The sequence below is a fragment of the Rhea pennata genome, chromosome 2 (genome assembly GCF_028389875.1).
Source record: "Rhea pennata isolate bPtePen1 chromosome 2, bPtePen1.pri, whole genome shotgun sequence".
Lineage (NCBI taxonomy): Eukaryota > Metazoa > Chordata > Aves > Rheiformes > Rheidae > Rhea > Rhea pennata.
In genome coordinates, this window is record NC_084664.1 from 141587317 (window position 1) to 141652396 (window position 65080).

Below are 65080 nucleotides of genomic sequence, written 5' to 3' on the forward strand. Positions count from 1 at the left end.
CAACCTCAAATCTAGAGTATATATCCTTTCTCTGATACCATTTAGTTACAATTCTTTTGGGGGTATCTGCAGCAATAGGATCAAAAAAAATCAGAGTACAGTGGCTTACCAAAAATATATCTCCACACTATTACATGTGAATAAAACTTACATTTTTCTATACTATTTATGGGCACATTTGTTTGTAAACCTATTTAAAACGTTCTTTTAAACTTTCTGAGGTTTACTCGCACCCTTTCATAGTTCTGCTGTAGAAGCAAGCTGACATCTCCAGATGGCAAACACAAACATCAAAAGATGAACTGTCGCTCAAAGACACGTGGGAAACATTTGCGAAAGCTGCGTACGGAGCGTTAGCAGAATTTCTGTAGTAGAGTAAAAGTTCTTCTGAATATGCCATTAACACTGGCGCAATAGATCCAACTGACACGCTGGAGGTGGCGAGCTGCACTCAAATGCTTTGCTACCCACCAAATGGCACTTATTTCTAGAGAGCTGTATACTCACGAAATTACTCAGTAAATCAAAGCTACAAATTTCACAGAGCATGCTATAAATCGTAGCATGTCTTAAGTGACATACAAGACATACAAGAACCATGCGCGCGTGCATGGCTAGGAAAGCATGCATGGGTCTCAGCCACTCTGCCAACTCAGTATTTGAGAGTGTTACATTTTCAGGATCTCCTTTTATATAATCAGATAACTGCAACTACAAATTTTACTTGAGGACTGACAGTTTTACATTACAATAGCTTCTTTGTTGCTCCGAGCAGCAATATATATACACAAATCAGTTCAGAAAGAAAATGCTTTCCATCATACCTATGTTCGCCTTATTATTAGAATGAGAGACTACGTGCATGAAATTCTTCATAATTTTTTATCAGCACGATTAGTCTCTTCTAGATATTGGCAAGGGTGGGAGGGGATCTGCCAAAACACATTACACATTTTGTCTCAGCTGTAGTGACAGAAGGCATTCAGTGCAAGCTGTGCAATTCAGAGCATCCTTGGGTGGGAGAAAGAGTTCATTCAAAATAGTGAATAGTTAGTTTGAACTTTGCCACATCCCCCAGACAGAAATGATTTTATGAATAAAATATTTGATGAAGTTTCTGCAGCAGGAAAAGCTTAAAAAACTCGCTCTTCCCTTACACCAGCCTCCACAGATAGCTGTAGGTGGTGCCTGGCTCACGCCTCAGACACCAGTTCTGCAAGTCACGGTTGCACCAGGATCCTGTCTTTTATGGACTTGTCCGAGTACAAACTCCCAGTAAAATAGTGAGCCTGCCTGTCGAGACCACACTTCCCAGCACTTTGGCCCGAGTATGCATACAGGTATTTTTGTGGGATTTTTTCCCACAACATAGCTATACCATGGTTTACTGTCAGCACTGGAGTTTTTGTTTATTCCTGAATTGTGACTAAAGCCCTGGTTTCTGCAGGGCTGTAACATGAGCTAATGAGTCGCTGTCGAGCAGACCCGCACAGTTCCACTCTGCACGGGAGATCTGCGGTGATAGAGAGCCCTAATAACTGTACTGCAATTGTAGCAGGGTTGATTCTGCAATGTCTGTCTATACTGCAAGACTGAATGATGTACAACTGTGGTGTCAGGTACAAGCCTGAAATAGCTATAATGCTGCTAGCAATTAGCCATGCCATGATAGCTATGTGCTAATTTGTTCCCCTAGCAGAATATTTTCTATGGTGAAAACTGAATCTACTACCGTAGCTGCCACACAGTACATTTTTGATGTTAATAAGCATGGAGGAATTGCAGGCATGGGCGAGCTCAGGATGTGACCCATGGAGGTCCCTCCAGCCGTGGCTTCACGAGAGGCTGGCTCCACAGCTGCGCTGGTGCAGAAGGTCTTGCCCTCTGCTTCCACGCTGCTCTTACACCTCAGCTCAGCACCTTGCTGCCATGCCAGGAGATCCCTACATTGGGCCATGGCCCAGTGCTAGGCTAGACTAGGCTAGACTGCCCGGGAACAGTGGAGGAGGCTGTGAACTTTGGCTGGAGGCCAGGAGCCATCAGCTGGGGGTGGAAGGGTGCAGGGATAATCCAATGTGGAGAGCTAAACCTGTATGAAACTCGTTGCTTTTCTGCAGGTTTGCTTCACCACTGATTTGGCCCTCTGTGGCGCTGGTGAGCACCAGCGCCAGCACGAGGCACGGGTTAGAGACAGGCACCAGTGGGAAGGGCTCACCGTGGGGTGGCCTTGGCTGTGTTATCAAACAGCGTCTCCATTAATGAGGTGCTGGCTGGGCTACTCACAGTTACACCAGCCGCCTTTCAGCACTGGATGTGGGGCTACCTCAGCAGAGAAAATGCTCACGTGGTCACTCAGTCCCGCTGGTTACTGTCAAAGGGTTCCTTATAGAGCAAAACAACCTTCTTCCTCTTTGATGTCTTCGAGGAGCTTCTCTTTGGGGCTTTGGGGATTGTATGGTTCTTTTACACCAGAATGATTTTATGGAGGAAGAACAATTTAGATTTACATGCACTTCAAGAAAAACCATCTTCAGTTTAATATTCTGCCCACTTGAGTTGCAGAGGCATCAATGAGCACAGCATGGAGAGTTCAGCAGCTGACTGATGCTAGCAGTGATAATAAGAGTGCATATGGGAATCCTGGGAAAACCTTAATCATCATCATTAACATTTTATTTTCTGTAGTGCAATTCCTGCTCCTGTGTACCATGGCTCACTGTACCAGACCGTGCTACACCCAACCCTGGTAAGTGTCTGCAAGAATGTGAAGAAAGGCAAATGCTGCAAGGCAGAAATTAATCACAAAACTGGAATTGCCATAGGAGTTCTTCCTTTTGATATTTTGAAGGTGTTTTGTGTGTGCATTCAGGTTAGTATGTTTTTGAGGTAAAAGGAAGGTAGATCAAGCATATAGACAGATTATGTCCAGTTGTCTTTGTTTCTAGCTCTGATGCTTATTTATAAGTTTGCCTCTTCACAAACCACATTTCAGCTTCTACCTCTGCTTTGCCCACCTTGCTATCTTATTCAGCTGAATGTTAAATGAAAGTAGTGAAACCCACCAAGGTGAAACAACAATGAATTTTGGCAGAATCAGTGGAGAGCTTTCCTCTTGAAGCCTGACATTCAAGAAGAAACACAAACTTCAAGTAGGGACCATTTTAAAATGGATTGTATGGGTGCATTTGTGAAAAGAGAAAAGGAGAAAACATCTGAAATATATGAACTCATAATACTGATGATACATAACTGGAACGATGACTTTCTAGCTGAAGGTAGTGATCTAATGTGTATTTTATAGGAAGATTAGAATGAAAGTTAATAATATTAAGTGCTTTGTAAAATGGTTCATTAACTGAAAAAAGGTGTTTCTTTCCTGGACAAATTGCCTTAGAAATGTTAGCCTTCAGGGTCCTGTCTTCATTGTTAAAATAGAATTGTGTCAGCGGCTCTACTTTATATAAAGTTTTAAATCAATTTTGCAATCAGGGCTTTTGTTTATAAGCTCCTTGGGCTTCATTTCACTGCAAAGTTAACCCGAGCTATAACTTATTCCAGTTCTAATTGGAATCCTTTCTACGCAAAAACATATTAAGCCCAGATCTGTGGGTGCTTTCGATTTGAGGCAGCGAGGCTAATGGGAAGATATAGGCCAATATTAAAGTGAGTCTATCCTGTCAGCTGCTCTGTACTCTGAGCACAGTGTTGTACCATTTGAATGCGGCTGGGCTTCCAATGCCTTCCCATTAGTCCTTTCTTATTCCCGGGAGGGATCCTACTAATGCCTGGGACAGAATTAATGGCACAGTCAGCTCACAGGGCTGCTAAGAACCATTAAGGTTCTCGGAAATCTCAGACCGTGGTTTCACAGTATAAAGTTTTTATGGGTAAAACTGACTTTAATCTTTCCTGTCCCATCATCCTTCCTTAGCTGTGCCCTCCCCCAGCATTGCTCATTTCTGCTGATCCGACGTTTTAAAAAAGCCCTGAGAAAGACATGCTTTTGAAGGGCAGCTCCCCGGCTCGCAGCGCGGCTTGCTGAACTGTCACGCTGGTACACCACAGGGGCTCCAGTACAGGTGCAGAAGGCAGCAGGAGGGGTCAGAAACCTTAAACCAGTGCTGCTGCTAAACAGTTTGTATTCCAAAGATGTGCCTACTGCACCAGACAAAAGTGAAGGTGTAAAGAAAGTCTGGGGCCAGAAACTGCCAATGTCCCCTTATATACTAGTAAGGGTCTTGAGGGAGCTACCACAAGAGCAAGCGGATCACTTCTGAATTCATTGCTCAGCGAGGAAGCGAGAGAAGCTTGAGGAGAACTGGTTGTAATTTTCCTAACGAAATCCCCATGACTTACACCTCTGAAATACAGTCACATTTTCTAGCAAAAAGGACATAATGAAGAAATCAGAACGAGCAGTAGCCATTATTACGGTGTTATATCAGTCGCTGATGGGAAGAGGAAACACAGGGTGAGGCAAAAAAGCAGCTCTTGTTTGGATTTAAAGTACTGAAAAAGTTTCTTCATAGATGCGAGGAAATTTGCTGCTCTTAGCCTGAATGGTGCTCACAAGGCAAGAAGAGGGGGTCAATTATTCCACAGTGATGAACGTCTTCCACGAGGGGAGAGCACATTTACTGATGGCTATGCTGAGGGTCCAACACGAACAATTCATAGCATGTCAAAAGTGGTGGCTCCCACGGCGCTTCACCTGTAGAGCTTCCCCCTCCAGGTCTCCATCCTACCATGGCACAGGGCTCCGATTCCCAGGTGGAAAAGCTCCCCGTCGGCCAGCTGCAGTGCTTCCCCCCACTCACTTTCCCTCTGTCTGCTCTTCGCACTCCAGGGACAACTCAACCTGCTCTGTTGCAGCTACTGAATGGCTACAAATCAAAGCCTGGCTATTAAGGAAAATCAAAATCACAGCCAGTTTGCTGCCCTTGGCTGTGAACTGTGGCAGTTCAACAGGACCCTGAAGAGAGGAAAATTGAACAGCTGGAGACAGGAACTTCTGTATGCATCCTACTGTAAGCCAGAGCTTTTTTTTAATCCAAGTGTCTTGAGAGTCCTATATTAGGAGGTACGTGACATGACCTTTGATACTTCCTCTAAATTAGGCGTGTATAATAGCACCCAAGGATCTCATGAAATCTATTACATTGGGTATTGTACAAACACAGCAAAAAAGTGTTCCTTCACTGAAGGCTTTGCAACCTAAAGGGCTGTTGTTTTTCATTACCCACCGAGGGTGAGTTTAGCTCTACACAAAATATACAGGAAAACACAGTTGCTAATGTGATGGAAATTATTACTGTGCAATAATTTATGGATCCTGTTTGTTGACTTTGCTATTGGGAAATTCACTGTCTAAATACATTGGCTTGATTTAATAAGGGAAAAGCAGGCTGAACTAATAGGTGGCTATAAGAAAAAATAAGCAGACAGTGTAAAGGAGAGCTTGAAATAAGCCACTACTTCAGTAAATGCTTGTGGATTTTTAAAAGTAATGGGAAAACAAAACAGAAAAGAGGAACATGAGTAGATCAAAAAGACTGTATTAGCAGACAAAGGAGTGGTTTAGTGGAATCAGGCTGTCACAAGCATAATTTTTTAGAGGGAGGAAGGGAAGGTCTTTAAAGGAGCTACACCTACATGTCCTGTTCTTAGGGGCTAAGAAGACTTTAGACAAATGAAGTTTGCTGCTTTTAAAATCTTTTGCTAATTACAGACCCCTGGGAGGAAAATGGCACGGATCAGACTTCTGGGAAGGTACCACAAATGGACACCATGGTGCAGTCCAGGACTAGAATAAGAACAGGGAAACTGAGGCACGTGGGAGGTGTTCATACCAACGCAAAGGTTCACATCTGACGAGTTGTAGTAAGAGAGCAGAAGGCAAGAAATGTCACCACTATCTGTAATGGTAGCAGCTTCCCCAAGATGTTTCTAGTTCAAGGGTTGATCATGCTTCCATCAGGAGCACATTCAGATCCTAAACAACGCAGTTCAGATGCAAAACACATGAAGTGGTAATCTGGTCTCTGGTGGTGCCATGTTTTTCTTTATTAATGTTCATCTCTTTCTGTCAATGTCTAATGTCAAAAGCAAGCTGGAAGGAGGGATTTCATTGAAGGAAGCTGGGAGTCATGATGAGGTTGCCTTCATGCCATGGAACTGGCTCTGGTCCTTGTGAGACAAGTGCTCCCTTAATTTCAGTGAAGTCTACTTCAAACACAATTAGACGAGAAGCTTTCTTCTGGCCTACGTATGGAGTGAGACACATTACTAGTAATCATTATATACTAGGTTATTGATTGTGGCTCTTCTGTATTCACTGCAGATAGCCTCGTTTTAACAGAACTGTCAAGAGACATGTCCGGTTAACAAACAATTACTGATTCAAAGTATAACCAATAAGCAGGGGCATTTTGTCAGGAAGTATAGAGGTGAGCAGGGAATTTTAACAAAATATGAATAGGACTTTCTTTTGAATGTGAGATATTTTTCAAGAGACAGGTTAAAAGTCTTCTTTTCATAGAATTTCAAAGGTGGTTTAATATTTAGTTGTCACCTCTGCTTCATATATTACAGTATTTGAAATGAGCAGACAAATCGAAATTATTCACAGGCCTTATATATATGGAAAATCTACCAGATCCCATACGACTGATTATGTCAGGCTTTTGCTTTATATATAATGTTGCCATTAAAACGTATTCTTGTTATTAGGAAAGCTGGAAGTGAGTCAATTATTTGAATAAACAAACGAAGACCTGGTTGCCCTGTAGCTTGGTGCATCGCTAAGCTGTCTGAAGGCTCCTTTCCCACGCCTGCTGCCGCACTCCTAGCAGAGGCTGTTGTGCAAGGCGAGCTGACAGCTCCTAACAAACAGGTAGCTCAGCACGTTGTTGTGAAGCAACTCCTGCAAACCGGGCACAGCTGCGCACTTGGGGCACAGGGAACCCACAGCATCTTTGCCTTATTAGAGCATGAAGAAGAGGTTTTGCAGCTTAGGGAAAGCGGAGGATCAAGTCAGCAGGCTGAACGAAGCTTCCTGTGGTCCCTCCAAAGGGGGCAAAAAATACCTGTCCTGAGGGCATGGAAGAACTGGGATGCAGCAGCTTGATGTGCCAGACACTAGAAGAATGTGTGGTGCTAAAGACTGCTTTTGTGCCTGGAAAGTGTAAGGAACAGTAATAACTTCAGCAAAAAGAAGGTTATATCATTATAGGGTATATATATCACAACTGATGATATAACACCTATCCTGCCAGCAAGCAGTATTCCTATATTAAAATTCATAGGTAATTAAGCAAATATAAACAAAAACAATGCATAAAAGAAATCCCATAGGTTTGATCTGAGGTTCTTGTGTTGTGACAAAATAAGCTTATTTAAATTTCTTAAGAATGGCAGGCTACATTTTCAAACGCAACTAGTATTTTCCATTTCCACTGAGGTCTTAAATTGAGCATCCCAAACCATGTAAAACTGTTGGCCAACATATTTATATTTGCTCTGGGAGCTAGCATAAGACTGAAGACAGTTCTGCTGATAAACTCTGCTTTAATGTGTTTGGATTTTTCAAGTTATGACATAGTAAATACATTTGGGTCACTTAGCAACCCTAGCTGTTTCCCAAGGAATGTCTTTTGTTCTTGGAAATCCAAAATGATTATTGGAGAATCTAAACTCATCCTATTTGGATGATGTTCTGGCCTCTCCCCATTCTGCATTGCAAAGTGTGTGAGCAGGAAATTAATTTACTTTGCACTAGCATCGTTCACTGACGCTATTATTATGAAGAGAAGCTCTGTATATTTAATAGATATGGCAGAAGTTTCTATTGAAAATGAAAGACATGAGAAATGGCTACAGAAACAAAGGACTTGAGAGGACCTCTTGGCCCTGGGTTCACAGAGTTCAAAGCCCTCTTACTGTTTTATAAACAACACTATAAATACTTTACTGTTATGATGCAACACTACTTAGCCTCTTTCCTGAACTTATCAATTTGATTTATTTTAATACACCATGCTGGAGTCTGAGATCATACATCACACGGTTTCAGCATAAGGTTTTGAAAATGTAAACACCTGCGCAATTCATAAGCCTTATGCCCCATTTCCCTGCGACTGGGTTATTGTTTCTGCACGCAGGTTAGAACAGCCGCATGATCCTGGGTATATACATGCAAAGGAAGTACTTCTGCTTCTGCACCTGAGATTACACTTGATTGCAGAATTCAAAGCTTTAAAGCTGAGAAGTCACATATGCTTGTTTACCTTGTCAGGATCAATACGAAAGATAAGATACATAAATTGACCTTTATATTTTGAAATCAACTGTAACCTTACGAAACCTTATACAAATACATGAAAATTCTATAGATGGCCACATAATTAATACAATTAGTATTTGTTTATGAAACGTTCACATTATACCCTCAGGTAGAGGGTATCTGAAAGTTAAGTCAAATAACAAACTATAAAAATATAAGATCTGTTTTCTAAAAATGTGAGTAGGTAAGTATAAAGTGAGAATGCAAATTAGGAATAATAATATACAGAAAGGAAGCAACTATTTCTTGCAGCTGTAACCTCCTGCTAATAGAACAGATAATGCTTTACAATGGCAATTTGGCAATCCTAGAACAGACACAGACAATACAGAGAAATTTATCAATCTCAGGCAAAAAAAAAAGTTCATTGTCGGACTATCTGGCAGGAAAACGTTGTCAACACTTTTGCAATACGTCTCCTCCTTACCTTTATTTTTAGAAGACCCTGACCCTACCTCCGTATGTTTGAGAGATGAGGGGGTTTGCTTAAAATGCTTGTGGTAAGCTGCTAAAGTAAAAGCCATGCTCCAGAATCCATCACCAGCAGCAGAAGACAATGTATGATAATTAACCCCTGATTATTCTAAGTGAAATGAATGGACCGTTTTCCAGATACACTCTCAAATCTTGCCATGGTAAACACGGGACAAAGCCAGATGACTTCTTGGCTACAGCTTAGGAAGTCACAGCCTCTACCCAGCAGTTAACCCTTGCTTGTAGTTAAAAAAATCCACACTATGGCTCACACATGTGCAACAGTGCAACATTGCAAAATCCACTGTTCCAGTTTCCACTAGCTGACAGGCACTAGCAACAGCTAATAGCTAATAAACCACTGTAGTCATTTCTGCCGGGAAGATCTGACGGCTGCAGGCAGTTTAGGCTGACTCCCTGAACCGGTTTGAGGCCGACTCCAGAAAGGAGCTCGGGTGCTGTGATGCTGAGATCCACTCCGCAGAAGGGAGCGCAAGGTAACCTCACATGGAGCCCACTGCGAAGCCGTTTTCTCCTGTAGGCAAATCTTTCAAGGGGAACTTCAGGTCTGACGTGGGATATACCGCCTTCTCAAGCATTTAAGCTTCATCTTTTCTTTCACTATTATTGTGAAGAGAGCAGTTAGATACCAAAAGAATGGCTGAGATTCATGAATTTCACTAAGGGAACATAAACTGACGTGCCCTTCTTTGAATAGCTCCTAACAATACTCAAATTTACCACATTCATCTTGTTGAGGTGGTAAAACTATTAATCCTGATTAGCAGCATTTACTGTTAAGTATTTTCAGTGGATTTAGTCTTGAAATCCTCAGCAGATACTTAGTCACTTGTCAATCAGCTGGCACTGACATTTTGCATTAGAAAATATCTAAGGACATTGGGAGTGTGTTAATGATTGCACTTGCATCTCCCTATCCATGGCAATGGTCTGTCTTACACTGCAAACTGTTCCCAGTCCTGCTGTTGGCTAGGGATGCAATGAAGTGCAATTTGTGGTTATCACTGCTGGACTCATGAAAGCCCCGAACATAGACGCAATCACCAGCAACACTGAGCTTTTGCTGGTATAGCTTATTTTGCTTTGTGAGAGAAGGAAGGGCTGGAATAAGCTGTACTGGCTTATTGCAGTTTTACTGGTATAGAATACCAGATTATCTGTTCAAAAGTGCTCTGAATGTAGATCTGACTTGGAACTGAAGTAGATCCACCCACTGCATGCCTGTAGGCCTTTCATTATTTCACTTGAAAAGATACTGCATTGGCTAGTGAATAACAGTAGAAGAGTTTTTTTGAAAGTATTTTTGACATGAGGAAACAAGATCACATCCTTCCATTGTCTGTAGAACAGGGAGATCCAAGTCTTGATTGCCTGTTACCAACAAAGTAGTGCATTAAAATATATGAATAAATAATACACAATCAGGTAGTACATTTTGTGCCAAGATCACATAAATGCTGCCCGTAGCAATGGCGTTGCACGTCCGGGTTGGAGAGGCCAGTAAAATCGCACATGACAAGCATCACACACAAACACGTGCACAGACAGGAGTCTCTTTCAGTTTGTAAAGCAAGTGAAAGTAGCTCAGAAAAACGTTGACAAACAGATCAAAGGACATTCCTTCCCTTTGCCAAATGTTTACTTCCTAAGCAGGACATGGTGCTGATAACAGCTGTGTGTGTGAGCAACTGTCACCGCACAAGAGACCCCCCGACCCCACGGCGATGACCAGCACGCAAAGTCCTGGCAGCGAGCGGGACTGCAGCCCTCTCCACACGCTGAAATCCAGGAAACGCCATCGACGGCCCATCCCAGGAACTCCAGCATTTGTTTAGAAGACACGGTGACAGATTTAAGGTAAGAAAAGGGACCACAACAGGGAGAAGGCGACGTAAGACAGAGCCAGCCCCGGGCTGGTTTATTCAGCAGACTGCAGAGAGAAAACCTGCGACGACCGCGTAGGCTCGTTTCACTCCTGCTAATCCTAATAACGGAAAATAAGATCCCGAAGGCTTTTCTGTGCCGTGGAATCAGAAGTATTTATCTACCTACGTCTCTCACCACACACCGGCGCAAGGCCCTCGCGCGGAGCGGGCGGGGCGCGGAGGCCCGCGCGAGCGTCACGCCTGGTGCCGGCCACGACAAAGGCACCCGCGCGACGACGCTCTGCTCCTGAAGGCTGGCGCGTCCCCTCCCAGCCCTGCAGCAAAACGCGAGCAGCCCCGGCGCGGCGCGGGGCCGGGGCGGCCTCGGGGCCGCGGGGCGCCGGGCGCGGCCCGCAGCCGCCGCCGCCCCGCGCCGGGGCCGCCCTGGCCTCGCGCGCCCCCCGCGGCCCCGCCCACTCGCCCTCCTCCTGCCAATCAGCGCGGCCCCGCCTCCGAGACCCGAGGTGCGGGGTTTGAAAGCGGGCGGGACCACTCGGCGCGCGGGCGTGGGGGGGGTCCAGGAGGGGAGGGAGCGGCGGCGGTGGGGATGCGCGGCGGCGGCACCGTCCCGCGCCGGTGGTCTCCGGCCGCGGCAGCGGCTCGCGAGCGCGGCAGCCGGACGCCGCGCGGGGCGGGCGCGGCGGGCGCGGCGGCGGGGCGGCGCGGCGCGGCGGGCTCCCCCCCCGCGCGGCGCAGTGGGAGGCGCCGGGCGGCGCGCGTCACCCATTGTTTACAAACCAACCCCAGCGGGCCGAGCTCCAGCCTCAACCGCAGCCGCCGGGGCCGCGTGTGCTGGCGTGCGCGCGCGGCGGCCCCGGCCCCGGCCCCGGCCCCGGCGCCCCCGGGCCCCCCCGCGGCGTGTGCGGCACGGCGGCGCCGGCCGAGATGCCGTGCCGGCCGGGCGAGCGCTTCCTGCTGCTGGAGCGCTCGGTGGCCGTGGGGCCGGCCGGCTCCAAGGAGGTGGACGCGCTCGTGGCCAAGCTGGGCGAGGTGCTGCAGCTCAGCGCCCAGCGGGCGCCGCCGCCCCGCGCCCCGAAGCACCTGGGCCCCGGCAGCGCCCGCGACCGCGCCGCCCCCTACTCGCCGCGCTGCAGCGGCGGCGGCCTCCTGGCGCCGCGGGGGCCGGCGCCGCTGCCCGCCCACCACCTGCACCAGCCCCGCGCCGAGTCCCCGCGCCCGGAGCGCGGCAGCCACCAGCGGGTCACCAAGCAGCTGTGCGGCCGCGGCTGGCTGCGGAGCGCCGCCCGCCGGAGGAAGCAGCCGCCGCCGGGGCCCGGCGAGGGGCCGGAGGAGGAGGAGGAGGACCCGCACCGGCTCCTGCAGCAGCTCATCCTCTCCGGGAACCTCATCAAAGAAGCCGTGCGGCGGCTCCAGCTGGCGGCCGCCGCCGCGGCCTCCACGGCGTGCAGCGGCGGCGCCTCGGCGGGGAGCGGCGGCGCGGACGGCGAGGCGGCGGCTCGGCTGCCCCTGCAGTAGCGGCGGCGCGGCGCCGGGCCGGGGGGCTCGCGGAGCGCGGCGCGGCGGTGCGCGGCCGCGGTGCTGGTGCGGGCGCTCTGAGTCTCCGCTCAGCGACCGCCGGGCCGGGCCTGGGGGGGGGGGGGGGGGGGGTGAGGCGGTGTCCGCGCCCCCTGCGGCCGGGGTCCCGTCCCGGGTGTCCCCCCGCGCCCCAAGGTCACCCGCCGCGGCCGGGCCGCCGCCCCCCTCCCGCCCCGCCGCTGCCCCCCGCCCCCGCGGGGCCGCCGGGGGTCGCGGCGCCCCCGGCCCGGCCCGGCCCGGCCTCGCGGGAGCCATTTGCAATAATCCTGAGTGACCCCCCCCCCGCCGGGTGCGCTTCTTTTCTATTTTTATTATTATTTTAACGGGTTTTTTTTTTCCGTTGTTGTTCCCCGTCGTGACTGTATGAAGCAGTTTAAAAAAAAATGTGAATCTCGAAAGCTGGAAGGCAGCTGGACTTACAATTGTGAAGCCTGAGGAGTGAATGGAGTCTGAGGTGCATTGCCCACACAAGGTAGCCGAAGCAAGTTTGGTTCTTTTTTTTTTTTTTTTTTTTTTTTTAAAAAAAAAAAAAAAGGAAGAAAAGGCCACCCTCCCTCCCCCAAACAAACTCAATGGCTCAACTACAAGATGCAGCTGTTGATTAAATATATGTACTTCGTACCGGAGTGTTTGAAACGTGTTCCTGATTTGCAGGATTTACTGTCTTAATTAACCTATCTGTACTGAATAAACGTGGTCTTGTTTTTATTTTTGGGTCTGCGTCTCATTGTTCAGGGGAAGTGAATTTCGGTTCGCGTGAATGCAACTGCGCGGCTGATGCTCCGACAGGAACATTACCCCGTGATCTCGTTTCGGTTGTGAGATCTCCATTTTGCAGACCAAAGCGGGGGGGGATAAAAAAAAGCCCCACACCAATCCGCAGAGTGTGATGCAGTGGGACACCGGTTATCAACGCACTGAGATGCAACCGAGCCCCTTTGTTTGCCAGCAGCGGTTGCTCGTAAGCCACGAGTCGCCCCTCTTAGCCCCTACAACGTGGCTATTGAAATTCGTAAGTCTAATCCTACTGACACCAAAATTGTGCCTTGTTTTGGGGAAGGAACGGAGCTTTGTGTTGGTTATTTGTGTTGTCTTCCCTTAGGGAGGGTAAGGAAAGAAGTCTAGGCAGTCATGCACTAATAAGAACAAACTTAAAAAAAAATCTATAAAGCACAGAATTTGATGCTGATGTTGATTAAGTTTTAATACCTGTTCTGAATAGCTTCCTTAGGTAAATCCTACATTTGATTTCTCAAAGAATGAGCTTCAAGATTTGAACATATCAGACAGGCTGGAGCAAAACAATCTCCCAACCCCCACTCAATTTGAGGTAAAAGCTTCTCCTTTGAAGAAGGTAGCAATTCCACATGAAAGAAAATGGAAGATGTTTGCCTTTGTCCAAGAAAGCAATCTGAGCAGCTAGGTTTACTCATGCGATTAGTTTTTTTCAAGAATAAATTAAATCTACAAGATACATTTATCTTAGATTTCTTTCTCTGCTACCAATTATTGATTAAAAGCTGATGCTGAAGGTTGTTTTTATAGTGTTTCACGGAAATCTTCATGCAGCAGAAACCGTATGTGTTTACTATTAGCTTTATCTTGATTAATTCTGTAGATGGCAGTTTTTTTTTCCATATCAAAGCACGTAAAATGCAAAGGAACAAGTTCAGCGCATTTTTGAAAACTTGTATTGTAACCTCCTTAATTGCTAACATCTGAAGTCCTCCTTTTTCTCATAACTTATGCTGCTTTCGTGGCGTTTTGCACAACTTGGAAGATCTAGATTTATCGTTAGTTCTTATCCTCTAACACAATGACACAATGTGTGGGATGTCCTTACTTCAAAGGAATTTTTATTTGAAATTGTTGTTGCTTTTTTTTCCCCCCTTCATCCAGAAAAAAAGTTCAATAGAATGGTAAGAACAAATCTTAGCTTCAAATAAAACCACTAGCCAACTAAAAAACTGCTCTTGTATCTGCCCAGGCATCTGAAGGACAAATATGTATCCACAGTGCCAGTGGTGAGCTGGAACTCGAGGATGAGTAGTTTAATTATCTTTACCAAAAGACCTGAAAGAAATGACCTAAACCCTAACATAGCTAATGCAGCCTGCCTTGTTATACAACTGTGGCTGAATGTCTGTGTATGTCAACTGAAATTATGAATTATGGCATGCCTGACTTGAGTTCTTACCACTAAGAATTATGCATCCATCCTACATTCCCCTTCCCCCCCTCCCCTTCCTCCATCCTCCCTCAGCAAATCCAAGGCTCTGTATACTAATGAGAACAGCTAACTTTACAAGTGTCCTTTGTAGTCGTTGAAAGCCTTGAGACATTCCTTTTAAGGATTTTACTAGAATAACACTTTTCAATAAACTGGCAGTTGAAGTGAAGCTTAGAAAAGATGCTAATAAATTTCACAGTGACTGGCTGTTTTTAAGCTTCCTAAATTACTTCTAAAATAGCTTTTACTTTCTCCTTTGTGAGATGCTGGGAGATCTATATATGAAAAGGGTTATAGTGAGCTAAGTGTTATGTAGAGTGTGTGATGATTTGGTAAAAGGATTTTTGGCACTTGTTTCGGATAACTTGCATAACTCACTGATGCGTCTTCATTGCTTGTAATGTGAACATCCTAAACGCATGCCAGTAACCTTTAATATAACATCATATCTTCCTTATAAGTCTTTAAAACTATCTTATTCAAAATAGAGCACATGTAACTTCTTCTTAAGGAAACAGGCTAACTGTGGCTTATTTTGGTTTTGGAAGCCAAGTTTTACAAGATGTTGGACCAATTGAAATATTGCCATAAGTTTTCCATTGATTCATTGCAAACTGTTTTTCAAACATTGTCATGCAGCCTTGTGCTACAGTATGTGAGCATAGAAACAAAAAATGTACTTCGATATAAAGGTCATTGTCTGCTTTGTTTCCTACACAGAATAAAAAATGTTGAACAGTGAAGTAAACAGTTTTGTAAGCTTTAAATAGATAACTGTGTTTTAAGGGTAGGATTTCTTTGATACGCTTAACCAGTTTTGGTCCCGCCCAAAACAATTAGCTGGTTTCTAGAGGAGCAAAAGGTAAATTTGAGTACATGCTGCATTTAGCCTTCATGGTTATACTTGGATTGTCTTCATTAGTAAGTGAAAATAGAGTTTACTTCAGTTTTAAATTGTGAGTATTTTGAAATTAGTGTTGCATTAGACAAATCCAGCAAAGTGTATAGGATGAAATTTTCATAACAGGTATTCAGTTAGGGTTTTCGACTGTACTTTTTATTTTCCATCTTATCTGGAAAAAATGTTCAGAATTTTACTGTGAACTGCATATGAGCTGTAAACTCAAAAATAAAGCATATAGGTACCTGTAACAAGTATTATTGCAATATACTTGGGAAGAATTTTCTTCCCTTTATGGGAAGAAACTTGATTTTAAATTTTCTTGTAACAAAATACACGAAAGACTCAAAAATCATATCTCAGTGCACCTCTCTGTGATGTTACATTGCTTTTTCATTAGCAATCTATGTTACAGCTTAATTTCTCCTGAATTTTCTGTGTGTGACAGAACAAGTGCTTTCTTGACTCCTTTCCTAAAACTCCTTCTCACCGCTGTTGTATCTTGCTTGTTCTACTGACACGTATCTTTAGCTCAAGTGAAAATAATTTAGTTTAGCCAGAGGTCCGGCAGATAGAATGATTTTTGTCTGCTGTTCTGGCCTTGTGTCTCCTGTCTACCCATTGGCTTACTAGTGTGTATTGCAACTGCACTTAGCTGCTCCTGTAAAAATTATGTTGCTATTGTACTAGGCATAATAAACGTGATAGGAAAGCAGGGACTCAGGCCTGAGTCCTTAAAATCTAATTTTAAAGAAGATTCTTAGCATCTCAGAAAGCATAAGGGAGCAGAAGGTTGTAGGCTGGTTAGTGCACAACTTGCAAACTGTCTGACCAGACCAAGCCCTAGGTTTGGCGTCCTCCGTTTCCACCTAAAGAGCATTTCTCCTTCCTTCCTTCCTATTCCCCGGCTCCCCGGATCTCCTCTCCTCCCCCTGTATTCTCCCCTTACCTGGGCTATTATTTTCAGCTTGTGGCTGTAATCTTTCACCTTCACATGCCCCTTTTTGCATGGTTTTCCATGGTATTACTCTTCCTAAATTCCAAGTAGCATTGTTCTCAGTTGCTTTTTAGTAGCTACCTTTTAGCCTGCTTTGTCCCTTGATTTCACATGTTACCAAATGTTATTGTAGCTCAGTCATGTTTTGGTAATGGAGATCTGGTTTGCTTCATAACTTTGCATGGTGTTAGCAGGAGGACTAGTTACAAATGTCTTTCATGTTATTCCAGTTTGTACAAGGTAGGGCAGAAATCAGAGATGAAATACAAGCTGCAGCAAAATCAACAGATGAAGTGAACAGAAAAACTCCTCTAGACTTCAGTGGGAATTTCCTCCTGTATTTTCTAGAAGCAGCTGGAAATCACCACCTGAAGTGCTTTGATAACTACATAAACACCTTTGCAGCAACACAAAAGTGACATTTGCAATCTTTTCTTTCCTGAGAAGTTGAGGTTTGTTCACTTTGTCTCTTTCCATGCCATAAAAATGATGTTTTAACTATGTGACTAAATTCAAACAAATCTGTCAAAGGCATAGGAAACTCGTTCTGCAAATTGTATGACAAAAGATGTCCCATTAGAGAAAAGGAATTAGTGCCCCTATCAAGAGCAAGGTTGCAGAGTGCTCAAAGCCGTATTATCGTACACTGTAGAATCCACGACCGAGCGAGCTACAGGAAATCAGGCTTCATAAATTCAGAGGCATACAGAATTAGCTGTTCCTTATGCAATATCCTGTACCTAAATTGTATTATTTTTGCTTCCCATGATCTAATCTGGTGATGTCTGGTAGAGTAATACAGTTAGCTAAGGGTAGTCTTCATTGCCGTAAGCACTAGGACATGAGTGATCAAAAGAAATTGTAAAAAACACCTCATCTCTGTGCACACCTGGTAATCGCTGACTTGGCAGGACTTTCCCGAAAAGGTGTTAAAGAAAGGCTGTAGCTCCTGAGCTGCATGAAGAAGTTTAACAACATGTTCTGTTGCCACCCAAAGTAGAGGTTTTACAGTGGCAACTGTTCTAATACCAGGAAAAAAAAAAAAAAAAAAAAAAAAAAAAAAAAGAAAGAAAGAAAGAAAGAAAGAAAGAAAGAAAGAAAGAAAGAAAGAAAGAAAGAAAGAAAGAAAGAAAGAAAGAAAGAAAGAAAGAAAGACACTACTGAAGCTTTTACAGTTGGAAGCAAAGTGGTAAATTAGATGATAAATAGACCTGCTTTCATTTTCTTCATGTACAGGCACTGTCTGTCCTCCTCTGCGTTGCCTTCCGAGAAACTTTGTCGCTCCCCTGAGCATTATGAGGCTTGTTGCATCGGCTGCCAGTCAGAAATGGTCTCTGATTGATTTTACAGTCCAGAGAGGCTTTCGTTTTACAGCTCGATGTGATCAGTTTTAGGAATGGTACTGAATTAACTATATTTTTCAATGTACATTTGGTGTCGCTTGATGAACCAGCAACAGGATGAAAATGTTTTAATTATAGGAAATGGATCCTGGCGGGCTTAATGCAGGGTATTTGCTGCTCTAAGCATTTTGCCACAAGAGGTCGATGCTTATTCTATCTGTATCGCAGCAATTGTCCTAGTTTAAAGGCTTAAATCTTGCAGAAGCAAGGGCTCTAAGTTAAGGTGACATTTTGGGATATTAGTGTACTTAACTGCACACTGCAATGCCTTTTCATTTTTATAAGACTAAGAGCGTCCCACAGCAAACCGAACAGAACAAGAGAAAATGACTACGTGTGGCCACACGTCCTGGACTCTCTGGAAGGATGAAAATCGACAGACATCATAGTTAATCCTCTCCTGTTGTTGGAGCAGCGCTAGCAAGTGATGTTTTGGCAATACCTAGCTCTCAGTTTGTGCGCAGATATGTCCTCCCAATGCAATATTTCTTCTATATGTCATTTTTGAAAGGTAAAAAAGCAGAGATTTGCATTTTTCATCTTGCTGCTGTAGCTCTTCTCTTCTGCTGGCTTCCACCAAGCTACCCCCCTGCGGCCTGCAATGCAGACTTCCCCTGCCAGCGGCAGCTCCGACCTGAGCAGTGGCTGGCTCCTTTCTGTGGGGTCATGGGACAAGAAAATCTTACCCCCGTAGAAAGGGAAGGTGTCAGCTTGGAGCCTCCCGGGTGGGGAGCAGAATAGAATTAAGAGACTGAAATTTCACCCCTGCATTTGTATAGATCCTGTATTTTTCCCCCTTTTTTCCTTTTAATAGGAGCTGTGGATGTCAAGTACCTCTGAAAGTCGCTTACCTCAGTAGGGATTTGGAGGCGAGCCAGAGTCCCATTTTTTGCCTTTCCTATTATTTTGCTGGAGACTCTTTCCTCTAAGGTTGTTAATCTGTTTTGTGACAATTCTGTTCTTCAGGCTGTGGTAACACAGAGATGCTCTGGGGCTGAAGAGTAAACATACCTGGCTTTGTTTCACCCACTTGTTCCTACACAAAGCAAAAATCTTCATCATAAGCAATGTGTATATCCATGCTGAATGACTCTTTCAAGTATACTGCATTCATGCAGGAATGACTTGAAATTTGCAGCTAGCATAATATAGATCTGACATGATCATAATGATTTTAATACATCTGTTATTAAAAGCCTCAACTCTTTTAGCTTCAGTATTTTTAAACGTTATTGCAATTTTTTTCATTTATATACAAGAGAGTAGAGATTTTTCTCATATTTTCCAGAGTCAGAAAAGTTTTCCTTTAGGGTAAGGAAAAAGAAAAGAGAAGGAAATTCGTCCCGAAAGCAAACTGTGAAAAATACGTAATGGTTTTAGATTGTATCTGTTTGGGGAAATTGTATTACAAACTGGTCTTCGCTTTTAAATTTGGCAAGCACAGCCACCTACAAAACTAAACTGTATTATGCAGAAAGCACTACTTTTAAGTTTCTAATTTTTAGAAAGCTGTAAATTGGAGGGAAGGGGTTAATTTGAATTTAAAATTGAATAGAAAGAGTAGAGCTTTTCAGTGAGTAATTTCAACTTTACAAGTAGTCCACTCCAGTTTATTTGAACTTGAAAAGTTCAATCTGAAAAATGATCGTTCATTAGGGACAGTTCCACATAATTCAGTCTTTAAAACCCTAGGAATCGTCATACTGGCTAAGACCTGAGTTCTGGGTAGTTGGAGATAAGGTCTCTGATGCTGGTCAGCTGCTTCAGGCAACTGCTGCTGAGTCTGGGGTAGAACATGCCTATTAGTCCTCAAACTCACGTCAAGCTGTTTGACTTCCTCTTGGAATATGCCTTTCATATTGTTGGGTTTTGAATCTTTAGTCATGGTTACAGGTGATTTTCTTGACAGCTGTGCGTGACTGTTCAGGTGGTCCAGTGCTTTTGGCTCGAGGAGACCTGACCCGCTGCGGTCAGTAAGCCCGACCTGCTCTGCTTGTACACAAAGCTGGCTCCTGCGAAGGGCAGCCGGAGGGTGGTCGGGCTGGGCAGAGGGACAAGGCTGCCCTTGTAAGGAGCAGAAAGCCTGGCCAGCTGGGAACTGCCTGCTGGCTGCGGCTGTTAGACGCCCCGATAGCTGCGTCAGCTTCTAGGTGCTACTGCCGAACGCTGACAGTGAAAGAGCAAGGACGACCGTTTCCCACGGAAGCTGCCTCCGGAGAGGCGCGTGGGGCTCGAGAGACTCTGTGAGACTCTTCAGGAAATATTGGAAGTGAACAGAAAGAGAAGCAGAAGATGAGCAAGAGAAAACCATTCCCAAAGCCAAGAGATTTAAAAGCAGCAAAAGGACATGAAAGACTCTAGGAAAAAGAATGATTTCAGACAATCCAGACTAAAGTACCCAAAGTACCGGAGGTGTAGTTAAGCCTCAGTTCCCCATACTAACTCCTGGAGAGGACAATTATTAAAACTTTGAGAAGAGTTTCCGGAGCCCCATAGTGAGAGGGATGAGACTATCAGAGGCCCATCTGGAGGCACAAACAAGCTTCCTGATGAGGAAAAACAGCAGCATGGCAAGGAGAGGAAGGCAGGCTCACTGCGGCTTCCCTCAGCTTGCTGCAAGAGTGCTGGCATGTGGACACTGCCTATCGGCAGCGTTTTCCCAGCTCTTTTTTCTGTGTTGAGGTGTTCCTGGCTTTGGCACCTGCCTGGGGCACTTTGGAGCTTTTCCCCGTTTTCTTTCATTGATCATCTTCTGGACTGTGGGTTTGCATGGGCAGAACAGGGGTGATGATTTGCGTGTTCAACTGTATTTACTTATTTACTTCTGCCTTGGTACTCCCTGATATACCAGCACTTGAGATCTGAATCTTCTGTATAACACCGCAAGTAAGTAGAGGCTTCAGCTTCCTCCATCTACCCCAGACAAAAGTGGAAATATAGCATTTCCCAGTTCTTATTTCCATAGCCGTGGCTATAAAACAGAACTGGGAGATGTGTCCTGCTTCTCTCCCCGGTTATTGCAATGCTAGTAATTTTGAAAGTAGTGAAGTTAAGCAGTTAGGTCTTCCTCTTCAAGTTTTTTCTTTTCTTTATTAATTGCTGCTGGGCTCCAACCCATATGACAGTGAACAAAATTAAATATAAAAGGTATCTGTTATTGTCTTGCTGTTCTGGCTGTACCTTCAGCGGTGCTGACAAAGCTTTCGTTGGTACCAAAGACCTCGGTGCTTACACTGTCGGCACAGCCCTCCATTGCGGTCCTGCCCGTGACGGTCCTAGCGCTGAGATTCATGGCACTGGCAGAGCTTGGGATCAACTGTTTTCCTTCATCATTGGGGTGGGTCGGTGGTTAACATTCATACTGTGTACAGCTGTGTTTCTGAGGTACTGACAGTCTGATTAAAGAGTTTGCTACATCCTTGAGTTTCCAGCTGGTTATAAGGGGAAACCTTGCCCATGAGGACAGTGTTGCATTGGAAGAGGTTGCCCAGAGAGTTTCCATCCTCGGCAGTTCTTTAGAGCAGGCTGTGTAAAGCCCTGAGCAACCTAGTCTGACCTCAGCGCTGACCATGCTGTGAGAAGAAGGTTGGTCCGGAGACCTCCTGAGGTTTTTCCAACCTGAATTACTGTATGACCCTATGATCCTGCAAAGTGAGACATTCACTGAAAGCAAAATACTCCATTCAGATGCAGTGCATGAGACTTGCCTAGTATTTCCCTAAATCCTCAGCTAGTAATAAGGAATCTAGGCTACATGAATTCCCTTAGCAAGTATGTCAAGTTGGAGGCTTTTTTCCTGCTTCATTCACCCCACTTTATCTTGAGTACTATTCCCAGTTATAGTCTTGTTACTCGCAATGGTTTTCTGTGGCTTCTCGACCTAGACACAGGCCTTCCTCACTGAGATCTCTGAGGGCTCAAAAGCAGTAACAGCCTTTCCCCGATACCATTTGTTGATCTGTAACAGTGACAAAATCCACTGATCAGCTGATATTGCTCAGGTGGACGACTGCTCTTCCCTGCCAGCGCTGGGGAAGGCAGAAGGAAAGGACCAGATGTCGTCTTCACGATCCAGGTATTCTTACACCCCCTCCGCTGCCAGGGCTTGCTCTCACCTTTGGACGCAGGAGGGAACAAACCACAGCAATGTTAATGGGTGCCCAAGAGTAATTTTTAATTCTGAAGCAAATGAGAGAAGAGCCTTTCTCCCCCTTTTGAAGGCGCATCTCCTCTACGCTCTTTGGGTGATGTTTGTAGTGGCAATTCTCAGTAAACCTCATGCCTTGAGACCCAACAAGAGCCGACAACATCCTCCACGTCAGGAAGCAGTTTATTGTGAACCAGCGACTTACTGGGCTAATGCCCAGCTAGGGAGTTTGCGGGTTGCTGTGACTGGACAACAGAAAACTCCAGTTTTGGTTGTTCAGTTCAGAAGCGGCTCACGAGGTCCGTTTTCTGTTTGCTGGAGAAATAAACAATTTCACACCTTTTGCTTCAGGAAAGCCACAAGCCCGAGACCCCCCCCCCCATTGCAGATATGGTCCAAGCTCCGACCCATCGCTGGCCCCTGGTGTGCACCAGCCTACTCTTCCTTCAGCCAGGGCGTGAGGAAATTCAAAGGGGAGCCCACCCACCTGACCTTAACGGGGCCGGGTAAGCCTAGGCAGCTCAGCGGGCCACGTCCCCCGAAGCTCATCTCCAGCAGCGTAGCCCAGGAGTTCAGACTGTGCTTCTGGGTGACCGCGGCTCTACGTCTCCTCGGAGTATCGGCTGGCTGGTTGCTGTGGGACAGCCTCCTCTCAGCAAAGCAGAGCTCTCCCCAGCCTCGAATTTTACAAGCTCAGTTGCACAAGGAAAAAAAAAAAAAAAAAAAAGATGAGGTTTTTCTCTCTCTCTTTCCCGGATTTCCTTTATTTCCCGTTGCGTGAGGCAGACCAGTGCTTCGCACAGCAGCGCAGACCGGGGGCACTGCTGACTGCTGTTACGCGCTGCCGTCCTCGCCGCGGTCTCCGTCCCTGCCTGGAGGAAGCTCGGCGCGCTGCCTTGTCTCCGCGCGGCGCCGCTCTCCCGTAACGCCCTCCGGCTCCGCTCGGATGCACGGCGCTGCCCGCGGGGCGCCTCGGCTCGGAGCCCGCGCTCGCCCCTCCGGCGCGGCTGCGGCGGCGCCCGCGGGCGCTTCCCACCGGACGCTCACGGACGCTGAAAACAGCCGCCGAAAATAACCGTAGCACGTTAGCCGACGGTAACGATAGGGATCTGCTCACTAGCTCAGGCGTATACGGGCAATCTGGCCGCTTTTCGTGCTTTATTTGTCAGGTATTAATTGTGACTTCCACTTACCACCGGCAGACTCGACCCCTGCGCTGTCTGTTACGGCAACCAGACGTTTACTTATTTTTGCTTTTGTTATTAGCATCCGAAAACTCAATTACGCGCGAGCACGCATGCATACACAAGCACACAGTAGTAGGTTTGTGCTGATGTTTTTAGAGATACACATCTGCTGATACTAAAAATAGGTCCTCGTCAGCAACTTGGTAATTTTAGGCTCAATGAGAATTCATCCCCATGGTAACTGTACAGTTGTTGAATCATTTATTATTTGAGCTTCAAAATCACAACAGTGCTGGCACTTTTTGAGCATTTTTTAAGGACCTTCTGCTATACTGCAGTACTCCTTGCTCCGTGTCATCAACATTTACCAAGCACTAGCCGTGCGACTGACTACCTGCTTCTCCTTGTCCCTCCCCGGAGTGGGGTCCCAGACCGCCGGGTGGCCGTTTGCACCCGCGTCCCTTCGGTGTTAACAGCAGTCCTGCTGGCGTGGCCGTTTGGCTGAGCATGGCGCGCACGAACCCCTGCAAGCTGCCGGCTGGCAAAGCTGCGCGAGCAAAATTTCTACGCGCGGAGCTGATCTTCAGCCTTCGTCCTTATAGCCAGAAGCCCAGGTACTGCTGCGGGAAGGCGCTGGCGGTGCAGCTAGATAGCGGCTGGCTCCAGGCTGGTGGGGGTACGCCGCCTGGCTTCGCGGAGATTAAAGCTGTTTGTGCTTTCTCCCACATGCCGATAATGCACGTTAGCATGTTTATCTTGCGCTAGAACAGAGGCAAGTTGGCCTGCGTGGCTGACAAAGCGTAAGGTGAAACTCAGGCCCTCTGAGCCGGGGCTTTCCCGGACTCCGCCGCCGCGGAGCCCTTTGCTCGCCGGGGTGGGGAGCAGAGGCACCGCAGGAAAGCAGCACAGACTGCGGTGGCAGCAACCACCTCCAGTACTGGAGCAGGGGAGGTAACTCAGCAAGAGCAACGGATCCATGTACGTATATGTAAACATACACATATACACTGTGCAAATGGCCTTGACGTGGGGGGCCTGAGAGAGGCTTTGGAAAGCCCTGCATCCCAGGCATCAGCTCGCCCACCGGCTGGCACGCGCCGGAGGCCGTTTCCTTTGTTGCACTGTTGATGGGTTTGTGATTTACTAGAGTGCACAACACGGAGCGCCGTTGCTTTTTAGGTAAAGAGGTTCAGCAAAGTCCCTTTTAGTCTGATAAACCAGAATCTGAAGGAATGACCCAGAAACACAGCCGCTTTTCCCAGTTTCAAGCACTTGTGAAGTGAGATGCTCCTCCCTCCTAGATCAAACATTATAGCTGTTGTATATTGTTGTGACTGATGCTGTATTTTTAGTCCAAATGCACTTTCGTTTCATGAGCTTTTAAGAGGCTCTCAGACAACCTAATCTGCAGGGTGCTTTTAAAGTGGCTTTTGTATTATTAGTTTACCCGGTTGAACAAAGCAAAACGAGGATGTGCAAGTACCTCATACATCTCGCCTGCCGGTGCTTTCCACCTTCAGCAGCTTCCTGTAAATCTGTCCAGACCCAGCACACGTCGTGTATCATCAGCGCAGGATTTGCCGGGTGATCCTCGCGCGGGCTGCGGGAGAGCCGCGACCTGCCGCCGGGAGCAGCTCGTTCTGCCTGTCCGCGTGGGCGTAATCCTCACCGTCGCTAGCCCGAGCGACGTACTTGCGACGAGAAAACCAACCAGCTTCCTGCAGGACCGGGCAGTGGAAGATGGCCCGGCTGGAGACCAGGTCCTCACCCCGACGCCCTGCCGGCCCAGCGGCAGCTCCCCACCGCGCGCAGCTCCGTGGTTCGGGTCTGTGAGCTTAGTCGAAACACGTCTGACGTTTGATCCGTGCATCTGAATTTTGACTGCACAGGTTTGCTCCGCTTTTGTTTTCCTGAGAGATGGGACAGAGGCAAGACCTGGAGCTCGTGAGCTCTGCTTGCTTACAGCACGGATAGGATATCCTTGCGTTTGGTGCAATCGCGCGAAAAGCCACGTAGGGCTGAAGGCGTTTCGGTACGGGGAAGCGGCCTTGCGTTCCCCCGTGAGAACCTCCCCCCCAGCAGCACAGCGGCTTTTACTCCCCCAAAGCAAAAGTGCAAGTGAAAAAAACCCCAAGCCTCAAAGAGCACCACTGGAAATACTTTCCTCGGGGCAGTGGCTACTTCCCTGTTTTATAGGTGCCTCTGCAGCTGTCCAGGACTGTGCTGTGCATATTTTCATTAAAATTCCTGTCAACAGTCCCCAAACAATTTTTAAATCCAGAAGATAAACCAAGATAGAGTACCTGGATGCTCAGCCTGTTCATTCAATTAAAGCAGAAGTTTCCTTCCCTCTGTGACTTCGGCTCCACACAGTTATTCCACAGCTCCCTTGCACGTACGTAGACAGACGTGGAAGCTGTTGACCTTTCTTACCTCCTCCTAACAGCTTCCACCTGTCCGCGGCTGGAAAGCACGCGCTGCCGCGGCCGGGGCCCGCGCCGGGGGAGCCGCGGCTGCCGCAGAGGGCCCGGGGAGCCGGCGCGGCTCGCAGCGCTCGGCACGAGCTGGGAGGGGGAGAAAACCACCGGCCCCACGGCCCGGGGGCGACGCTGGTTTGCAAAGCTGCCGCGGCCAAGAGCTTCGTCCCCGCGGCTCTTCCGCCGGAGCCGCCCGCCAGCCCCGCGACGCCAGCTTCTGCCGCCCGCTCGCGACCGTGTTTTCCACCCGAGACTCCGGGCAGTAAAACCGTCTCGCGAGGGTCTTCAGCCAGGACCGGCTGCGGGCAGCGGGGCGCCCCGGAGCCTCGAGCGCCAGTCGGCCGCCAAACGCCAGCGCCGGGCCGCGGCCCGGCTCAGGCAGGTGCTGCTCGCGGAACTGACTGAGGAGACCATCTGCTTCATAAAAAACAAAACAAAAACAAAAAAACAAAAAAACCACCCCAAACCCAAGAAACACAAGCCCTTCAGGCTTCTGCCCTGGCGAGGTTATTCCTCGTCCCATCGCTCGTCTTGCAAAAGCGCACGTCACGTGTAAAAACACCCCCAGATTTAAGGAGGAGCTTTTAGGAACTCCTTTAGCCTCAAAAATAAATCCTCTCCTAAAACACAGGGCGTTATTTTCCCGTAAAACAAGTTACGAAATAATTCTCTTATTTTGTTAAGCAGATTGCGTTAAAACCAGGGAGGGATCGTAAACGATCCCAGTCTAACAGCGTAATACCATGCCACGCAGCCATAGAAAGCACAGAGGTGTTAGACAAAAGCCTCCAAAAAGCAAATTTCTTAAGAGTAAGCTCCTACAAGAACTAAGTGAAGTATGTAATCATTCAAGCTAAGATTTTTAATTTGGAAAACTGAAAGTACAGAACAATATGATTTCTTATAATCGTTTAAAAAAAAAGAGAGAGAGAATCAAGATAAAGATGTAGCAGCCCGAATACTGGATATATTTTTATCATCATACTGAGCAGAGTTGTTATTCCTTTGGTTATTCAGGTTAGTGGAACGTATAGTATGCATCCACAGTTTATTTTTTTAAACATATAAACCCACCTAATTTAAACACAGGTTTTACTAAGACTGCAGTTCAGAAGGTAAATTTCTTCCACATAACACAATTATTTTAAATAAAGGCTTCAAGAAATTATAGTATATATTTTCACAATTTTTTCCAGATTAATTCCAGTTATTACCTTTATATTACATATTATTTACATGTCTGAATAAATGAGCGACAGCTTCACACCTTGTGTCTTTACAAAACCCGAGGACAGGGTGCTGCAGAAAGTAGTATTGGCATGGAAAGCAAGGCTGGAGGGGGCCTGCGGAGGGCCCCGGCCCGCTCCTGCGCGGGGAAGGGGGCCGGTGTCGCCTCCGCGGGCAGCCCGTTCTCCACCTCTCCTAGCCCTGTCCCCAACAGGGAGGATTTATTCCCTTCCTCGCGGTATCCCCAATTTTTATGTCCTGCCACCATACCTACCCTCAGACTGCTTTTCACCCAGCCAGCCAAGGCCAACGCTTTCCACGTTCCCTCGGGAGCTTGTTTTCAAGCCACGAGTCCCTTCTGTTCCCTCTCCAATTTGTCCGTATCTTTCTACGATTTCAAGCTAATTGTTAGACATAACGTTTTGCTGATGTTTTACAAGCGCTGCACAAAGGACTAGAAAAAACTCCTAGCCCACAAAAGTGCCATTGCTGCGACTCGCTCCGAGGTTTGCTTTTTTTTCTCCCTCAAAAGCATCTCACTCTTGTTGCTTGCATTCTGGTTTTGTGATCTACTTTTCCATCCTTCTCTGCCCTGCCGCTTCCCTCCTTATCTGCATTTGCATCGTGGGGGTGCTCCCGTGCAGTTAATGAGCAAACGCTATTCTGCCATCGGCCCCAAGTGCCTTATACAGGCAGATTTTCCCTCAGCATAACTATTAATTTGGCACTGTGCTCCAAAATTAAAGGAGGCAGTATCATCTTCCAAGAAAGAAAAGTTGGAAAGACGATTTAAAAAATGTTTTGCACCTATTACAATCTGAGACACGACAGTAGAAATCCTGCTCAGTATACCTCACATCTACAGGACAGTGATTAGAGGAACACCTAGTCAATTATATCAGACACCAACAGTGTGAAGTTTGCTACAAGAAAATACAAACCTAGATTAGTAGTTTGCAGGTGTTTAGGTGTGTGTGTGTGTGTGTGGGGGGGGGTCACACAGGAAAAAGGGAACAAGAGAAAAATGCAGGTAGAAAAACATTTTTTTGTATTATGAGCCTTATTTATCATATTAGTCATCTTGACTAGACAAGTTTTCCTACTTTGCCCCCTTTTTTCCTCTTGTACTTCTGTAGACAACAAGGAACTATTGTGGATTTGGGCTTAAGGTAACTAAATACACCTTTAGGAGGAATGTAAGCATCCAACAGCAAAAATACTCTACAGAAACTCTATCTTAAGCATCCAAAAGTCCCAAGAGCCTCTCCAGAAACGTGGCAAGTGTCACAAAACTGGTTCCAAAACTCTGCTCTCGCTGGCTCCAGCGAGAGGCCAGGGAGGAAGAGGAGGGGAGACAGACAGCCCCTGGGGCATCAGGGGGCCTCCACTAGCCAGCCCCTCAGGAAATGCAACCAGGAGAGGATGCAGTGGACTTTCCTTGCATGACAGTCATTTCCAAAATAAATTTAGGCTTTTCTAAGCTGCTTGTTTTCTTCTTATGGGAATACCCATAAGCTGGCTCCCCACCCGAGAGGAACCTCAGGCACAGTTACTGCACGGCCAGGTCATAGACACATATAAGAGAAACTCCCAAGGAAAGAAACGAAGCAAAACTTGAGTTTAAGATCAGCAACAAGGATACTGCTGGCCAGGCTTGAGCCCTAGCTTCCGGGCTCTCCCTGCCAGATTCTTGCAGCATTCGAGAGCCTTGGAGTGAAATGTATAAGGAGCACTTTGGGCACCTCTTGCAAGGAAAGGCATCAACTTTAGGATGCAGCAGATTTTTGCACTTTCAAAATGAGACAGCTCAGTTTGGCAGTGACACTCTCCTATGAAAGATATCCTGTGACACATTCGATAAGGGTTGCTTGTGGCCAATTTCAAAATCAGATCAGTTTGCAGTCCCCAGCTCTGCAAGATTTGTTTTCAACATGACAGAGGACCTGTCCCACTTAAATCTTTTAGCCTAAAAAAATTTAATTATTTTCTTTGCTAAGGCTAGCAGTTGTGGTGAAAGTATACTTCTTACAACAAGCAGGGACCGCATAAGCTAACAGCAAACCCTTTTTAGATCACAGCTACACAAGGCTAGGACCTAGACACCAGCTTCTGTACTCTACTGCTTCTTTCTACAGACCCTTGCTTAAAGAAGATTGAACGATAGGTCAGACAGAGCAAGTTTTCTCTTAGATTTGAGATCGTTAACCATTGAGCAGAGTGTGCAGAGCAGGAAGAAAAGTTACATCATGTGAACAAAGTTAAATGCATGTGTTTTCTTAAGAAGCAATGTGATCAAAGTTTGTAACTGTCTACCCATAGAAGTCATTTAAAATTTAAATACCTGAGTACTCATAGGTAACGTACAAGATACGAATCAGAAACAAAGCATTTAACATCCTGCACTTCTTGTATTTTACAAAGTTAGAACATTTTCCCCTCTCCTTCAGGTAATCCATTTTACATTCCTAACCATTCCTGTGCCATGTAAAATATGCCTGGGCAGAAAGATATGTCAAAGTACAGAGGCTTTTTTTTGCCTAGAACGATCAGACAAATATGTACAAGACAAGAAAACAATGTTTTATAAAAATGTCAAATGCACAGTTAGAGGTCTTAAAATACATCTTTTAAAAAACTTTAAACAGTATGCAAAATTAGGTAAAAAAGCCTTTTTGATATTTCAGAAAGAAGTAGTAGATTGGACTTTAGAGATTCAGGCTAAGTTATTTCTGTGTTAAGAGTAGCTTAATACTTTATCAACAGGAAATCCTCAGAGTTGAGCGATTTCATCACCTGTGCTCAGTGAAGGGCTTAGTAGTCTGATGACAGTGGCTGTGTCTGTGAAAATTGTGTATTAACTTTTAAAAAAGTTAGAGGTCCATATGCTGATTTCCAAAGCTCTGGTGATTTTTCTTCAGCACAGTTGGCTTGACCAGTGGTTAAAACTGGGAGTGTAATCAAAATTTCCATCTAGGTTCGCTGCACTTACTCACAACATCAGAAAGTCTGGAGGAATCTGCATGAAATAGAGTTGAACAGGTCACTGCAAAGCCCATGTTAAGAGCAAAGCTTAGTTTTTGATTTCCAAGAGAGTAAGTCTTTACTGTAGGATCATAAGCTTCAGTTTTCACATTACATATGTAGGATTTCAGTGATGTGCTTTGTTTGGGAAAGCAGTGTTTCACCAAAAGCAAGCCAGACTTTATTCAACATTACACACTCCTTAGTTTAAGGTGAAGTTTTACTATCAACTTCCAAATGGCAATACCATTACCATCCCTCACTGCCTGCTTGTCCTGTGTTCCCATCTCTGTGCTAGCACATATCGGTAGGGTAGATGCAAACTTCCTAGAAGATAAATCTTTTTTTTTTTTTTACGTTGGTTCTTCCAGTTGGATCAGCTTCCCTGACCAGGTCATTGCACAGCAGCGTTCACACTGGCACAGAGCAGATATGGAAACAAGCAGCAAGAGGCAGATGGGAGGTGACCTAAGACAGTTTAAGCTAAGATGCTCCCAAACATGTAGTTACACCACAGATTGTATGGACAGGGTCTGCTTTATTAACCCATCCGAAAAACAGCTTGTGGTCTGACCAGCTGAGATCGTTTCCTACTTTAAGAGGCCTGCTGAGTGAAGTGCAGCATGTGTAAGAATAGAACTGACAGAGATGCTATAGCTGCAGGTAAAGATTTTGCCCAGAAATGGATTATACTCTGGGCTAAATTGCCTTTATTTCATAGAAGAACAGCAAAATATTGCCCTTTTTTTATTCACATGCAAAGGGAGGGTGAGGAAGAGAGTAAAGGAGAGAGCAAAGAAATCTCACTGCTTCTCTTTTGACTATATATTTTTAAAAGAATTGAGACCACAGAAACATTTCTGTGAATATACTTCCACATCCTGCTCTAGAACAGGTAAAATATGCACATGATAAAGCACACAGTGCAGCTGTCAACACACTGCTCTCCAGCTTGCATTTTCCTGCACAAATGCTTCCTAGGTGACTTCACCATTTGACTGTTCTTATACAGAGAATAAAGTAAACCAGTCTTGAAAGGCTAAATTGGTCTGATCAGGAAACTCGCAAAAGCAGGAGAGTAGCTGCCAGTTACGAAAACCCAGTCTTTGCTGCTAAAAATTCTACCTCAGCACAAGGTTTAGAGCGTAGATTCTGTTATTACCTAAGAGTAGTTCATTCTGCCTAATCAACGTTAAATCCTGCTTCTAAGAGCTGCAGTGCATTGCTAGCAGTAATGTCACCTCCACACTTTGCTTCTCACAGAGAAGTCTCTGAAGAGTTTTCTGGAAAATTTCAGTCTCAAAATTAAACCTTGAGGTAGCATGCTTGAGATAGCCCTGGATAGTACAGACAGCAGCAGCCCATGACAAGATTAGAGCAATCAAAATCCTTTAAGCGAAGGACTTGTGATGTGACATTCTGTGGACGATGGCAGAGTGCAGCCATGTTCTCAGGGCAGCAAATGAAAAACTGATGTTGACTAAAGTGTTTATCTGAAGCAAACATTCATGGGACACCCAAGCCCATTTCCTGGGGGTTCGTTCTCCTTACCTTCTTCAGGCAAGTCTAACTGCTGGGACCTTTAAATGCAAATCCATTCTTTGGACACTGTCCTGGCCGGATCATTTGTGTGTACAAGTCCATCCTCTGCTGCATACTACAAACACAAGTTAAGATAGAAGCAATCAGAAACCAAACTAGTGCAGAAGAGCGCCAGCAGCTTGCTATGCTACCTTGACCTTTATTAAAGCTCTGGGCAGATATCAGTTCAGGCTACGTGATCAGTCATTTGTAATGCTCCCATCAACATGATATCAAGAGCAATTCAACAACAGACACTACACTGGGATAACCAGCCTCCTCTCATAGTGTAACACATGGGTACACACGGGATCTTGTTGAAGACAGTCTCCAGACTAACAGTCACACTGCCTGGTCTCAAGAGAGCACTTCAGGAGAGCAGTGACAAACACCTCCTATACAGTCTGAGCCACAGGTATTCAAGAAAAAGAGAGTTTCAGAAAAATAAATTCCACATCAAGCCAACCCACCAACACCACACACACAACACCTGGTGCAATCTAGCCTTCTCTCCTGAAGCAGGAATATAGCCCTCATGTTTAGCAAGTGCTGCTGTTGAATTGAAGCACCCCTGCCTCCCTGCCCTTGCCAGCAGAGTGGGCCATGAGATCTTGTGATGGGGGCCACAGCATCCTCTGCTGGCTGTCCCAGGACAGGGTGCTCCCACCATCTCAGCCATGCAGTCCTGACCCTCCGACAGACACTTTCACCCCAGGTGTAGTGGGGCAGCATTTTGCAGGGATTGCCCGGTAAGCTGGACCAGGGAGCACTCCTCTTCCATACCACCCCAACCAGGGCTCTCAGCTGCTTTCGCAGAAGTCAGACATCTGGAACTGCAGCTATGCAGGCTAAACCTGCTGGCCTCACAGAGATGCTACAAGCACTTGCTGATTCATTAACGCTCAATTGGAGACAGATAACAGCTTCTGCAACAGGCTGGACTAGAACACTATGAGGTCCAGTTCCCCCACCAGAGCAGTAAATGAACACCCTCACTATCTCTGTGCTGCCCCAGCTGCTTAGAGGAACAGTTGTGGGTCACAACTCAGTCTGGACAAGCAGCAAAGTGCTTTACCCATATGCACAAGAGGCATCAGGAATGAAAACTGTCTAGATGGGGACAAGGTAAGTAGCCATTTAGTCCACTTTTCTTAGTTAAACAAAACCCAGAAACAACTGCTTGCATATTTTAACCTGGGGCCAGAGGATTTGTACAGCTGTTCTTAATAGGTGCATATTACCACATTATGATGCAGTATCCAGACCTTAACTCTTTTACATCAATATATTTTTTGAAATCAAATGTGATATGAAGTGTTTCCCAATGCAGACTTTGCCTGCTATGAACTAAACTCTTCTTTTATCTAATCAACCACCAGACTGGCTTTTTTTTGTCTGTATTTCTGAAATTGAAATACTCCCACGCTTTTGGATATGAGAACAAGTTTTCACATACTCTAAGGGTTGATGCTGGCATTCAAACTCCTTTTATATGCCTCAAGGGATCCCAAACATTCATCACAAAAGCCTTACGTAGAAACATTGAGAATCCCTCTTTCCTCCTTAATTTCCTAGTAATATTTTTTCCATTATACAGTTGCTTAATAGAGGCTTTTAATATAAATCACAGCTCCTTTCTGGATATTAGTAGCTGAAAGATGGGAGCAGCACATATTACCAACCAGCTTTTTCAGTTTCTGCCAACAATTCTGCAGGTCTATCAAGAGACTCATGGACATACCCAGGACTATTTGCATTTAGGAATAGACATATACTTTGATATATGTTCCAGTTCCATACCTGCACATTTTTCTATCTGTTTTTCCTGCGATTCTTTTCTGCAGCCCTGAACAAGTATTAACTATTTTCAGTTGTGACAAAATACTGATCGACAGCCTATATTAATTTTAGTATTGTAGGCCAGATCCTATATTGCAGGTTAGCCTTGTTACATAACCCTCAAGCTGTAGAAACACAGAGAGAAAGGCATGGGAATAATTAAAGAGACAGACAACTAACCATAGGACTCATTGTTTATTAGTGTTTCAAGACTAAGTTAGCTTTCTTTGCTAGTTCCTAGAACTCCAACAGACCCTGAGGAACATCACAAGGCCAGACCCTCCAACTGGTGTCCACAGGCAGGACAGTGGCAGTGGACTCTGCAAGTCACCTTCATGCACAGGCCATGTACCCTAGCCACTTCCAGAGTAAACCTCTCTCCTTGCCCCCCCGGTCTCCTGCTGGTCTATAGAAAGCAGATCTTCAGCACAGAGCCCTGCTGCTTTGAGATCAATGTGCAGTCCTTCCAGCCACACTTTGTTTTTCATAACTAGGACCACCTTTGCCCTAAAGGGCTTGCCATCTAATAAAAAAAATCCAGGTTTAAACAACAATTCCAATCAAAACACTTTCCTCATCTTCAGTTATACTGAAAGCAGCAGCTGTCCATCACCAAATCAGCCTTCTAAAAACCTCAAGGACATTCGACAGGTCACCCCAGTGTCCTAAGAATAGCAAGTATTTTCAACTACCTCTTGGGCTGACAGACAGCAGGTATAACATGTACAAGCATACAAACCTATAGCACAAGTACAGAAGTTCCCCCTGCCCTGTATTTTAAAGGAAGAAAAGAATCATCAGCTCAGAGGTATGAGTGAAAATTCATAAGGTCATCTGTTAATCAGATGCAAACATTTAGATCCTTATGTCTCATGTTTAACCATAGATAAACTTTACAGATCATGTCCTTTTTAAAAAGAGTAGGCCTCTTTTTAAAGAGTTTTCAGCTCTAAGAGGCCTTATTCCAGGATCAGACCAACTCTACTTCTGCAAGCACCGAAAGCTGATTGGAAACAGATATTATCTGCATTTAACCAGATAACCTGCCACCTACTCAAAGGATATCTGCCTATGGTGTAAGGTGCAACCTCCCATCCATATAAGGTGATAGGAGCGCGACAACAGCAAGCAATAGAAACATAGCCAAAAGTACCTGCTGGTGCAGAAGAGGTCTGAAAGACCTTGCAAAGGTCTGAACAGTGTTGGGACTTCAGCATCCACTAGTACAAAGCTGCTGAGTAAAGAGAAACATCCAGCAACATATCTTCGCACCCTGAATAACCTGAGCCTAACTAGCCTTTACATGTGAACATTAGAGAGCAGCAAGTGGATGACACACAAGCCTCAAGGCACAAGTGATCTTTCACACTACTGAATTGTGTTCTTGCAAATAAGAAATGAAAAACTACCCTCAAATTGATCCCTGCACTCAGCTTGCAGTGTTGCAACATCAATTAATCCCACATACTAATCCAAATGTTTTACTAGATAGTAAAGGAAGAGTGTTAGCAAGTGACAGTAGAAACAGCTAACTGAACTTCAATCATTCAGCATATTAAGTGAATGAAAGGAACTTGGATCTTTAAGTAGAACCACCAGAGTTTCCATGGTGGCATTTTGTTTGATGGGAGAAGAAAGGTTGGTCCTGTCAGTCTTGCACATTGCTACCAGCAGTAGAAAGCTTTAAGTTGCTGAAATGTTTCTTCAATATTCATAGTCATTACACTATCCTTATACCAAGGCACCTATTGATGAGGTCATTACCTTCTATTGCTTTTTACATACCAAGACAGTTTCATTAACCAAAACCTGCCCTTGAAGAGATAATGTTAGTCTACAGACTTCATTCTGTAGTCTACTACTGCATTCATTCCCCAAGGAAATAAAGTAGTAGTTAGAGGCCTCTTGTTCCAACCTTTTCACTCTAAGTGAAGGTAGTGTGCATCATCAGGGGCACAGACTTGCCACTGAAGTGGGGCAGAGGGATGGGACATTAACTGGAGAGTTGAGATTGCAATCTTTTGTTTTGGCAAATCCGTGAAGGACACTGACTTGCTATGAATAAGGACAGGTAAGAGTCCTGTGCTTTGATCAAGTGTGAACGCATGAGCTTTATTTACATGGCAGTAATTAAAAGCCACTAGTAGGCTTTTATCCTCTGAGAGGCTATCCACTAAAGATGTGATCTCATGCAAACCTAGCCAGCACTTAAGTGAGTGCTGCAGTCTAAGAGCTGTGGTCCAGAGTGTTGCTATGAGTGTAAGCTGATGAAGAGGACGAAGAGGTTGTTTCTGGCTGCTGCTGTTCTCCATCTGTGACAGATCTCCCAGGCTAAATACACATACGGTTGTTTCCTAACCTAGATCTGTCAAGTGATCCTGGTTAGCTAGAGATACAAATGGTATCTCTACAAATTGGTGGCAGCACTAAATGACATCGCTCCCAACCCAGCCCACACTTTCCAGCCTCCTGGTTTTGCTGGTTTAAGCTATTGTCACTTAATTGTGCTCTAATATGGATTTGAGCAATGATCAAGGCTAGAAAAGTCTAATTTGTTCTTCATAGTGGATTTAAGGCCAATTAGCATATAGACAAGAAAAGCAATACATAATCCATACCAGGAGGAGGTGGAAGCAAACAGATGAGATGAGAACACTAACAGATCACCCTGAATTTCCTCATGCAAGAAGTGTCAGAATAAAGTCTTTCTTTTTGGTCGTTAAAGGCATTAATGTGAATCACTCCAGAAGGCTGCAAATACATTGATAGGACAGGAAAGTAATCTCTCAACCCAAATTTAGCTACAATTAGACTAGCAGAGCTGACTAAAGACTACATACTCTTTGGAAAAGACCTATGCTCACAAGCACTACTAACATATTTAAGACAACGAGGACTTCAGAGATGTAAGCACACAGATTTACCCACCCAACTCGGTTCAGTAGCACAAGCGTTTACCATAGGACGCAGAACAGTTACTTTGAGTTCAAGTACTTCCTGAGCCAGATGCAGGCCTGTGTATTCACTAATTCCAATGGAATTTCCTGCCTCCTGAATTTCTTTCATTTGTTTGAACCCGTTTCAGTTTTCAGCTTCCACTGCATCTTTGTCAAGGAATCCCACTAGCATACTACCCACTGAAGAACAACCTTCTGTTTCAATCTAAAATATTGTTGGCAAGCTCTCCCTCACCGCCCACCAAGTTGAGGTATGATTAAATATTTTGACAACATTTGACATTTTAAAAAGGCATTCTTTAAGAGTGATCAAAAATGACATCCAAACAGAATAAAGAGGATCCAACTTACTATTTTAAAGCTACAAATGCTGCAGCAGTAGCTTTCAAGCTTGTGTATGTTAAAGTTCCTATAGCATGTGCTAACAATTGTCTAGTAATATAGTTACTCTTTACTTTCAAAATACACATACACAGGAACTAGTACATCCATCCATCTAGGATTAGATTAAAAAAAATCTCACAAATCTTTGTTCCTTCTCAAAAGCCTGGGACAAGACAGTAGAGACCACTGATTCTGTCAGAACATGTTGCCAGATATAATTAAAAGCTGAACAGAGATATCAAAGACTGACAAATCCTGAATAACTTGCTCTCCCTCCTTACTTTTCATTAGTAGCTCACTAAAGCTATCTTACTAGCACAGAAGACATCCTTTTCTTTACATTGCCAGGTTTCATCACCAAAGCTAGAACAATATTAGGAGTCCAAGAGTTTCAGGGATTTCTCACAAATACAAGAGAAAAATCAAAGCCATTTTTCACACCCCCCACTACCCCAGGCAGAATACTGCGTGGAAAGCAGAACTAACAATTATAAAGCAACTTGACCTTGCAAAACACCTCCTGGCAGCAAGTCAAAGAAACTTTCCTTATTTCCATAAATATTTGCTGGTTTTGTATTCAAAATTTCACATAAATATTCATTATTAGATTTACGAACCATCATCTGATCATTAGCCACCAGCTCTGTATTGCTTTTCCATGCATTCAAATGGATCACTTAGTATAGAGGATACCCCATTCTTTTCTGTTGCATATTTCACTTTTTTAAATTAAATTTCAGAACCAGAAAGTTTCATTTAAGAAAGTTCTGACAGCTATGTAAAAAGGAACCCAATTACTTATTACAATCTTTACAAAGCATGGGAACTCACATGAAAAAGTGAGAATAAGTCTTATTTCTCTAAAATAAGTCAATCCCAAGAGATCACTGCTATTAGTCATAAAAAAGTGGTAAATCAAATGTGCTCCAAATGAAAAAGCAACATCCAAATACCAATCAGATATCAAAATGGAAAGAAGCTAATTTTATTCTGGAAGTTCTACCATCTTTACAGAAGAAAGTATTTCTAATTGCCATAGACTCTACATACAAATGGCTTCCTAAGAATAGTATACAAATATAAAAGCTGAAAATAAAAGGGTGTTTTGACTTGGGATTGATCAGTCTAACATACATCCACAACCCAAGCAGCCAGTGACAGGACTCCTGTGGGATCCCATTCAGTGAAAGGTTTCTGTTGAGCCTGATCCTTAGTCCGCAGGGACCAGAGTTAAGCAAGGCAGTATCTCAAACTCACTGCAAACTATTAAGTAGTTTGGATTAGAATTGAGTTTACTGTGTTCTGATGACACACAACTATTGAGAAACCTGCTTTATACTGCCAGTGGAAATCTGGGGCTTTATTTTTCTTGATCTTACATTAAAGAGGTCGAGTTTGGTAACATGTTATCATAACCTTATGACAGACATGAAGGCATTCCAAAAATTCTCATGAGCAAAGAAAATTTTTATTCTAGTCAGAATAAAAGATAGGTAGCTCACAAATATACTCTTAATTAAAGAAGCAAGAAAACATTGGTACAAATTACAGGTACTACACAGTCCATCTTCTTCCACAGCTTCATGATAAGTAGCTATTTGGACCCTTCACTTGCCATAAAAGCTATCATGAGAAGCTGTTGGAAAGCTTCCAGCATTCTTTAGCAGGTTCCCTAACAGAGGAGTGGTTTATGGCTCTTTCCAAGGCTTCAGGACTGCAGGGAGGAAATGGTTTCAAGAGTTTTAATCCTGCAGGAGACAGCTAACATCTCCAGAAGAGCCAAAAGCCCTTCACAAGAGGCAGGCTAAGGTTGGGAAGAACTTTAGAGGTATTTACAGTAACACTGCATTGAAGCATAAGGGAACACCAGAATTTTCAAAGGTCAAAAGTTACTTTATTATAGAAAGAATCAAAATTTTGGCAAAAGTCATTACAGGAGACCCCAATCTAGCCCTTCTGAAAGGAAGGTGAGCAGCTTCTTTACATATGCAGGAAGGAGTACTGCATACACCAGTTCCTACCAAGGGCACAGTAACATACCTCCAAGAGATGTTGGACAGGAGGAAAAAAAATCCTGTTTTAACTAGGTAACTTAAAATTGCTACCTGAAATACTCTAAAACTTGGGAAATCCCTAGATCCCCTGAAATTGTTTCCCTGAAGAGGATACTGAACAAGCTGTTCATGATAGCCCAAGTCTTTAGAATAATGGACAATGTCCTTCTGAGAGCTTTGTGCATTTGCTGTAAGAGACTTCTTTGTTCCTGCTTGGTTTCTCCTCTGCTTTACCTGGGGTAGTAGGCAGTGTAGTTCATGAAGAGCTGTGCTCCAGCAGGGTAGTATGCTGTGGAGGGCTGGAGCGTTCGTGGGTTCAGGAGCACAGATGGCTGATATAGGGCAGCTTCTGTCGGCACAACTGCAGCAGGAGTGGGAAAGGAGTAGGAAGGGGGTGAAAGGCCTAAAGGGAACAAATGGAAAATAGATTAAGACCTTTCAAATTCCAGCATATATATGGTGTTCATTAGCAGAACAACTCCGCAGTAACTTGTGAAGGGGCCTTCACAAGTTAAGGGGCTCATTTTCTTGCTCATTCCAGAAAATGAAAGTCTCTGGGCCACTGATATGGCTTGACAGCCAAAAGCCAGTCAAAAAGCACAGGTTAGTAACACACACAAAGCCTCCTTGCACTCTGGGAACTTTGGAAAGAAAACACTTTTTTCCTCTTGTCTAAGCTCAGATTTATAAATAAAGTCTCCAGCCAAGATGATACTCTTCTCTACTCTGAGTAAAACTTCAGCATCCCTCCCCCCCCCCAAAAAAAAAATCAACTTGAAATTCCCCAATAAGATACCTTTTAGTCCTGATGTTCTGTTCCCCAAACAGCTCTATTTTCAGTTAACCATCAAGAAGGTGGGAAAAGCCATGTTTCTCATGTTAACGCTCAAGTTTAATTTTGCAATTCAAGGTATTTCAGCAGGAGATGAGGCCTTAAATGAACTCATCATGAGTCCCTTCTCCCTCTTCCCCTCCCCACTAATACAAGAGCCAGTGTACAAAGGCTTTAGGTACCCCTGAAAAGCAAAAATATCTGCTTTAGAGCTGCAGTTAGTGGCTCACTGGCTTGTGGGAAGGGGCAGTGACACAGCAGAAAAGTTATCTGAAGATTACATGTATTTGTAGTTAGAAATGGGAACAGTGCAACCTAAGTAGTTCCCCGAGTCTGAGACTTCACTCGGGAACCCACTGCTCCAGAAACTGTCAGAAGCTTCTATTCTTGTGTAGAACAGCTGTCATACAGGACTATCATTGTCTACCTCCACTTGGATAAATGCTTGCATTGCAAAAAGTGCCAGTCCACTGCAAAACTTATGTCCAAAGGATTAGCTGAAGGCCTACTCTTATAGCTCAAAACCCACCACTCCATACTTTGGAAACAAGGTATTATTTTTCCCATAGGCCAAGATTTATACTGTGTGCATGCTTAGTAAGTTAGCCCTTAAGATTCTTACAGCTTTCTCCACCCAAGTGTTTGTCCAGAAGTCCCTGTTCATTGCAGAACAAGCTCTGAGGAGCATAATTTTACATAAAATACAATTTCTTCAATTCTGTTAGGCTAGAGCTATGACATTGTACTTACACATAGGCAACCTCAATTCCATACAAACAAAAAGCTATGGAAGAGTTCAGTTAGCAGCAGTTCAATAGGCAGAGTACTCACAGTTAAGTCCCAGAGAAGAGCATTACCAATGGCTTCATAAACTAAGTTTTGGATATGAAAGAGCCTTGAAGTGCCTTTGACATGTTCACCATGATACAAATGTAAATACAAATGTAATCAGTTTAAATGAGAAAGTGTTATTTAAGCCCTAGGCAGTCAAATTGCTTTTCAGAATCATGGCTCACCCTAGCCAAGCTGAGTTTCAGGAAGGAGAAGAGAAGTTTGCCAGTGGGAAAGCAAGTAGTTATTCAGTCATAGCAATCCACAACCAAAAGGAACAATCAAACAAAAACAAAAAAAGGAATCAGTGGCTTGCAATCACTGAAAAGGGCTCATTTTACAACCCCCATTTGACACTCCTTTCCAAGAACCAGAATCAGAGTCAAGAAAGCAGCTCCAACACCTACCCGCACATAGCGTAGAGAATTGGCAAGACCCATGCAAAACTTACATGGTAACTTACATGGTGGTGGGGACAAGCCATTTCGATTTAAAGTGCCCCCCATTAATACAAAGTTCATCTCCTCAGCAGAACATTGAAAGACTTCAACATATCTGTCCTTCATAGTCTTCTTATGACACTTCTGTGCAGCCAAAAAAGCTCGTTCTGCAGATTTCATCTGAATAAAAGCATCTCCTGATGGACGTCCCTACAGAGAAAGCAGATAGACATTTACGCTAGTACTTCTGGGAGCTCCAGAACAATACTTTGTGCTGTTAGAAATAGTCTTTATAGTCATACTTTCAGTATCCAAAGCCAAGCTCAGTCATTCCCACATGCCTACTGTGCCTCTGGTTCAAACACTCTTCTTCAAAATGTCCCACTATTGCCAGGGAATCCTAGTCTATCCACTACATCATATAGACATTTTTATGACTTTAGTTTACCACTTCAAATAAGTTAACACACAAAAAAAAAGTTAAGCTATATTGTAACTTGAGCCATGTTACTTCCACATGGAAAATCAGAAATATATGGAAAAGGTAGCACTTCCCAGGGGCACTTTGGTAAGATTTGCTCTCAAACAGTAAGTTTAAGAATGTACAAATGGAATCTGATCCACACTTAATTATCTGTGATTTTTAAAATTCAAAAAGTAAATACAGCCTCAAGTGCCACTATCAAGTATTTTTTGTTAAGCCTGGTATGTGCTAGAATATTTTAGAAGGGCACTAGCTGAAGGCTGATAAAGCAGGTGGGCTTGGTAAAATACAGCCTTATAGACAGCTCTGAAAGGGCATGCAATGGGAAGAATCATCTTAGCCATACACAGCTGTTGGCTTGAAGTAACCAAAAACACAGGTAGAGATCTGAATTCAGCTCTAAATTAAGTTCTAGGCCACCTGTGGTAGTTTCTAAGGGAAGAACATAGCCATAAGCAGTAAAAACCCCAAAACTTTTAAAGAACTTTTGCCCAACTTCTTGTTCTATCTTTCTAAGTCTTCTACCTACTCCCACCATTCCTGGCTTAAATTCCTCTAGTCCTGAACAAGAGTGTAAGGATGGCCATATGCTGGCCTTACCCAAAGGCTGTATACACACACAGCAATTTCTTCCTCCAGGTTCTTCTGTCACAGCTGGTAAGGGCTGATACTAGCACAAGCCATCTGTTTGTGCTTTAGCATCTGCATCTTTTCATTGGTCTCTTCCTAGCCATGTACATTACATATAAATTTCTTTAGCCTTATCTATGGCTAAGTCAAGCCCTCAAAGACCCAGGAATCTTAAAATAGAGTATAACTACAGTCCCTTCTCCCCTAACTCTGCAAATAGAGAAGCCTTACTCCAGGACAAGGAAGCATTTTGCAGTTTAAAACTCAAGCCCAGTGTTGCCCAAAGTAATTTTAGAAGAGCCCTTTTCAACCCACAGTAATCTTCAGTACAACCAGTCAGGGCATCTCAGCAGTTAGAAGAGTTAGTCTTCATCTCCCCCTAACACCACAAGACTATGCAGATAGAAGAGGTTAAAACATGTGGCTTCGTTTCTACCAAAAGTTACTTTAGACAGTTTCCAGGAAACAATGGCAGAGATTGACTATCTGTACAGGTCAATGAGCTGTTAATTTGGTGCTTAGCTGTGAGCATTTGAATGTTAAAAGAAATTAACTATGCAGTTCTGAAAACCCAGAGCTTCATCTACCCATGTGGGACATAGGAAATCCTTTGGCCTCTAGGAGGTTGCAGTCCTGGGTGTTCTCAAAAACACCTGAAGCACATTGTTCAGCAAGGCAAGCAGACACACTCCTTTGTCAGCTACCATTGGCCGTGCTTCTTTGGAAGATAATACTTCATGCATGAGGAATTCTGCATGCTGTTAAGCAGGGCTTTTAGCTCCTACTGCCTATAGTGCTGGATCACAGTTGCTGCTCTGGGAGTGCATGTAGGCAGGCATGTGCCCATCTGGGCACACACACACACACCGAGGTTTGCAGCTTGGCTTCAGACATGTGGGTTGTCATAAGAAAAAGCACTGTGGTGCAAATACAGCAGCTGTTATAGCACAGTTCAGATAAGCTAGTCCATCTATCACTACTACTCTTAGAGCAGAGCTAAAAGCCAATTAGTGTCACTAGTGTCAATCCCAAAGGTGCTCTTCTACTAATGAAGTATCATCTAAAGGACTGTGTTCATATACACAGGCAGTTGGCACAGAGCAGCCAGTGCTTGGATTTTTGTGGCACCTACCAACCTGGTGATTTAGTACCATGTGAACTCCGTGGGTCCGGATATCTGTAGAAAATTCCCCCAAGAACTCCAGGATGTCCTCAATAGTGGCAGTGTAGGGAAGACCACGCAAACGTATGCAGTCTCTGACACTCGTGGGAGGCACGAGCTGCTGAGGTAATACTGGAAGGATAGGTGGTGTTGGGAGAGGAATGAGAGGTGCGGAAGAATACCTGTTCAGCACCTGTGCAAGACAAAGCAATAGGAAGACCCATTCCTTAACCATTCTTCAATTCAGAAGAACCAAAGTTCCAGTCCCATCTTTTTTCAGCCTGGGCAGTATTTTAAAGGAACAGGGAAGCTAATTTCCAGATTTATACCAAAGCAGTAGTACTTAGAATGTAGCTGTTTTTATAAATCTTTGGATCACTTGCTTGAAACAATTTTCATGTGGAACATCTGGGCTGTTATGAAAGTCTAACACCTCTTAAAACAAAACTATGTATTCAAATTTTTTCCAATAAAAATGCTTTAAGTATTCTATCAGCTACAGAGTCATGGGAGATTCTCCTCCCCTTCTTTTTTGCTTGTTAAATAAGCAAGTTACAAACACTATTACCCAAAGCAACTCTTCTCCTGCTCCTGAGCTTTAATATAGAACACTGGGAACTAGAACATATTTTACTTCCAGCATTGACTTGAGATACCACAGTCAAAGTAACACCATCAGCTGGGTCACAGTATTTGAGAGAAATAAAACCCAACTCATGCTTTGAGATTTCTTATTACTAATTTTAACAATTAAAAAAAGCATACACACCTTTTAGTCAAGAGTTAGTTGACTATTCAATCACTTTGAAAACTGAACTACCTCTAACTACATCTGAATAAGATTACGATGCCTTTATGTTTACATGTTTCAGAGGTTTTTCCTCTGAACATAAAGAAACATTACAGCACAAAATGCAGCACACTGAGCAAAACAGTACCGGAGTGAGAGTTGCAACTATGCTTTCTCAGTGTTACTGTCACTTGCAGAACACTGAGAAAGGCACTGAAATTGTCTACATTTGGGAGGTGGGAGGAAAGAACCAAGCACTATTACATTGCCTGGTTACAGTGAAAAGGTTATTGGTAGGCCATAGTTTGCACCATGGACAGGACCTTCTAGGTACATTTAGAAGTATGTTACTGACTTCAGCCTATAAGCTCTGCGGGGAGACACATACGTGCTTCTCTCAGCCTTGCTTCCTTTCCCTGACAAGGACTCTGCAATTGATGCTCCACTGAGCCCAGTTAACACAAGAGGCAGCAGTTTCAAAGCCCTGCCACTCACAGCTAGGCAGACAGTGCTGGCACAAGTCAGCCAAGACCTTTGCTTGCAGGCAACTCAGTCTTCAAATACATTACTCTGAAGTAGCTACTTAGATCAAAAGGCTCTATTTTTCTGTCCCACTGACAGAAAGTAAGTCTTACACATCAAAATTTGTCATTAGCACTCCTGAGAGGACCTAAGTCTTCAGTGGACTTAGACAAACCCAGCATCTCTATAGTACAGCACTAGAGCTATTAAAGGTTTGTTACAACTATTGCTTGCAGGGCTATCACAAGACAAAACCAAGGGTTTAACATATGGAGAAGAAAAAGTCATACACAGTAAGATCTTACATTTAGAGGGAGCAAAACCTTACAGAAATTAGATAGCAGCAATCAAGAGTTAGAGACGGTGGTGGGGGACTTTTCAGTCACAGCCAAGCAGTATTTGCTTAAGCTATTGTATCTCAGAGTTTGGATTACAAGCTTTACAAGTATTTGTAAGCTTTACCTACCTGCTGAACTTCTGCTGCAGTGCTCCTGAAGAGTTCAATGTACCTTTTCCCCAGCAATTCCTTATGCTTTTTCAGCGCATTTTGTGCATATTCCTCACAGGCAAACAACACAAATGCATCCCCTGTTGGCCTGCTGTCAGGGTACGTGACAAATAAGACTCCCTCCTTTCCTCCTGTCACAGGGCAGTGCTGGCCAAAGAACATCAGCACTTCTTCTGCTGTCACATTGAAGGGAAGTCCTCGCATCCTGACAATCACTTGGTTTTCTTTTGATAAGAACTGTGCAACCTCGTTGGAAGTGCCTTTAACATAAGCACAGAAATACTGAAGTTCAGGTGGCCACGTTAAATTGTTGATCAAGTCTGGCAGAGCTACCTCCTTCTCCCAGAGACAGTTTCTGAGCAAGTAGAGCAACATTTGCCTCCAGAGTCAGGGGAAGATGTCCCTGTCTGAAAAACCGTAAATATTACCTTATAGGACACTTCCCATGAAAGTCTAGCAGTGCTGCTCCTTTGAAAGAGGTTCATCCTTACCCAAAGGCAAAGTAGCAAGTACTTACAATACTCAGAGCCCAAGGAAAGCAGTCTATCTTGCACAAGCAGTACCTGTGCTGCCAGGCATCTCTACTTTCTAACTTAGGAACGCCTCCAGCATGTTCTGCAACCACAATGTTTAGGAATCAAGTATCCAGACCATCAGGCTCAAAAAAAGGGCAAATTAAAAATGGCTCAGGAATTCCATCCTATTCTGATAAAACTGTCATCCTGCAGTTTGCCAATTCTGCTTTCAGTATCTCCAGGAGACCAGTTACTCATACTTCTATGTTTATACTACCCTATCCAAAACCAGCTGGTAACCAAGTTTGCACCTTAATACAATCCTTTCACTTAGTTTTCCCAGCTTTGCAGAACTGGCTACAGAAGAAGTTTGCCTGTGGCAGACACACACTATTTTTCCTAGGTTAACATGCAGTGTCATTACTTTCAATAGTGTAACTACCACTAATCCTATCAATTGGCTAAGCATTTGACATCTTCCCCTCCCAAACCTGAACCTTAGGTAACTTAACAAGTTAGCCACTTGTGATCTCGAAAATAAACCGGTCAGGAACTAACAAGGATCTTGATCGATTGCAGATTCTTAACAGTTCATTGGACCTTAATCCAAATTCTGTATGTATGCATTTATAGAAGAATGGAGAGACTATGGGAGGGTTTGTAGGGTAAGTTTTTTAGCCTTTGAATTCAAGGTTTGGAAGTGTTTCCCTTTAGTATTCTCTTTAAATTCTCCCTTTAGTTTGAGATGCAAGCAAAGGTTTGACTTGAGGAAAGTCAGTTCCATAAAATCCCTTGTTATTTACACTGTGAAATCTGTTTGCTTTTACATGCAAGTCTCCACAGCAACAGCAGTCATTGTTTTGAATGACTAGTCTGCTTTTGTTTTTAAGCAATCAATAACATTTAAGTCCTGCCAGTTAGGAAGATGACCTAGCAAATTAAATTCATAGGCAGAATCACCTTGTCTAATCAAATCCTTATTTGATGGACTGCATGAAAACAACAAGGGTGTGGAAGAGACAGATAAATCACAAAACAGCTTGGACTGTTAGAAGAGTACATACTAATCAACATGCCAGCCACCTACTTGCTCACAGAGAGGAAGTGAAAGACCACATCCAGCAGGAGAAGTTTACAACTACAAGTCAGTTACATGTGCTGAATAAACCCTCCCTTCCCACTCCCTAGAAATTACCTCCTGCAATTTTAAGGAAGTCTTCACCTGTTGCCTTGTATACCTAATGGAAAAGAAAAAAGAACATATCATTGACTTGCTATTTGCACTCCTGTCAAGAAAAGGACTTCAAAGCCAGTATCACAAACCTCAATGTATCGATTCCCCATGTGGTGCTTGTGTCTTTGTAGCGCTAGATCTCTATGCTCTTCACTTACGAACCTCACAAGAGCCTCCCCATTCCTCCTACCTTGGGCATTGAGACAGAGTGCAGCACCTCCTCTAGAAGATTTAAGTCAAACAAGGATTAGACTCAGTGACTGAAGCAGACAAAACACTACAAAGGCATGGATACATTCTCAGCTACTAACTTGGCGATATTTAGGCCTTTGAAGAATCTGGCTATGTCCTGGTCAGATGACTGCCATGGTAATCCTCTTGCTCGGATTACAGCATTATCATCCACAAGTTCCATCTTACTGCTGCAGGCACAGAAAAAGGAAATAACACAGAGAAAACAGTCTTCAGTGTCTGCCACACACACAGCACTGCTCGTCATCCTTACTCCAGTCACAAACTTATGTCCATGCTCCATGGCTGCCGGGCAAGGCCAGAAGGTCCTGCCACAGCAGTGAAGGCTAAGAGCTGTCATGAGCCTAAATCACTGCAAATCTCTCCTATTCATTCTGCCTACACCCTTCAGCAAACCTCTACCCTGTTAAGCCACCTCCTTCCCAACTATCCTTTCCCACTTCATCACATTTACTCCTTGAGCTCTCATCTTCTTTAATATTTCCAAATTACACTCTGTTTCTGACATTTACCACTATTTTGTCCTTCTCCATTGTCTAAATAAGCAGTGGATTAAAACTACACACCTGCTCTTACAATTTCAGACAAATGGAATTTGAAGCAGTGCAGTTGTGGTCATAACTGAAGTCAGAGTTTATTTGCACTGGCTTTTTACACTGTCACAATCACAAGCTAAGACCAAATTTCTTTTGGGGTTTAAGTTATCTTTGGCAGAGGAGACTCCCACATGAAGACCTGTCCCTTAAAGATTCTTATTTAGGCCATCTCTGTGCTGTTAGAGATTATTATAGCTACTGACTACACTGGCTGCTTAGCAAGGGAATAGCTCAGGCACAGAAAGCCAGTTTTAATTGGTCATTATCAGTCTCCTTTGTTCTCTGTGTTAAAAAGCATAGAACAAAACACTCAGGGCTGCCAAGGCTGCTGGTCTGGCTATTGTAAGGACAGGGTGTTGCCCAGAAGAGACTTTGGTTCAAGCAGTTGAAGTATCGTTCAGCAGCAGTGAAAGAGGACTCCCTTGTTCTATACTTTGCCTTAAAATACAGAACTGAGGGTGGGGAGAGGAATAAGACAAAGGTGTCACACCTTTTATGATAATATGCCTGTATAGAAACATTTCAAACAAAACATCAATTTCCACTGTCCCAAATAAGATGGGAATCTTTTACCTCACCCCAAGATTTCATTAGTAAAAAGGAAAAAAGTTTAGACCACCACTAAAACATAGCCTCCTGATCACTTGAACATTTTCTGTCAATATTGTTGCACTCTTTTCTTGCCACTTTTGGCTCAGAAACACCAGTATCATCTACCATTACCACAGTTCATTAATCTGGAAGAGGGAAGTCAGTCTTCATGCAAGACAGGAATCTAAATAAGATCAGTTTAACACCAGTCACTTGTGGTACCGCAGAGGAACTACCAAGCAATACTGCTGGGAAAAGTCTGCGTTTAAAATATATAAAGCTTTATGTTAAAAACATGTTTGGAAAAGGACAATTATAAATTGCAAAGTTTATGCAATTTACTGGTGGGGCTCTTGGCACAATATCTTCATGGAAGTGTCTTTCCCATACAAAATAATAGCTCCTGATTACACCATATGCTAGACTTCTCCTGCAATTTGTTTCAAAGTTAATACAGTTACTTCTGCAAAACACTTCAGCTCTTTGTTAATGGCACAGCATGCTTAGCACTCACTGTAAGCACTTATTAGCCAACCCAGAACTGCCAGTGGCTAGCAAACATCATCTAGACCTAGCAAGGAAAATGTCTTACAGCCAATGCAACTTTGTTCCCTTTCCTGAAGGAAGTACCTAATTTACTTCCACAAGCACAGCAAGATAAAGATACTTACCAAGGCCCACTTTCAAATTTGTAATTCACTCTTTCTGGATCTGAAAACCTGTGATCTATAAAATACAGTACAAGTTATTTTCTTTTTCCTCAGCATACAAACCAGGCAGAAGAAAAACAAGCAAATACAGAAAATTTAGTCACTTACTGTATGGTTCAGATATTAGTGTTAAAATAATATTCCCCATATCTTCAACTTGGGAGGCTCCGTATGGAAATGCTGGGCTGCTCTTGTCAAGATTTAAATCTTTATACTGGAGTTAAGTCAATCATCGCTGAATATATTTCTAATTGGCCTCTTGCTAGAGCAAGAAGCTTTCATGTTATCCTTGATACTAAGTCAGCTTCTCAGGGGAAGATATTTTCATATCTTACCATTTTCATGCTGGGATACAACAGCTGATCTGGGTTAGCAGCTGACTTTGCCTCTAACTACTGCCACCTGCAGGAGCTCACTCCAGAAAGTGGCTGGGGACATGAGACCCCCAAATAAGGGCATTTAAATTTAATACGGTCATACATAATGTACAGCTGTAAGAGATGCACTATTGCATGGTCAGTATTAGAGTCTTGTCCTTTGTAATTAACATCTTCCTTAATCTCCAGGGGAAGAAAATAACTATAAACTCCAAAAATAAGATGATTTAACAAATATTTTCTAAACAAATAAATTCAAGTGGAATAATACTGCTTTGACAAAATTTATGAGTGACACCCTCTCTAGATCTAGCCTATTAGCATAAAACTCAGGATGTAACTTTTTGAAGCATTATGAGAATCAGGCAAAAATGCACTGTTGTAGCTTAAACAAGAGATGGAACAGAACCTACAGCCCATATATTCTTCCCCCAGAGTGTTTTGGAGGGAATAGTGAGGATAAGATAGAGAATAGAAAATGCTCTGTCTCTTAGACAGGTTTGAGACTGACCAGATAAAAAGCCGTGTCCCTAAGGGGAGAAAGTCTGATTTAAGCAGCACATTACCATCTTTTTTCATAAAATTTTTAATTGAGTTTACTGTGGTGCCTCTCCCTCTTCCTGTCATATCAACTCTGCTCTATAATCTCACAGTTCTGTAATGCTGAACTACTTGCAACTCTGCTGTCATTTATACAACCACTTTTTAAAAAGACCTCTCCCCATCCCCTCCTTGAGGGCCAAAAGGATAAGGACAAGTACAGAATAAGTGAAATAGAAAGTAGTTTGGGAGCTGGACCTGCTTTGAAAGATTTGCCTCAGAATTTAGGGCAAACAAATCACATGCAACAACCCCCAAGCATAGTTTAGGAGACTCTACTCCTAGCACTTAACGACAGTGAGGAACTTCTTCATTGCAATATCCCTCCCTAAGCCAAACACACAAGCTCATCTTCCCCCGGTGGGGAATAACTAAGCCACAGACACAGCCTCCCTTCACCCTTGCAAAGAAGGTGCCTAGTCAGCACCACGCAGGTGATTCAGAGCACCTCATGGAGCAAGACACAGCAGCACTTCTCCTCCTTCCCCACCACCTTCCCCTGCAGCGCTCACAGCTACATGTGTGAGCTATGCACATGTGGGCATGCAGCCAGGTGCCACAGTTTAATTCCTACTTGCTGCACAAAAAAAAAAAATCACTAAAATCACTACAAGCAATCAGTCAAAGAGGGAAACACAGCAGTGTGAAGGGCAGGGAATTTTAAGTGAGGCTATTGCATGAGAAGGCAAACAAACTCCCCACAGCATTTTCTTCAGAAGACATTTTCACTGAAAATATTGATCAAGAGGAGATAGCAGTTCCTTTAAAAAAAAAAAAAAAGCCCCAGTGCTGACAGAAGTGATGACCAAGAGTTCCAACTCTGGAGTCAGTTGTACCAAAGATCTGATATATAAATGCAGGAGGGGAGGAACAAATTCATCAACACTAATGGGGGGGGGGGAGAGACAGGAAAATCTCACACCTTTCCCTCCAATTATCTGGAAGCAGGGATTTTTTGTGAGATTGGAATATTGACTGCTTTCTGCACATACAAAGGAACATCAACCAAGTGAAAACCTGAATTCTAATAACATATGGCTGTCTACATACAGGCAGACACCTATCATCTGAGGAACTGGAAATTCAGATACTTAAGCAAAAAAGCTGTTAAATGAACTTTAAGAAAATATCACCCACTCTATGAAGTGATAACTCATACATGTTTGTGCACACAAGCACATATTATATTTAAGTTAGCTTTCTCCTACACAAATTGGAAAGTTGATTCCAGTAGATAAGTCACATTTAAAGTGTTAGAAATCAAGGACAGCTGCTAAAGCTCCTATACAAAATATATAAAGCATGGGTGTGTGTTAAGTGAAGCAAAAGGCAAAAGATGCACCCAAATGAACCAGGACAGTGAACAAAACTCCTCAAGTTCTGCTGCTCAGCTGCGGTACCACCTTCTTCCACACGAATACTGCAAGTTAGTAAACCAGGGTGGGGGGGAAAACACATTCAACACCAGGTTCATCTACTTGTACAGGGAAGTTTCTAACACACATCCTCAGGCTCTTCACTGCAGTTTAACCCGATGCTGGTGTCTTCTAAGCCACCTTCTTCCCACACACAGTTTCTTCCATTTCTGAGCCTCAATGCCTCTCCCAACTGAGGCAAAGGGAAAACTGAACATCAGCCACGTAACTTGCCATCAGGCATGGGAGATATGACATGAACTACTATTAAGATTATGTTCTTCATGAATGCTCTTTCCTCTTTGGTTTGTCTTAGGTCTCAGGCAGATTACATCTTTTTAAATACTATTTTGTATAAAGGGAATCTGATATCACCTGGTTCCTGCATACTACCACAAGAAATGTGAACAGAAGTATAAGATGTTCTGGTAATGGCCGTTAATGGGCTTTTGATAGCCAGACTTAAGTATTATTGGTTATGACTGCTCCATATCACAATTTAAGACACAGGTTAACAAGTAAGTTTCAGTTTTGTACCATTCAGATCTTACAGAGCACAAAAATTGCTCAAGATTCCTGGGTTTCTACTAAAGACACCCAGCAGATATTCCTAGTGAGGAGCTATCCTTACAAACCAAGTTCATAAGGGAGCAAAGCAAAAACCAAATTCTGAAGGAAGCAAGAGCTATTTGCCATGTAATGGCTTCTGCATGCCCAATCTTGAGGCAAAGGATGAGTCTTCTGCAGACTGAGTTACAGGATAGTCATGCAAGCTTTGTTCACTCCACCCTGAAGGCATTCACAGCAGTGAGAACTGGCTCAACAAGCTTTGCAAATTAAGTGCAGCAAGTATGGGAGGTACAGCCAGTGCAAAAAGAACAACGTTGCTTCTTTTGTATACTTACACATACTTAAAGAGACTTCAGACTCAAGTTCCTTTGCAGGAACATAATCACCTCTCCCAAATTTTGTTACTTGGGATTTCTTGCAATTGCCCTGCTGTCTCTTCCCTTCCGCTATACTGACTGAAGAAAGTCTGCCGCAAGACCTTTTCCTATGCTAAAAACACTAAAAACTTATCTGAGTGCTGCTGCTTCCTAGTGAAAAGTTAAAACTAGTCTCAGTTTCTCCTTCATCTCTCAAGATGAAGGAAAGATATTGAAGATATTTTAAATGTTTCCTTACCTTGTATTAAAAGATGATTAGTGACTTACATAGAACTTATTTCTTGGAGGTGGTGGCAGGGGGGAACAAAGCTTTCACCTGAGCTCTTTCATTTGGAGCAGACAATTTCAGGTAGTTTGCTAGAAAAATCCCTGAAGTACTTTCTAAAGGAAAAATAAGCCAGCTAATTTAGCACAATATCTCCGTTTTTTCCTCAGAGAGCTTGACTTCTTTGCAAGAAATATACTACCAGGCATCAACTATTTAGTGCTTTACACATTGGAGTACACATCTTGAATGACTGTCATAGGAAATTGTTTCCCCTGATTGTCAGGGACAGTGGAGTATGTTCTACATTACCCTCCTTTTGTTGTTTAATCAAATGCTACCAGTCAAAATAAAAGCCTTTGGAAGTTATACCCAGTTTTCCCTTATCAGCTCCTTCATAGGAGCAATAATCATTCAGAGGAAATTTGAGTGGCATCTCACATGTGGGGACACTGAGACAGAAGGACAAGCCGGGATGTGGGCCAAATCATTCAACTCCTGCAGCTGCCACCATTTATCAACCGCAGCTCTAGTCAGTATGCTACTCCTAAACCAGAGTCTACTTTTCCCTACCTAATTAATGCTAACTGACCTAGCCTAGGACTTTTTTGCCCAGTACAAAGGAATTTTGGAAGATTTCCATCATGCAGCCCCTTTAACTGTAAAGATTTTAATTGTGCAAGAGCAAGAAATCAGAGATTCTGTGCACTAATCTGCAGCTTTGTTTCACCCTACTTCATTTGTTTCCAGCTTGTGTTTTTCCCTTAGCATATCTCCTTCAAATCCACCTTCCTTTTCATTTAAAGTTTGCTTCCCCTTACCACATAACTATTTTAGAAGGAAACTAGTTGTTTCACTTAAAAACCTACACACAAAATTGCTTAAACTAATCTTAATCAGCTTCAACAAAACTTATCACAAGCATCATATGCATGTCCAGACTCTCCAAATGCAATTACAACTCATACAACTTCTGATATTGAGGAGATTAAGTTGGTAAATTTGAACAAGGTGAGGGGGAAAAAAAAAAGTTATCACACTTGGCAGGAGAAGACAAGATTTTACCTTTTCAGTCACTGCATGTTTCTCCTATGTGTTAGGAAACACTCTTGAACAGTATGGGACACAAACAGTTAGTATTTCATCCATGTTCCATGAACAGAGCAAGTTTACAAATAAAAGCATCAGGAGTTACAATCTTTGTGGCCTGTCCTATTTTAAGAACAGAATAAAGTTATTTTTATACCTAAAGAGAAGGGTGTCAGATTCTGAACTCAGACTCAAGTTGAAACCATTTCGATAGGTTGTCCTAGTCTTCAGGAACCTGGAAGAAATACTATTTGCAGCTGCCAACTGCAAAGGTAGATACATTAGGGAAAAAAAGTTAGATAAGTGAAGCTGCAAGCACTACATCACCAAATCCAACTCAGAACAGATCTAAGTTAACACTTCAGCTAGATATAAGCTTAACATAAGGTCAGCCATTGCTCAAATTAAACCCTTCCCCAGCACTATTATTCTATCATTTGTCTTCACCAGAAGTGTCATTCTGTCTCCTGCACCACTGCCTCCTTTTCTGAACATGGTCAAAAAAAAAAATAAAAATAAAAAAAAAAAGGAAAAGAAAAAAAGAAAAAAGTCACTTTCAGATGGTACTGACACTTTAGGGGCTTCCTGTCAGTCACGGAGCACAGGCTGATGTGCTCCCATCTCCTAGCAGGCGGAGAGCAGTCTGTAACCTCTGTGACCAGTGACAGCTCAGGTGCTTGCAGCTATATAGGTGTTTCTGCAGTGGCAAGATGTACATCAGCCATTCATACAGGTAGAGAGCAGAGGCATCTCAAACAGCTGCAGTATCCCATTGACTTTACCATCTCCAGCTCATGTTTCCTATCAAAGAATCCCTAGACAGTGTATTAAGCTTCTCAATCACAATTTAAGATGTCTCCATCATCTGGTTCTAAACTATGCAACAGAAATACCTATTTAACTTTCCTGCACAGTACACATCAGACTGGATTTCTAGGAATACTACTTTCCTTCATAGTAGATTCCTTCATAGTAGGAAAGAGGTCTTTTAACTTGCAGATGGGAAAGAAGAGTAGACAGCCTTATGGTATAAGAGAAATAGTAAGTTTTAATAAAAAAAGATTACTCAGATATTTTATGCTCTGCTGCACAACAGGTACAAAACCTCAGCAATACAGCCAAGGCAAGGCTTGGAGACTAAGACTGAACTATTTCTGGTGACAGACTTCTCTGAGTCAACAGAAAAATGCAACCTTCCAATGGCAACCACTCTACAGACACCATAAACTAGCCAAACATAGAAAAATGATTAATGACAACTAAAATTATTCTCAAATTCCTTTATCCTGCTTCCTAGATGTTTTTGTGGTCACTCTTTCAATAGGGAAGTCAAGTGTTTTCCATTTTTGTGAGCAGGTTTGAGACAAGGACTGGAGCCTGTGGCAAGAAGAGGGGCTGCGAGGGAAGCACAGAGTACCAGTGGCACCCAGAGTCATTTACAGCACCAGTCTCACCTCTGGGAGCTGTATGTAGTATGCAAACAAAACTGAACTAGAACTAGTAAAGAACCAGACAGGACTAGGCTATAGACTACCTAAGCCCATTTTGAAAATAACTGTAGACATCTGTGCCACTGAAAGAGGCCACAGTATACTGACAGCATATTATTGCCATCCCTACCTCACACTAACATCTAACAGGTACAGCCTGCACTGTACTGAGGCTGGATACTACATATACAACAGCACTCCTGTCTTAGGTCCACTCCGGAATCAAGTTTTACTACTGTTCCACTTTAAGGACATTCTCCCCCCAATTTAAGATGGAAAGCTCTCCTCATACTTACCCCAAAATCTAAATCAACTCATGCAATAAGCAGCCCTGCAACTTTAATATTAGGATTCACATTATTTGAATAAACATGTGCTACTTTGAACTTTAAGAGACAGAACTATGAAGACAAGGAAGAAAGTATACAAGAGTTATAGGGTTTTTCCATGGCATCATGTACCTTCTTATGGCTTTTTTAAACGTTTATCATCATGAGAATGCTCAATACAGTTTGAGTTACTCATTAAAGTTATACTATCTTAAAACATATGTTACAAGCTCACATCCATCTTAGAATTCAATCAGAGCTATAACAATAGTAGATATCATCACTGTTAAAAGGATACATTCTGTCATGGCTGCAACATCAAGTTTACTAATGTCAGGTGAGCCAGGGCAACACTTCTTGAACTCTTTTCGCAAGTCAAAAAAGGAGTAGAAGCATTCAGGCAATAAAATATTCTGTAAAAGAATAAGATAACTACTGTCAGCTATGATGAATTTCCTCTTTCTCTTTAGATACCAAACTTTCTAATGATTTCTCTCAAGTAGATAAAAAATAAACAGCCCGTGCTACAGAGAAGCTCACATGGCTCCTCTTAGCCATTTAAGCACGTTTATCAACATTTTTTGCTTAGTTTCCTCTCTAGATGGTTTAAAACAAAATGTGCTTTTCCACTGCCAGAGAAACACTTGCTATTATTACTGGTGCCTCAGATCCAATATATATGTAGGAGAGCAAATAAGTGTTATTGCAACATTTATCATCAATTCTTGATTCCATTTTTAACTGAAAAGAGCCAGAGGGCACTCAGTTCAGTTTGAGCCAAGCAAATTTTGCAAGACAAGCAAGAGATATTTTGGTTTAGAGACAAGGCTGAGTTTCCAGAGCACAGTCACACTTCAAATATTTATTCTCTACATATAATTAAAAAAAACACACACACAGAGCTGAGCACATAGGTTTGATACAGTATAAAAGGTTGTCTGTCCATGCCTGATAACTGCATTAATCACAATCTATGAAGCCAAGAGTAAGTTACATAACTCATTGCAAATAAGTGCCAGTAAAACCTTTTTGCCCCACCACCACACCTACCACACACTTTAATTTAAGCAGACTGGCTGGGACGGGGACGGGGGATTAGAAGAGAAGACTTGTAAGGACTCTGAATTAAAACAACCCCCCTCTCCTTCAATTATTTCTTCATCCCAGGTGTCCTGATCTACAGCTTAGTATTCTATTTGGTTGATGATGCCCTCCAGCTGCTCTCTAGACTTGAAGCTCCATTTCTGTGATTTAATGACTAGTTATAGCACCCTGACATTACAATAGAATGAGAGGACACATGGATGTACATTTAGGAAGCCCTAAGAAAGGAGTTTAGGTTTAAAACAAGTTCTGCTTTGAAAAATATTAGAGCTTATCTTAGCATATGGACAGGTGCATTAGGCAAATTATACCCTTTAAAGGCAAACTTAGGAAAACACAGGTGTACTTGCCAAGACTTCCTGCTCTAGTTTTAGCATGGCTATTTTTCTTCTCCCATGAGAGATCAAGTTCTGTTCTTACTGAAACTCAGTTGAAACAGTTTATGCTGATTCATTCTCTGAATACTGTGAACAGTGAGACAGTCTCAAACTGGGCATCTCAAAAAAAGTAGAAAGAAAAAAAAACATTTACAAGAGCCTAGACTTCTGCACATCTGAGTTTTAGTTATTTTTCCCCCTTGAATCTCAGTGTTTGAGGACTGACCAAACAGCTACTACAGGTCTCACAAGCATCTAGTTTATCTAATCTATAGGCAGCACACAGCAAATTTTAAATTAATACTTTGTCCTGAAACAGCAACAGAAGGTCTCAGTGAAGATTTGATTCCTATCAGTGGCACTGTGGTGATGCATGCAGAAATGGTTCCCTATCTTTGAGGTCAAACAAACTTAAATAAGAATAATTGTAAGAATTGTCCTTTCTTTCAACTGCATTGTTTAACTGCATGGAGAAGCTAACTGCATAAAACAGACTTTCTTTTCATTTATAACAGGTAACAATCTGTTTCCTCATCTTCTCCCAGCCACCTTATAGTCTCTTAGACAAAGTTACATGTTCACAAGATGAGAAGTTAGTTACTTCACTGCAAATTATGCTCATAGTTTCTCTACTAATGCTTCAAAGGTAGAATACAGCATCAACAAATATTAAAAGCAACTCATCTGATACCAGTTTATAACAGCACAGACTTGCAGCATTTCACCTCCAAAGACAAAGCAGCAGAATGACTGGTACATATCAGCTGAGGAAACCCCAGCAGATTGCAAACCAGTGCAGGCTCACAGCAAATCACAGGCCAGGGTTTTACTAGCATTGGGGCAGTTATTTCATGACAAGAAGCTCAGCACATCGCTGCAACTCTATCACTAATGAGAAGTGGGCAGGAGCTCACAACACTGTTAGTGATTTGGCAACTCTAAAGTTATAGAAAACTCTAGACATAGGACTAGTCATCACTCATGGCCACTGTTCAGCTCCTTACAAATACGAGCACCGCCCTCAGAGCGCCAACTACATACACAGAGATTGAAAGTTGCTGAATCCAAGGGGAATGTAAAGTTGCAAAAGGCAGCTTATGATTAAGGTGGTTAATTGTTTTGCAGCCTTTTCAAATCTCCATTTGTTAACCCACTGTAGCTATTACAGTAGTATAATATGTGAAAGCTTAGGAGCAATGCATTAACAGAATAGTCTCTCAAACACTTAATGAGAGAGAGTCCTACTTCATATTTAACTTAACAGGGCACCTCGAGGCTGCATAAGCACAGGGCATTTCTATGCCTTTCACATGGACGGGCCCTTAAGTCTAGTAAGGCTACTGACTGACGAGCAATGTCCAAATTACAGATCTGCAAAACCACCCTCACATTACGCGTTTTAACGAAGTTTATCTGTTTTCTTGCAAAGTTGATCAAGTACAATAAGAGTAGTCAAATTTGAAGTTACCACCACATACCTTTTTGGAAGCTTCAGGATGCAGAACTTGCCTGATGTGCAGCTGTCCATCAGTACAGAAACAGAAGGAAGTACCTACACCAATATTCAGCTCATTGCTCACAGACTGATTAAACTGAAAGCAGGAAGAACAAGAGGTACATATAGAATGGAAATCAGAGTTGTTGCAATAGTCAGTGTCATCATTTAGTACATTATTCCCAGACACAGAGCTGCAATTTCTCCTTTACAAGCCTAGAACTTCACTCCATAATTTTTTTTAAAAGTAGCTAAGGACACGGTAACTTACATGATGGCCCATCTCCAGAAGGAAATGCCCCTTCTCCCCATTCCTAGGGATGTACCCATGCAGACAGCCCACCTCACAAAACATCTCCTACTACAGGGCCTTGGCAGAGCTCTGCAAGGAGACCCAAAGCCGGTGCAGGGAGCTGGCGGAGCCTGTGCACAGGAGCCTCTCGGAGCGCCCCAGCACGTTGGGAAGGAGGAAGGCTTTCAGCCCCACCTTCACTACGAACTGCTCTCCTGCCTGCTTACTTAGGGGCTTCAGGACACCTCCCTTCTTGCCAAAAGTGATGCGCTGCTACAAACCTTACCAGCGGGGCCTGCCAGCACCCTGCCTTTACAAGGGACGCGTAGGGGCTAAGCCTCCACCCCGACGCTAGTCAAGGCTCACCCCCGGCTGCGACCCGGGCTCCGGCACAGCAGCAGAGCGCACCGGGAGGACGCCGGCTCAGATCTGCCCCCGAGTCCAGTCCCACTCCCCAGAGACGACGGGCCGGGCAAGCGGGGAGCCCCGGCCCCGTCCCCCCGAGGCTGCCGTGGGGCCAGGCCACACACAGCTCCCCGGGGACCGGGATCCAGCATGGTGTCACCTGTCTCAGCGCCTGCTCCAGCGGCGGGGCCAGCGCCAGGCTCTCCGCGTCCACCTTGGTGGCCTCCTGGCACTCGGCCGTCAGCTCGGGGCGGTCAGGCCGGACCAGCACGTCGTGCGGGGGCCCCAGCTCCAGAGAAAGCAGAGGAGGGCCGAGTGAGCGCCCGGGCGCGGGTGCCCCGCGGCGGGCCCGGCCCGGGGCGCTCCCTCCTCCTCGCGGGAAATACCTCCTTGCGCCTCAGGTCCACCACTTGCCACAGGAGCCGCAGCAGCTCCCGCTCGTCCGAGCCCAGCCTGGCCCCGCCGGCGCCCGCCGTGGTCGCGAAGAGGAGCACCAGGTAGTCAGGAGCCGCCGTCATGGTGCCGCCGGCCCGGGGCAGCGGGAGAGGGGGGAGAGACACAAAGAGGCCAGAGGCGGCCCCCGCCCGAGGGGCGCACGGCGGCCTCTCGCTCGCTCGCTCGCTCGCTGCCCGGCTGGGGCTGGGGCGGCGGCGGCCGGGCAGGCGCGCAATGGCCGCGGGCTTTTCTGCGCGGGCGGCGGCGGTACCTGCGCGCCGCGCCGCGCCCCGCCCCGCCCCACGTGGGGCAGGTAGCGCGCACCTGGCGCCGCCGCCCATTGGCCTCGCCGCGCTGGGACGTGGCGCCCGCGGGGCGGCCGGCTGCGGGCCGCGAGGTGGCGGCCGCGGCGCGGCGCGGCGGCCGCTGAGGTCTCCGAGCGGCCCCGGTGGCGCCGAGCGGCCCCGACCCCGCCGCGGCGGCGGAGGCAGCGGGCGGCGTCCGCGGGGGCGCGCAGCCGCTCGGCCGGCCGCCACCGCGCCCGCCCGCCTCGACGGCCGCGGAGGCCACGCGGCCGCCGCCACGGCTCGCCGCCCTCGGGGCGGGCGGAGCGCGGGCCGGGGCGCAGCGGCGCGGCGCGGCGGGCGGCCGCCGCCCCCGGCAGCAGCGGCTCTGCGCGGGCGGGAGCGCGCGGCTAAGCCCTTCGCGCCGTCCTGCCGGCGGCTGAGGGCCCTCGGCCTCCGTGTCGCCCGGGCTGGGCGGCTCCAGCCTCTGGGTTTTTGGAGGGGGTTGGTTTGGCTGTCGCGGCCTTCCCTCGAGGGTAAGGCGGCAGCCGTGATTCTGTTGTGTTCTTCATGACAGCACCTCTTTTCTGGTGATTTTCTTTCTCTTTTCCACTACGAAATTTATATTTTAAATATGTATTGCTCAAAAGGTGATTTTTTATTACAAATGAGTAACTGAAAAGTTTGCTGAATATAAGATAAACCAGTAACACTGATTTTCCCCAATGAAATCCAGTACGACATCTAATTCTTTAAGAACCTCATTGTGTATTTCTAACTTCTTCTTCTCTAAATTTCTACTGAGATGACTGTGCACGTCATCCTTTTCTTCCCCACTGCTCCTTGTGTTGGAACAGGCTCGAAGCTTGCGCCGTCCTTCATTAATGCAGGCACATTCGTTGGTTTGGCAGGAAGGAACAGGATGTGTTTCATAAGCGTTGTGCCTGGGGATCCAACCAGCCGCATATCCAAATGCTGGCTGGCATCCTCACCCCGCCACAGTTTGTTGGGCCTGGTGCAGTGTGTTCTGCTTGCATGGACTGCCGCCAAATTCCTGCTTGATAGTCTACGTGCTTCAGTAGACAACCTGTGGAGGTTGTCTTTCACCCTTTTTGGCACAGGATACTAATAATGGCATTCACTGATAGCAGTTACTGTAATTATAGGCATCCAGCTGCCATATGAGATTCTCCACTTTTTAAGAGGCAGTTGAAATCTGCCATGTTAATCTGATGTCAAAAAAAGTCTGAGATAATCCTGCTGCTTTTGTAGTAAGGTTATAAACCCCAGTTCTCTTGCTGGATTTATTTCCCAACTTTCTGCCACACTGAGCAAAACATACCCCAGTGCTCTACTTCAAGTACGTGCCTTCAACAGTGATTACAGATCTGTATGCAGCATCTAAGAAAGGTACATGATGTCTTTGGTCTTCGCACAGAGTGTCTACTTAGTGGTCTTTGCTTAGCCTGAAATGGAGGGATTCAATGGAATAGAGAGAGTTTCCCTTAGTTTCTTGCAACTTCTTCCTTTTTAATTCTATTTTATACCTGAAATAATAATAATTAAAAAGTCCAGAAGAATATTTCTGAAATGAATTCACATTGCAGCATGCCAGACAATACTTGCTTGTTCTTCTTTCAGGAGAAGTGTAACTTCATTGTTTATTCTTGATGGTTTCCTTCCCACCACCTGCATGGTTTTCTGGATCCAGCCATTCTTACTGTTTTTCTGATAACAGTTTCTCGATGGATAAATGTTTCTTTACTTGTGATTATATTTTATTTGTGTTCTGATATGCATTTTTTTTTCCTCCCTTCTTGTCTTTTTCTATCTAGGAACATCAGATTCCGTGGCTTATTGCTACTGCAGGCTACCATTGCATATAGTAAACCCTTTCACAAATTATACTGCACCCTAAAAGTGTTTTTAATTCCTATTATGCTTCTTGGGTTCTTGATTAAGCAGTATTTTATTTATTTATTTATGAAGTCACTCATCTCTAATTGCTATTATAGTGCCATTACCTTTTATTTTTCTTCTTGAGTAATGCATTCCCTAAAATGCCTGTTTTCCAATCACAGTTTCTGTTCCACCCTGTTTCTTTTACCCCTTCAGGATCTGCTCTGACAACACGCACCAGTTGTTCAGGTTGTTGTGTTTTGCTGCCCAGGCTCCTGGCATTTGTGTATTGCCATTGTAGTTGCTTCTCACTGGCTGTACATTATTCCCAGGCCCGACTAAACATAGTCTTTGCATGAAGTGTCATCTTCCAGATGATATCAATATTATTACTGACAGGAACGTACACTTTGAGGCAAGGGAACCTCTCAAAGTTCCTCCTACAGTCACCATGTACCTGTAAGTCTCTCATCAGGTGTTCTTCTGTTTCCCCCTCTTCCATCTGTCTTTCTCATTTTCAACCTCTTTGCTAATCTTAGTGTAACTCTGTCTTGCAGTCCTTTTTATACCTGTTCTGCTTTCCCACCACACCTCCTTCTGTATCATTTTCTGGAATTTCTGGAATTTCATGTCTCCCTTAAACCAAGGAATTGGTCTTAACACTACATCCCCCACTGCAGCAAGAGATCTGTGTGCCCTCTTAGAATCATAGAATCAGTAAGGTTGGACGGGACCTCCGGAGATCATCTAGTCCAACCTCCCTGCTCAGCAGGGTCACCTACAGCATGTTAGACAGGGTTGCATCCAAGCGGGCCTTGAATATCTCCAGAGAAGGAGACTCCACAACCTCACTGGGCAACCTGTGCCAGAGCTCTGTCACTCTCATAGGGAAGAAGTTCCCCCTCATGGTCAGGCAGAACTTCTTGTGCTTCAATTTCTGCCCATTGCCTCTTGTCCTGTCACACGGGACAACTGAAAAGAGTTTTTCCCCATCCCCTTGACACCCTCCCTTCAGGTACTTGTACACATTGATCAGATCCCCCCTCAGTCTTCTCTTCCCCAGGCTGAAGAGGCCCAGCTCTGGCAGCCGTTCCTCGTAGGGCAGGTGCTCCAGCCCTCTGATCATCTTTGTAGCCCTACGCTGGACTCTCTCCAGGAGCTCCATGTCTCTCTTGGACTGGGGAGCCCAGAACTGGACACAGTGCTCGAGATGAGGCCTCCCCAGGGCTGAGTAGAGGGGCAGGATCACCTCCCTCCACCTGCTGGCAACATTCTTCCTAATGCACCCCAGGAGACCATTGGCCTTCCTGGCCACATGGGCACATTGCTGGCTCATGGTCAACTTGTCATCTACCAGCACTCCCAGCTCCTTCTCTGCAGAGCTGCTCTCCAGAAGGTCAGCCCCCATCTTGTGCTGCTGCCGAGGGTTATTTCTCCCTAGGTGCAGCACTCTGCACTTGCCCTTGTTGAACCTCAGCAGGTTCCTCTCTGTCCAGCTCTCCAGCCTGGCCAGGTCTCTCTGAATGGCAGCACAGCCCTCAGGTGTGTCAGCCACTCCTCCCAGCTTGGTGTCATCAGCAAACTTGCTGAGGAGGCACTCTGTCCCCTCATCCAGGTCAGTGATGAAGAAGTTGCACAGGATGGGACCCAGGACTGAGCCCTGGGGGATGCCACTAGCCACAGGCCTCCAACTGGACTCCATGCCACTGATGACAACCCTCTGAGCTCTGCCTTTCAGCCAGTTCTCAAGCCACCTCACTGTGCACTCATCTAACCCACACTTCCTGAGCTTGCCTAGGAGGATGTTATGGGAGACAGTGTCAAAAGCCTTGCTGAAGTCAAGGTACACAACGTCCACTGCTCTCCCCTCATCTACCCAGCCAGTCATTCTATCATAGAAGGCTCTCAGATCGGTTAAGCAGGATTTCCCCTTGGTGAATCCACACTGGCTACTCCTGACCACCTTCTTCTCCTCCATATGTCTGGAGATGACATCCAGAATGAGCTGTTCTATCACCTTTCCAGGTATGGAGGTAAGGCTGACTGGCCTATAGTTACCTGGGTCCTCCTTCTTGCCCTTTTTGAAGACTGGAGTGACACTGGCTTTCTTCCAGTCCTCAGGCACCTCTCCAGTTCTCCAGGACCTTTCAAAGATGATGGAGAGCGGCTTGGCAACATCTGTCAGCTGCCTCAGTACCCGTGGGTGCATCCCATCCGGGCCCATGGATTTGTGGATGTCTAGTCTGCCCAGAAGGTCTCTAATCCTATCCTCCTCAACCAAAGGAAAGTCTTCCCTTCTCCAGACTTCTCCCTTACGTCCAGGCTACGGGATTCCTGAGGGCTGCCCTTAGCAGTGAAGACTGAAGCAAAGAAGGCATTCAGTAATTCTGCCTTCTCTGTATCCCTTGTCACCAGGGCCCCTGCCCCATTCAGTAGCAGACCCACATTTTCCCTAGTCCTCTTCTTGCTGCTGATGTATTTGAAGAAGCCCTTCCTGTTGTCCTTAACATCCCTTGCCAGACTCAGTTCCAGCTGGGCCTTAGCCTTCCTTGCCGCATCTCTACTTCTGCATTCCTATAAGTGGCCTGTCCCCTCTTCGACATTCTGTGTACTTTCTTGTGTCTGAATTTGGCCAAGAGCTCCTTGCTCACCCATGCAGGTCTCCTGCCCCTTATGCTGCACTTCTTACTCATAGGGATGCACTGCTCTTGAGCTTGGAAGAAGTGATGCTTGAATATTAGCCAGCTCTCCTGGACCCCTCTTCCTTCTAGGGCCTTAACCCATGAGATTCCACCAATTAGGTCTCTGAAGAGCCCAAAGTCTGCTCTCCTGAAGTCCAGGGTTGCAATCCTGCTTGTTGCCTTACTTCTTTCCTGCAGGATCCTGAACTCCACCATCTCGTGGTCACTGCAGCCAAGGCTGCCCCCAACCTTCACATCTCTAACCAGTCCCTCTCTGTTGGTAAGGACAAGGTCCAGCAGGACACCCTTCCTCATAGGCTCCTCCACCATTTGTGACAAAAAGTTATCATCAACGCATTGCAGGAGCCTCCTGGACTGTTTGTGCCTTGTTGTGTAGTCCCTCCAGCACATGTCAGGGCGGTTGAAGTCCCCCAGGAGAACCAGGGCCTGTGATTGTGAGGCTACCTCCAGCTGCCTATAGAAGGCCTCATCAACTTTCTCTTCCTGGTCAGGTGGCCTGTAGTAGACACCCACAACAGTGTCCCCCATGTTGGCCTGTCCTTTGATCTTTACCCATAAGCTCTCGACTGCCTCCTCCTCCTCCTCCACCCCTAGGCAGAGGTCAATGCATTCCAGTTGCTCTCTCACATAAAGAGCAACTCCACCACCTGGCCTTCCTGGCCTGTCTCTCCTAAAAAGCCCATAGCCATCCATGGCAGCATTCCAGTCATGGGAGCTATCCCACCATGTCTCCGTGACTGCAATGAGATCATAGCTCTGCGATCACACACAGATTT

General features: G+C 44.6%; 2 protein-coding genes across 2 annotated transcripts; one reads left to right on the forward strand and one right to left on the reverse strand.

Moving 5' to 3' along the window:
- The first annotated feature begins 11633 nt into the window (after positions 1 to 11633).
- LOC134136470 (GSK-3-binding protein-like) lies at positions 11634 to 12237 on the forward strand. The gene has a single exon (XM_062568353.1). It carries the CDS (start codon positions 11647 to 11649, stop codon positions 12235 to 12237), a length of 591 nt encoding a protein of 196 aa, XP_062424337.1. The 5' UTR covers positions 11634 to 11646.
- Positions 12238 to 31453: 19216 nt separating this feature from the next.
- Positions 31454 to 59502, reverse strand: ESRP1 (epithelial splicing regulatory protein 1). Its single transcript, XM_062568354.1, has 14 exons — positions 59371 to 59502; positions 59145 to 59273; positions 58271 to 58384; positions 55610 to 55724; positions 48908 to 49006; positions 48761 to 48815; positions 46962 to 47072; positions 46740 to 46872; positions 46612 to 46654; positions 44860 to 45161; positions 43056 to 43274; positions 40817 to 41015; positions 38937 to 39105; positions 31454 to 31544 (listed from the first exon to the last, which is right to left on the reverse strand). Exons 1-14 carry the CDS (start codon positions 59500 to 59502, stop codon positions 31454 to 31456), a joined length of 1911 nt encoding a protein of 636 aa, XP_062424338.1.
- Between the last annotated feature and the right edge of the window lie 5578 nt (positions 59503 to 65080).

Bases quoted from the DNA above. Each gene is read 5' to 3' on its own strand.
- ESRP1 (XM_062568354.1), bottom strand. From the start codon at position 59,502: ATGACGGCGGCTCCTGACTACCTGGTGCTCCTCTTCGCGACCACGGCG. The intron at 47,073-48,760 runs GTAAGTATCTTT...CTGTGCCTGCAG, and splicing joins AAATTTGAAAGTGGGCCTTG to CAGTAAGATGGAACTTGTGG. The intron at 39,106-40,816 runs GTAAGTTTTGCA...TGTTCCCTTTAG, and splicing joins ACCACCATGTAAGTTACCAT to GCCTTTCACCCCCTTCCTAC.
- LOC134136470 (XM_062568353.1), top strand. From the start codon at position 11,647: ATGCCGTGCCGGCCGGGCGAGCGCTTCCTGCTGCTGGAGCGCTCGGTG.